This window comes from Ranitomeya imitator, chromosome 2 (genome assembly GCF_032444005.1).
Source record: "Ranitomeya imitator isolate aRanImi1 chromosome 2, aRanImi1.pri, whole genome shotgun sequence".
NCBI classification, from domain to species: Eukaryota; Metazoa; Chordata; class Amphibia; order Anura; family Dendrobatidae; genus Ranitomeya; species Ranitomeya imitator.
Window position 1 is genome coordinate 584,538,752 of NC_091283.1, and position 66,823 is coordinate 584,605,574.

A 66,823-nucleotide genomic window follows, 5' to 3' on the forward strand; every position below is an offset into this window, starting at 1 on the left:
AGCGGCGCTCAGGGATCACGTCTTCCGGCCACATGATCTGGTCAGCTGACCAGACCCGTAACCAAGTCAACGCGATGCCTCTATAGAGCGCCAGTACTCATCCCGAACAGCAGCGCATGCGCGGGTTGCACACAAATCTGCACATATCAAAGAATAACCAACAGGTAGATACAGTAGATGTCAGCAGATAAGTCGCACACAAGTCCCATGTTGTGTTACTTGCATTGGAGTCTATAGTAAGTTTGTCACGTGCAACTTTCAACCAGCTGCAGAAAATACAACACATTATGAAATATTTGTAATTCTGTTCCCATTTGCAGTATGTGTAGTCCTAGCTTTATCCTAGGTGACACTTTTTGTTTAATATATACTGTACAGTATATTTTATTCTACTCCGTTTATAGCTTATTTAACACATTGTTATTATTAAGTTGTATTTTTTATTTTCCACATATCTGTTGATTATAACACTTCGTGATTAGATTATTTAACAAAACCCCTGACCCATGTTAAGATGTACAAAAACAACTTAAGAGCGCTCTTCTCCTGAGCAGACATTAAGCCTACAGCAAACTGCGTAGAGCTTTCACTTGTCAGATTAACTGTGATGCTGTAATGTGATCAGCCAGCAAAAGGTTTAACATTTCAGACCAGCAAAATTACAGTAACCACGTTACTAGGTATACATTTTAATGGGATGTATAACTAACGTGTAAATATCAACACAATAGGTTAAATACACAGCCTTATGCCACAGCAATACTTACCATTGTTTAAGGCATTCATAGCAAAAAACTACCCCCATTAAATGTCAGGTGTGTTGGTTACATCACTGAGAACAACAGGAGATTATCACTAATGGACTAGTAAATCTGCTGCCGTCAGGGGAGTACATAGAAATCATGGGGCCCCAAAGCAAAAGTCCTAATTGGGCCTCCCTGGAACACCAAAACTAAAAAGTATTTGAAGTAGTCACAGTGCACAGTGGTGTAGTCATAGAGGGGTATATTTGTGGCACCTAAAGAGTTATTTTGCTCCTATTGAAGCCTTAGTGTTGCCATCCACCATAATATCCCTTTCATGACCTCCATAAAGTGTGATGCCAACAAAAATGTCCCCAAGCACAGCATGATACCCCTCCACAGCCCCCTCCACAAGCACAATATGATAACCCTTCAGTACCCCCCTTGCACTCTGCAAAGTATGATGCCACCATAGTGTTCCCAATGCTTAATGATGCTCCCCTAGTGTCGCCCACACTATATGATATGAAGACAGTTCCCAGGCCTGACACAGTATGAGATGGGCCTCTCACACAGCTTTGCATATATTAAAATGGCCCCCATATAGCTCTCCACACAGTATAATGGCCCCCACACAGCCCCTCCACACAGTGCGATCATCTTCACAAAACCCTGACACACAATATGATGATCCTCAAAGCCCCCAAAACTCCACAGACAGTTTTATTACCCCCTCAGTCCCCTCACAGTTGAGGGCTTCCAAAGCTTTCCACACTTTATGATAGCCCACATACCCCTACATACAGTTTGATGGCCCCACACAATGCCCCCATACAAGTAGCCATTGATACAAAAACAATAAAAATAAAATAGAAATGCACCATTTAAAGATGGATCATGCTGGATTTTGACATTCACCAGTATTTATGTTGGGGAGCACTGAAGAAGTAGATTGGCTATGCTCACCTCTTACTTTTGCTACTTGTGCCAATATCCAGGCTTATGTCAGCCAAATGAATGCTTTGCAGGAACTGTACTTCAGAGGTTTTAGAGGGGCTGCAGTAGCTGTGGATGGGCAAAGCCCACAAGTTTAAAGACTACATCTCTTGCTTTGAGCAGTTTTCTTGGCCCGCATCCTTTAAGTAATTCTCTAACGTTGCCATTTCTGAATTTATACAGCACTTCTGACAATTTTCTTCGCTTCCAGGCTCCACTGATCTCTTATAAAGGAAGCAAAGATTGCTGTATGAAATATTCATTGAAAATATGTCAATTTTCAGATTATGGAAATGTTATGCAATTGGACAAAAAAGAGAGGCCGATCGAAAGAATTTTTATTAAAGGAAAATGAACGTGTTACAGTACATGTATAACATTTTGAAAAAAGAAATTGGCCGAAGCATTTAATGAAAATGTTTTAATTTTACCTATTTGCCAATAAAGTTCACCATCAATATATTGCATCTGAAATTAAAGAGTGAATTTAGATTCAATTTTTAAATTGCAAATAAAAAAATATTTAGAATTAACGATTTTATTTCTTGAACCACCACTACTTTTCAATGACTTCTAGTGGGTTGGACCTAAAGGTCTCAAATCTGTGGCTGAAGTGCGTATTTGACGAATCCTTCTTTTTTTCACATAGCACAGGACTTCAGGCTTTGCAGACATTCACTGAAATTAAGATTAGGTCCTAAAAACAGATAACAAGTGATAAGAAGATATTACTTTTTTCGTATGGATGGAGGATGAGGATGAGGAAAAAGCCAATATGCTAAATGACTTTTTTTCATCAGTATTTACAAAAGAAAATCCCATGGCAGGCAATATGATCAGTGATAACAAAAATTCCACACTAAATGTCACCTGCGTAACCTAGTAGGAAGTACGGTGGCATCTAAAAATCACTAAAATTGACAAATCTCCGGGCCCGGATGGGATACACCCCCGAGTATTGCAGGAATTAAGTACAGTCATTGATAGACCATTATTTTTAATCTTTAAAGACTCCATAATAACAGGGTCTGTGCCACAGGACTGGCGTATAGCAAATGTGGTGCCAATAATCAAAAAGGGGACAAAAACTGAACTCGGTAATTATAGGCCAGTAAGCTTAACCTCTACTGTGGGTAAAATCCTGGAGGGCATTCTAAGGGATGCTATACTGGAGTATCTGAAGAGGAATAACCTCATGACCCAGTATCAGCACGGGTTTACTAGGGAACGGTCCTGTCAGACTAATCTGATCAGCTTCTATGAAGAAGTAAGTTCCAGACTGGACCAAGGGAACCCAGTGGATGTAGTGTATATGGACTTTTCAAAAGCTTTTGATACGGTGCCACACAAAAGGTTGATACATAAAATGAGAATAATGGGGATAGGGGAAAATATGTGTAAGTGGGTTAAGAGCTGGCTCAGGGATAGGAAACAAAGGGTGGTGATTAATGGAGCACACTCGGACTGGGTAGAGGTTAGCAGTGGGGTACCACAGGGGTCAGTATTGGGCCCTCTTCTTTTTAACATATTTATTAATGACCTTGTAGGGGGCATTCAGAGTAGAATTTCAATGGCAAATGGGCTTTAATGGGGATAAATGTAAGCTCATGCACTTGGGTAGAAGTAATAAGATGTATAACTATGTGCTTAATTCTAAAACTCTGGGCAAAACCATCAATAAAAAAGACCTGGGTGTATGGGTGGATGACAAACTCATATTCAGTGGCCAGTGTCAGGCAGCTGCTACTAAGGGAAATAAAATAATGGGATGCATTAAAAGAGGCATAGATGCTCATGAGGAGAACATAATTTTATCTTTATACAAGTCACTTGTTCGACCACACTTAGGTTACTGTGCACAGTTCTGGTCTCCGGTGTATAAGAAAGACATAGCTGAACTATGCAGAGAAGAGCGACCAAGGTTATTAGAGGACTGGGGGGTCTTCAATACCAAGATAGGTTATTACACTTGGGGCTATTTAGTTTGGAAAAACGAAGACTAAGGGGTGATCTTATTTTAATGTATAAATATATGAGGGGACAGTACAAAGACCTTTCTGATGATCTTTTTAATCATAGACCTGAGACAGGGACAAGGGGGCATCCTCTACGTCTGGAGGAAAGAAGGTTTCAGCATAATAACAGACGCAGATTCTTTACTGTAAGAGCAGTGAGACTATGGAACTCTCTGCCGTATGATGTTGTAATGAGTGATTCGTTACTTAAATTTAAGAGGGGACTGGATACCTTTCTGGAAAAGTATAATGTTACAGGTTATATATACTAGATTCCTTGATAGGGCGTTGATCCAGAGAATTAGTCTGATTGCCATATGTGGAGTCGGGAAGGAATTTTTTTCCCCAATGTGGAGCTTACTCTTTGCCACATGTTTTTTTTTTTTGCCTTCCTCTGGATCAACATGTTAGGGCATTTTAGGTTAGGCTATGGGTTGAACTAGATGGACTTAAAGTCTTCCTTCAAGCTTAATAACTATGTATCAATGAATAATTATTTAGCTCAGTTCTTAATAATGGAACACTGCAGACAGAATTGAAAGATTGTGTTTTATTTAGAGAAGTACCCATTAGGCAGAGCATGTGTAAGGACATGGGAATGTTGCACGCATTCCCCCTTGAAAAACATGTGAATTAATATAGTGTGTAATGTGAATAGTGATATGCGTTGATGATATTCGTATTTGTAATGATTTGCATTGCTAATGATGAAGCTGTATTCTGCCCAGCAACAGGTAGCTGACATGGACAGTTAAAGTTAATATTTGGAACTAGCCCAGAATGTGGGGACCTAAGCTGAAGGGAAAGAGACAGCTTCCTGTCAGTTAGTTAGTTAGAAAGGGTCCAGTATGCATAGACAAAGGACCTAAGGTCCAATATGAACAGTGTCACATGACATAAGTGTCCCTACCGAGAGAGAAGAGACAGAGGGCGATATCCTAGCAGAAAAGAGAAAGTGAAGTCACTGAAGGAACAGGGAAATCAATCAGAAACTGGTCCCGGGGCAGGACGCCTAGCAGTATAGTCCAGAGATTATACCTCACAGAGGTAACAGGCCCAATTGGTACTGTAGTGTTGGCATCCCTGCATGCTTCCTCCCACTCCCTGCAGGGATGCCAACTTACCGCCACTGCCCTGCACTCCATCCTTTTCCTCCTGCTGCTGCCCCGGGCACTGTGCTAATGGGGCTCGGTCACACCCTCTTAAAGGGACAGGGCATTCCATCTTAAAGTGTTCTCAGCCAATGACTGGGAGACATTTATTATTTAAGGCACCTCCGCCTGATGGGAGGTGCCTGAGCAATGTGTAAAGTTACTCTTCTGCACGCTTGTTAGTTGTCAGGTCCCCAGAACCCGCCGGTCCATTTACGCGTACTGTACCTGTCTGCCTGTACTTGCCTTGTGTCCCTGCATTCCAGAACAAATTCAGTTCCTGGAATATTATGGACCTTTTTATTTAGTGCTCATCTTTAAGGTCTTTACAAAAGGGCTGTGGCTTACAGTGTAATTATGTGAGCCACACTCTATTGGTACAGCCTAAAGACACATCAACAGAGAGTCCTGTGAGCAATGCCCCCCTTGATAAATACCATAAAAATTTGCACAAAATTAAAAGGCTCATATCTCGACAACTGTATGACGGATGTTATAAAAACAGAAAAAAAATACTGACGGGATCATAGGAAATAAAATCTTGCAACTTATAAACCTAATAATATGTCTTCTTTAAAGGTATCTACTACAGCATTCGTCAGTGATGATTGTTAGATTATATTACCTTATATATTTCAATTTGACCTTTGGCCAAATTGATATCCAGGTTCTGCAAGACGTTAGGAATGGGAATTGGTTGAAGTATACCTGCAATGAAAAGAACATCTACATTTATATGCATATTTCTTGAAGAGTTTTGTAAAATTTTATTAAATGTGTCCATGTTGACATCACCAGTTTGCCTGCTTTGTTCTTGTACAGAACATATTTGGGGTCATCATTATCTAGTCCAGTAGAAATGCGGGAGGTCTGGATTGTGCAGCAGTGATACTAATCAAAAAGTAACAACTTACCATTTATAGTGGGGGTGTACAGTGTGGTGATCATAGAATTTATAAACTCATTTAAGTCTTGCACCTGGATAAAACATATAAAGTAACATTAGAGTTGTTAAATATGCATATTCAACCATATATAACTAAAAAGTACTTTTTGCATTTCATACATCAATCTTCTATATGTTGTATAGGAAATTGTACGATGTTGCTAAAATCATAAAAATCAAAATACCTTTCTTTAACAATACATGCAAAAAATGGTAATTCGGGATGACAAACATACCATATACACTCTTTTTAAGGATAGCAAATATCACAGGCAAAACAATGTATATATTAATTGATTTATACAGTGCTGCTCACCATTATTGGCACCCCTTCATTTTTTCATAGACTGCACAATATCTTCAGAAATAAATGGAAATGTACCAAAGTTATATCCTCAGGATTTTCTAATTAGTGGTCCAAAGTACTACAACAATATAACATTGTTTTTCAACTTACATGTTACAGTTTCAAAAAAGAAACAGACTAAACAACATGTGCATCAATAAAGCCACCCCTAATTAATACTTGGTTGCACACCCTTTGGCATTGATGACAGTCCCCACACGTTTCTTGTAGCCATCTATATGCTTCTTGCACTTCTCAGCTGGTATTTTCTCCCACTCTTCCTTTGCAGTTGGTTCAAGCTCTTGAATGCCCACCCCTAAGATTTTCAATGGGATTGAGGTCAGGACTCATTGCTGGCCATTTTAAAACAGTCCATTTTTTCTTTTCAACCATTCATGTGTACCTTTGGATGTGTGTTTTGGGTCATTGTCTTGCTGGAGGACACACAATCTTCAACTCAAGTTTTCTTACACCGCACATTTTGTTCTAAAATCTCTTGATAATCCTCTGATTTCATGATTCCGGTGATACGGTCAAGACCTAGAGTACCAGAGGTAGGAAAGCGACCCTACAACATTATTGATCCTCCACCATGCTTAAGTGTTGGTAGGGTGTTCTTTTCCTTATAAGCTTCATTACTCCTTCTGTAAACAAACTGTTGCTTTGCCAAAAAACTGTATTTTTGTTTCATCTGTCCACAGAACATTTTCCCAGAAGGATTGAGGTTTGTCAAGGTATTCTATGGCAAAGATCAGTTATTCCTTTTTATGTCTGTTCTTCAGCAATGGTTTCTTCTTGGCCTTCGCCGATAAAGCTCTGTTTCGTTTAGTGTGCAGGCGTTTGGTACTTGTTGAAACCAAGACCCCTGACTGTTCAAGGTTGTCCTTCAGGTCTTTGGATGTTTGATGTGGATCTTTTTCCACCATTTGCACCAACCTTTGAAGACATCTCTTGTCAATTTTCCTCTTTCCCCCACGTCCAGGGAGGTTTTTGATGGTTACATGTTTGGCAAACTTCTTATTAACATTGCGCACTGTTGAAACTGGGATACTAAGGTCTTTGGAGCTGGCCTTATACCCTTTAGAAGTCTTGTGCTTGCTAATAATAGCAGTTCAGATCTCCTAGGACAGCTCCTTTTGTCTTCACCATTGTGACAAAGGAACAGAGCATACCATGTGACTTTTTTAAACACTGAAGTCCTCATTCATTGGCTAATTCATGTCACATGGTCACCGACAATTACAGGTGATTCTCTTTTGTGATTTACCACAGGCGAGTCAAAATGTGTTTGCATACTAATTTAATGTAAAAGGTGCCAATACCGGTGACAAAGCAAGCTTTAGGTTTTCCTATTTTTCCCTCCCATTGTTTTTTGTTTTAAATTATTGTTTATCCTTTGCTCTTTTGTATTTAACACGAGTGCTCTATACAAAAAAACTGTTTCACTTAATTCATTTTATTCAGGAGATATTCCACAGTATGTACTTACAATTCATGGGTGCCAATAACGATGAGCAGGACTATATATGTGCTTTTTTGGAGGATCTCTAAGCAAATTCAAAGCAGATGTTGTCTGTGGCCATATTTCAACCCATGTGGCATATGAGGAAAATAATGCTTTTACTCATCTCCATAAATGCAAAGCTAGATAGCAAGTTAGTTAAATCAATGTCTTGGCAGGTAAAGCATTTTCTGGGATAGACACCCCTTCTTCAGACCGAGCTATATATTTATAATGCTTTGCTTATATAGTGCATTCTTTTTCTGCAGCGCTTTAATCCCTTTCCGACAATGGGCATCCATTTACATCGATGTCGAACTCCTTCCCTTTGATGTGGGCTGTTTTGAACAGCTGACATGTGCCCGCAATAGCTGCGGGTGGAATTGTGATCCACCTGCAGCTATTAACCCATTAAATGTCACTGTCAAAAGCTGAGAGTGGCATTTAACAAGTGCTTCTGGCAATCGCACATGAAATATGCTCACTGTCACGTGATCGCGGGTCACCAGTCTTTTGGCATGACAAGAGGAGGTCTCCTGGAGACCCCTATGGTTGTCAGTGGCGGCTTGATATGAGCAAGTGAGTAAATCTGCTATATAGAGGCAATCTGATCATTGCCTCTATGTAGCAGGCCGATTGGGTTGTAGCAGCTTCTAGTTTCCCATGGAGACTATTGAAGCATGCTAAAAGTAAAAAGAAAATGTTTTAAAAATATAAAAAATATATAAAAGATCAAACAACCCCCCTTTCGCCTCATTCAAAATAAAGCAATAAAAATAAAATCAAACATACACATATTTGGTAACCTGATCGCTAAACGTCGCAGCAGGAAAAAAGTCAAAATGCCCAAATTACTTTTTTTGGTTGCAGCGACAATGCATTAACCCCTTCATGACCCAGGCTATTTTGACCTTAAAGACCTTGCCGTTTTTTGCAATTCTGACCAGTGTCCCTTTATGAGGTAATAACTCAGGAACGCTTCAACGGATCCTAGCGGTTCTGAGATTGTTTTTTCGTGACATATTGGGCTTCATGTTAGTGGTAAATTTAGGCCGATAATTTTTGCGTTTATTTCTAAAAAAATCGGAATTTTGGCGAAAATTTTGAAAATTTCGCAATTTTCAAATTTTTAATTTTTATTCTGTAAAACCAGAAAGATATGTGACACAAAATAGTTAATAAATAACATTTCCCACATGTCTACTTTACATCAGCACAATTTTGAAACCAAAATTTTTTTTTGCTAGGAAGTTATAAGGGTTAAAATTTGACCAACGATTTCTCATTTTTACAACAAAATTTACAACACCATTTTTTTTAGGGACCACCTCACATTTGAAGTCACTTTGAGGGGTCTATATGAGAGAAAATACCCAAAAGTGACACCATTCTAAAAACTGCACCCCTCAAGGTACTCAAAACCACATTCAAGTAGTTTATTAACCCTTCAGGTGTTTCACAGCAGCAGAAGCAACATGGAAGGAAAAAATGAACATTTAACTTTTTAGTCACAAAAATGATCTTTTAGCAACATTTTTTTTATTTTCCCAAGGTTAAAAGGAGAAACTCAACCCCAAAAGTTGTTGTCCAATTTGTCCTGAGTACGCTGAAACCTCATATGTGGGGGGGAACCACTGTTTGGGCGCACGGCAGGGCTCAGAAGGGAAGGAGCGCCATTTGATTTTTTGAATGAAAAACTAGCTCCCATCTTTAGCGGACACCATGTCGCATTTGGAGAGCCCCTGTGTGCCTAAACATTGGAGCTCCCCCACATGTGACCCCATTTTGGAAACTAGACCACCCAAGGAACTTATCTAGATGCATATTGAGCACTTTGAACCCCCAGGTGCTTCACAAATTGATCCATAAATATGAAAAAGTACTTTTTTTTCACAAAAATTTTATTTTAGCCTCAATTTTTTCCATTTTCACATGGGCATCAGGCTAAAATGGATGCTAAAATTTGTTGGGCAATTTCTCCTGAGTGCACTGATATCTCACATGTGGGGGTAAACCACTGTTTGGGCGCACGGCAAGGCTCGGAAGGGAAGGAGCGCCATTTGACTTTTTGAATGAAAAATTAGCTCCAATCTTTAGCGGACACCATGTCGTGTTTGGAGAGCCCCTGTGTGCCTAAACATTGGAGCTCCCCCACATGTGACCCCATTTTGGAAACTAGACCACCCAAGGAACTTATCTAGATGCATATTGAGCACTTTGAACCCCCAGGTGCTTCACAAATTGATCCATAAGTATGAAAAAGTACTTTTTTTTCACAAAAATTTTATTTTAGCCTCAATTTTTTCCATTTTCACATGGGCATCAGGCTAAAATGGATGCTAAAATTTGTTGGGCAATTTCTCCTGAGTGCACTGATATCTCACATGTGGGGGTAAACCACTGTTTGGGCGCACGGCAAGGCTCGGAAGGGAAGGAGCGCCATTTGACTTTTTGAATGAAAAATTAGCTCCAATCTTTAGCGGACACCATGTCGTGTTTGGAGAGCCCCTGTGTGCCTAAACATTGGAGCTCCCCCACATGTGACCCCATTTTGGAAACTAGACCACCCAAGGAACTTATCTAGATGCATATTGAGCACTTTGAACCCCCAGGTGCTTCACAAATTGATCCATAAGTATGAAAAAGTACTTTTTTTTCACAAAAATTTTATTTTAGCCTCAATTTTTTCCATTTTTACATGGGCATCAGGCTAAAATGGATGCTAAAATTTGTTGGGCAATTTCTCCTGAGTGCACTGATATCTCACATGTGGGGGTAAACCACTGTTTGGGCGCACGGCAAGGCTCGGAAGGGAAGGAGCGCCATTTGACTTTTTGAATGGAAAATTAGCTCCAATCTTTAGCGGACACCATGTCGCGTTTGGAGAGCCCCTGTGTGCCTAAACATTGGAGCTCCCCCACATGTGACCCCATTTTGGAAACTAGACCACCCAAGGAACTTATCTAGATGCATATTGAGCACTTTGAACCCTCAGGTGCTTCACAAATTGATCCATAAATATGAAAAAGTACTTTTTTTCACAAAAATTTTATTTTAGCCTCAATTTTTTCTATTTTCACATGGGCATCAGGCTAAAATGGATGCTAAAATTTGTTGGCCAATTTCTTCTGAGTACACTGATATCTCACATGTGGGGGTAAACCACTGTTTGGGCGCACGGCAAGGCTCGGAAGGGAAGTAGCGCCATTTGACTTTTTGAATGAAAAATTAGCTCCAATCTTTAGCGGACACCATGTCGCGTTTGGAGAGCCCCTATGTGCCTAAACATTGGAGCTCCCCCACATGTGACCCCATTTTGGAAACTAGACCACCCAAGGAACTTATCTAGATGCATATTGAGCACTTTGAACCCCCAGGTGCTTCACAAATTGATCCATAAGTATGAAAAAGTACTTTTTTTTCACAAAAATTTTATTTTAGCCTCAATTTTTTTCCATTTTCACATGGGCATCAGGCTAAAATGGATGCTAAAATTTGTTGGGCAATTTCTCCTGAGTACACTGATATCTCACATGTGGGGGTAAACCACTGTTTGGGCGCACGGCAAGGCTCGGAAGGGAAGGAGCGCCATTTGACTTTTTGAATGGAAAATTAGCTCCAATCTTTAGCGGACACCATGTCGCGTTTGGAGAGCCCCTGTGTGCCTAAACATTGGAGCTCCCCCACATGTGACCCCATTTTGGAAACTAGACCACCCAAGGAACTTATCTAGATGCATATTGAGCACTTTGAACCCTCAGGTGCTTCACAAATTGATCCATAAATATGAAAAAGTACTTTTTTTTCACAAAAATTTTATTTTAGCCTCAATTTTTTCCATTTTCACATGGGCATCAGGCTAAAATGGATGCTAAAATTTGTTGGGCAATTTCTCCTGAGTACACTGATATCTCACATGTGGGGGTAAACCACTGTTTGGGTGCACGGCAAGGCTCGGAAGGGAAGGAGCGCCATTTGACTTTTTGAATGGAAAATTAGCTCCATTCATTAGCGGACACCATGTTGCGTATGGAAGGTACGTAGTGTATGTCAGGTTGTTGTGTGTGGTGTAGTATTCACCACACACACACACCAACCTGACGTACTCTATACCAAACTACACACCAACCTGACGTACACAACGCCATACACACCAACCTGACACACTACGTCAGGTTGGAGTGTGTGGTGTAGTGTACGTCAGGTTGGGGTGTGGTGTAGTGTACGTCAGGTTGGTGTGTGTGGTGTAGTGTACATCATACACACACACCAACCTGACGTACACTATACCACACCACACAACAATCTGACGTACACTACTCCATACACACCAACCTGACACACTACGTCAGGTTGGAGTGTGTGGTGTAGTGTACGTCAGGTTGGGGTGTGGTGTAGTTTATGTCAGGTTGGTGTGTGTGGTGTAGTGTACACCATACACACACACCAATCTGACGTACACTATACACCACACACCAACCTGACGTACACTACGCCATACACACCAACCTGACACTACGTCAGGTTGGAGTGTGTGGTGTAGTGTACGTCAGGTTGGGGTGTGGTGTAGTTTGTCAGTTTGGTGTGTGTGGTGTAGTGTACACCATACACACACACACACCAATCTGACGTAAACTATACACCGCACACCAACCTGACGTACACTACGCCATACACACCAACCTGACACTACGTCAGGTTGGAGTGTGTGGTGTAGTGTACGTCAGGTTGGGGTGTGGTGTAGTGTACGTCAGGTTGGGGTGTGTGGAGTAGTGTACACCATATACACACACACCAACCTGACGTACACTATACCACACCACACACCAACCTCATGTACACTACGCCATACACACCAACCTGACACACTACGTCAGGTTGGAGTGTGTGGTGTAGTGTACGTCAGGTTGGGGTGTGGTGTAGTGTACGTCAGGTTGGGGTGTGTGGAGTAGTGTACACCATATACACACACACCAACCTGACGTACACTATACCACACCACACACCAACCTCATGTACACTACGCCATACACACCAACCTGACACACTACGTCAGGTTGGAGTGTGTGGTGTAGTGTACGTCAGGTTGGGGTGTGGTGTAGTGTACGTCAGGTTGGGGTGTGTGGTGTAGTGTACATCATACACACACACCAACCTGACGTACACTATACCACACCACACACCAATCTGACGTACACTACTCCATACACACCAACCTGACACACTACGTCAGGTTGGAGTGTGTGGTGTAGAGTACGTCAGGTTGGGGTGTGGTGTAGTGTACGTCAGGTTGGGGTGTGTGTGTGGTGTTGTGTATATCAGCCTGGTGTGGGTGAGTTCTGTAGGGGAATGTCAGGATGTGTTTAGTCCACGGACGCGTGATGAATTCTGAAGCATTCATTCAAACACAGTCCAGGTTTGTCGGGACACGTTTCACATTGGAAACGAGTTTCCCTTCGAATCCCCCTTTTATAGCACACCCGGCACCTTTTTTTTGCTCTCCCCTCACAAGGAAAATGTTGCCCTGGTACCATACGGGAGACTTGAGTTCCAGGGGTGCTGGGGCCCGCTCCTTCCTCGCTTCCAAACATTAGGGCCTTTATCACCGCCTCCTGGAACTGAAGGAAGGTGTTGTTGGTCTGGCCTGCACATCGTGATAGCACGTATGCGTTATACAGTGCCATTTGCACGATGTGCACAGCCAGTTTTTTATACCACACCTTCGTCTTCCGCATGGCACTATAGGGCTGGAGGACTTGATCAGAAAGATCAACTCCCCCCATGTGTTTGTTGTACCCCAGGGCACAGTCCGGTTTGTGGACCTGTGCTGGGGTACCTCGAACAGTGCTGGCCGTGGTGCCGGGACCATGGATTGTGGTCAAGAAAAAGACGTCCCTTTTGTCTTTGAACTTGACCGCAAGCATGTTGCCTCTACATTGGGCCCGGCTCTCACCCTTTGGGAGAACCTGCTCAATTAGTGACAAAGGGAGACCCCTCTTGTTTCTGCGCACGGTACCGCAAGCGACGGTAGCTCTGGCAGAGAGGGATTGAAAGAGTGGGATGCTTGTATAAAAGTTATCAACGTACAGATGGTAACCTTTATCAAGCAGTGGGTGGACCAAATCCCACACTATTTTCCCACTCACCCCCAGAGCAGGTGGACAATCTGGGGGCTGGATACTGCTGTCCTTTCCTTGATAAACTCTAAAGCTGAGAGTGTACCCTGAGGTACTCTCGCAGATCTTATAGAGTTTTATCCCGTACCTTGCCCTTTTGCTGGGCAGGTACTGACGGAACTGAAGCCTCCCTTTGAAGTGGATGAGGGATTCATCCACACAAATTTCCCTTTGGGGAATGTACACTTCAGCAAACTTGTTGCTGAAGTGTTCGATGACCGGCCGAATTTTGAACAGTCTATCAAAATTCGGGTCATCGCGAGGAAGGATGTCCGTGTTGTCCCTAAAGTGGAGAAATTTATGAATCGCCTCAAAACGTTTGCGTATCATAACCATGCCATATAATGGAGTTTGATATAAAATATCAGTACTCCAGTATTGGCGAATTTCTGGTTTCTTCACAATTCCCATGTGAAGGACCAGTCCCCAATATTTCATCATTTCTACAGAGTCAACGGGACTCCAAGTAGTAAATGATGAACTTGGGTTTTCGGCAAAAAATTGCAGGGCGTACAAATTTGTTTGCTCCACCATGAGACTGACGATTGACTCCGAGAAAAAGACTTTGAAAAAGTCTATTTCCCGGAGGTTGGCAGTCTCAAATTGGATTCCTGATTGGGGAATGAAATCAGGAATCCGTGGAGCAAAATTTTCAGGGACAGGGGTCCAGACGGGGGCACTAGTGCTAGGTTGGGCGTCACTAGCACTAGGTTGGGGGTCACTTACACTTGGCTCCGACTCTCCTCCCCTGGGCTCCGGCTCTCCTCCCCTGGGCTCCGGACGATTTCTCGACCTGCGACATCTTGGGGGTGGCGAGTCGGTGTCACTAGAGGAGGAAGAGTGGGAGGAATACAGAAAAGTGGGGTCCTCTCCCTCACTATCAGCTTCGGAGGCAAGAAAGGAATATGCCTCCTCAGCTGTGTACAGCCTTTGTGACTGGGATGACTGGGATGAGCGGGACATTGTGTGTGTGGTGTGTGTAAAAAGCTAAACTTTATTATAGTGTGCGTGTGTGTATGTGCGAGTGTTTGGTGAAACTTTCTACTGCAGGAGGGGGCTGCCAGGCGCGGGGGCGGCTGCCAGGCGCGGGGGCGGCTGCCAGGAGCGGGGGCGGCTGCCAGGAGCGGGGGCGGCTGCCAGGAGCGGGGGCGGCTGCCAGGAGCGGAGGCGGATGTCAGGAGCGGAGGCGGATGTCAGGAGCGGAGGCGGATGTCAGGAGCTGAGGCGGATGTCAGGGGTGGCTGTCAGGGGCGGGGGCGGCTGTCAGGGGCGGAGGCGGATGTCAGGAGCGGGGGCGGATGTCAGGAGCGGGGGCGGATGTCAGGAGCGGGGGCAGATGTCAGGAGCGGGGGCGGATGTCTGGAGCGGAGGCGGATGTCTGGAGCGGAGGCGGATGTCAGGAGCGGGGGCGGATGTCTGGAGCGGAGGCGGATGTCTGGAGCGGGGGCGGATGTCAGGAGCGGGGGCGGATGTCAGGAGCGGGGGCGGATGTCTGGAGCGGAGGCGGATGTCAGGAGCGGGGGTGGCAGAGGCGATGCAGTAGCAGATGGAATCAGCAGCAGCAGGGGTGATCGGGGGACGGGGGGTGATCAGGGGGATGGGGGGTGATCAGGGGGACGGGGGGTGATCAGGGGGACGGGGGTGATCAGGGAGGCAGGGGGTGATCAGGGGGGCAGTGGGTGATCACTGGGGACAGGAGGGGGCTGTCAGGCGCAGGGGGGCAGAGGCGATGCAGTAGCAGCAGTAGATGGAATCGGCGGCAGCAGCAGGGGATGATCTGGGGGACGGGGGTGATCAGGGGGGCAGAGGGTGATCAGGAGGGCAGAGGGTGATCAGGGGGGCAGAGGGTGATCACCGGGGGACAGGAGGGGGCTGTCAGGCGCGGGGGGCAGAGGCGATGCGACAGCAGCAGATGGAATCGGCAGCAGCAGCAGGGGGGTGATCAGGGTGGCGATCAGGGGGGCAGGGGGTGATCAGGGGGGCAGGGGGTGATCAGGGGGGCAGGGGGTGATCAGGGGGGCAGGAGGTGATCAGGGGGGCAGGGGGTGATCACCGAGGGGCAGGGGGAGGCTGTCAGGCACGGGGGGCTGAGGCAATGCAGCAGGAGCAGATGAAATCTGCTGCAGCAGCAGGGGGGCGATCAGGGGGGCAGGGGGTGATCAGGGGGGCAAGGGGGGGGAGGGGGTGATCAGGGGGTGATCAGGGGGGCAGGGGTGATCAGGGGGGCAGGGGGTGCTCAAGTGGGCAGGGGGTGATCACCAGGGGGCAGGCGGGGGCTGTCAGGAGCTGGGAGAGCTGAGGTGATAGAGTTGGCAGCAGCAGCAGGGGGGGGGGGGGTGAAAAGGGGGGCAGGGGGTAAGATCGGGGGGGAGGGTGATCAGGGGGGCAGAGCGCAGAGGTGGATGGCAGAGAGGGGAGTACCTGGCGGCGGCGGCGGCGGCAGGAGCACAGGCAGCGGCGGCAGGAGCAGCGGCAGAGGCGGCAGGAGCCGCGGCAGAGCAGCAGCAGCGGCGGCGATCGGCGGCGATCGGGGGCAAGTATAAACGCAGGGTCCTCGTTCTCCAGCTTCCAGCAACGGGATGAGTCTGGAGAACGAGGACAGACATATTTTACTCCGCCCCTACAGATCTGATTGGAGAGCTAGCGTCACATGGACGCTAGCTCCAATCAGAGCTGAAGGGGGTGAAATAAAGGTCACCCGGAGCGATCGTACACCCGGGGGGGCAAAGCCACCCCCCCTGGGGTGAAGTACAGGTCCCCCTGCACCTGCGGGTACGGTGACATTTAAATGACCCCGGTCACCGGACCCGCAGGGAAGCATTCCCGCCATGACGCCACGTAGGCGTCACAGGTCGGATTGGCACCGACTTTCATGACGCCTACGTGGCGTCAAAGGTCGGGAAGGGGTTAAAATACAATAACAGGCGATTAAAAGATCGTATCTGCACCAAAGTGGTATCATTAAAAACGTCAGCTTGGCACACAAAAAATAAGCCCTCACTCCCCGAGATCACGAAAAATGGAGATGCTACAGGTATAGGAAAATGGCGCAATTTTTTTATTTTTTTATAACAAAGTTTGGAATTTTTTTTCACCACTTAGATAAAAAAGAACCTAACATGTTTGGTGTCTATGAACTCGTAATGACCTGGAGAATCATAATGGCAGGTCAGTTTTAGAATTGAGTGAACCTAGTAAAAAAAGCCAAGCAAAAAAGTGTGGGATTGCACTTTTTTTGCAATTTCACCGCACTTGGAATTTTTTCCCGTTTTCTAGTACACAACATGATAAAGTACAACTCATTCTGCAAAACACAAGCCCTCACATGGCCATATTGATGGAAAAATAAAAAAAGTTATGACTCTGGGAAGAAGGGGAGTGAAAAACGAAAACGCAAAACGCTCCGGGGGTTGAGGGTATCATCATCACTCTCCCCATTGGGGCTCACAATCTAGATTTGTTATCAATATGTCTTTGGAGCGTGGGATGAAACTTACACAAATATGGGGAGAACATACAAACTCCTTGCAGATATTATGCTTGGTGGGTTTCAAACCCAGTGTCCCAGTGCTGCAAAGCAACAGTGCTAACCACTCAGCCACAGTGCTGCTCTTATACAAAGGTATGTAAAATGTATATGTCTGACTTAGTCTGAAAGGAAAGGAAGTCTATCTACCAATCACTTAACATCAGGAATAAAGGCATAGCAGTCAACACTGTTCTAAACCATACAGAAATACAGTTCAAACGCTTTGCCGCCTATATACTGTAAGCACCCACTTGCGAGAGTCATTAGCTTGGTTTCCTCTTATTAAAGCTTTCTACCTAAAGAGTGGACCTCTTTGTATTTTTTTCAAATGCATATTTAAAACCAGGACCCCAAAGCTGATAGATAACAGTATCATTTATTGAGCCAAATATATTGCATATTCTATCAATTTTAGAAATGTAAAAACAAGATTTCAGAGAGCTGGAGGCAAGACAATCAGAATTAAATTGTAGACAGACTGTCTCCACATATATTGTAAATGATTTACCATCTTACCTCAAATTTTCCAACTGTGGATGACTCTAGAGAGAGAAAGGTCCTAAGAAAATAAAATAAATATGATCTAATCTTTCACAATGCAGCTGTCATAGTAGACAGCCAAGCATGGTAATCAAATAACTCTAAGAAATAATGGAGGCTACTGGGGTACTAAAAAGTGAAATAGATCAACAGGGCCAGATGGTCAGTCAGACAAATAATACTGGTACAGTATATAGTAATTCATATACAGGTCCTTCTCAAAAAATTAGCATATAGTGTTAAATTTCATTATTTACCATAATGTAATGATTACAATTAAACTTTCATATATTATAGATTCATTATCCACCAACTGAAATTTGTCAGGTCTTTTATTGTTTTAATACTGATGATTTTGGCATACAACTCCTGATAACCCAAAAAACCTGTCTCAATAAATTAGCATATTTCACCCATCCAATCAAATGAAAGTGTTTTTTAACAACAAACAAAAAAACCATCAAATAATAATGTTCAGTTATGCACTCAATACTTGGTCGGGAATCCTTTGGCAGAAATGACTGCTTCAATGCGGCGTGGCATGGAGGCAATCAGCCTGTGACACTGCTGAGATGTTATGGAGGCCCAGGATGCTTCAATAGCGGCCTTAAGCTCATCCAGAGTGTTGGGTCTTGCGTCTCTCAACTTTCTCTTCACAATATCCCACAGATTCTCTATGGGGTTCAGGTCAGGAGAGTTGGCAGGCCAATTGAGCACAGTAATACCATGGTCAGTAAACCATTTACCAGTGGTTTTGGCACTGTGAGCAGGTGCCAGGTCGTGCTGAAAAATGAAATCTTCATCTCCATAAAGCATTTCAGCCGATGGAAGCATGAAGTGCTCCAAAATCTCCTGATAGCTAGCTGTATTGACCCTGCCCTTGATGAAACACAGTGGACCAACACCAGCAGCTGACATGGCACCCCACACCATCACTGACTGTGGGTACTTGACACTGGACTTCAGACATTTTGGCATTTCCTTCTCCCCAGTCTTCCTCCAGACTCTGGCACCTTGATTTCCGAATGACATGCAAAATTTGCTTTCATCAGAAAAAAGTACTTGGGACCACTTAGCAACAGTCCAGTGCTGCTTCTCTGTAGCTCAAAAGTGGCTTTACCTGGGGAATGCGGCACCTGTAGCCCATTTCCTGCACACGCCTGTGCACGGTGGCTCTGGATGTTTCCACACCAGACTCAGTCCACTGCTTCCTCAGGTTCCCCAAGGTCTGGAATCGGTCCTTCTCCACAATCTTCCTCAGGGTCCGGTCTCTTCTCGTTGTACAGCGTTTTCTGCCACATTGTTTCCTTCCAACAGACTTACCATTGAGGTGCCTTGATACAGCACTCTGGGAACAGCCTATTTGTTGAGAAATTTCTTTCTGGGTCTTACCCTCTTGCTTGAGGGTGTCAATGATGGCCTTCTTGACATCTGTCAGGTCGCTAGTCTTACCCATGATGGGGGTTTTGAGTAATGAACCAGGCAGGGAGTTTATAAAAGCCTCAGGTATCTTTTGCATGTGTTTAGAGTTAATTAGTTGATTCAGAAGATTAGGGTAATAGGTCGTTTAGAGAACCTTTTCTTGATATGCTAATTTATTGAGACAGGTTTTTTGGGTTATCAGGAGTTGTATGCCAAAATCATCAGTATTAAAACAATAAAAGACCTGACAAATTTCAGTTGGTGGATAATGAATCTATAATATATGAAAGTTTAATTGTAATCATTACATTATGGTAAATAATGAAATTTAACACTATATGCTAATTTTTTGAGGAGGACCTGTACAATACAAAAATAAAAATAATTTCAAGAAACATTACAGGCTTTAGTGATGAGGTTACTCAAGTCAAGCATTTCTTCAGATCAGTCATCAGGTTTTAAACCAATTTCATTATTAAAAAAAATCTGTCATAATCAATCATACTACCCAAACTGCGGTCAGCATGAATTCATCCAGATATATTATTCTCTGAAATGGTCCAGCGTATATTTTGAAGATCTGGCTGAGGACCATAGGTGGAGATCAGACTTGTCTGCCGTCATGCTCTCTTTGCAGCACTGTTTGAAGTGGTAGACTGGTCCATAAGGAGAGGGAGAGGCCAGTCAATCACCTCTAGCAGTTCTGAGAAGATGGGGTGGCGCTGGACTAGTCTGGTCTCCAGCTGTGGTCCCAAGTCAGATCTTCTAACCAGATATTTACTGAAAGACCGGAGCATTTCAGAGAATATTACACCTGAGTGAATTCATGTTGCACGTGGTTTGGGCATCATGAATTGCCTGACTGGTAAAACTAACAAGTGTAAAGGATTATTTGGGCAAGATGTGATTTTTTGCTTAGCCTCCCCAGAAACTTTATTCACAGCTATTATTGAAATACCGAATGAATTTAGTATAGTTTCTTTCTATGAGATTAAAAACGCCAAATTTTAGATCTTCAGATTTATGAGTAAAGTTGTAAAAAAGTGCTTAAAATATCATTTTAATAAGTATCAGTCAGATGAGAGAATCTACTTAAAGGGAACCTGCCATGTTAAAAAAGCTATTAACCTGCAGATATGGGGTTGATCTGCAGGTTAATTTCATTCTGAATCTGTCCGGTGACTGCACTTAGGGCACCGCTGTCGGGAGGAATTGCACTTCAATCCCCCGGCAGCCTTGGGCTTTCATTAATAGAGGTGCTTCATTCACTGCTCAGTGCATAGTGAGCGTTTTCTGTAACCATACCATGGCACTGACTGACAGCTGACTCAGTATTAGGCTTTCAGTCAGTGGCGGTGCCTTCTTACATCTGTCACTCACTATGTACTGAAGCCACATTGGCCACGCCTCAGTGACTGAAAGCCCAAGGCTGTCATGAGGAATGAAGTTCATTTCCCGAGAGTGGGGCTCCCAGTGTGGGCACCGGGAAGGTTCAGAATGCTATTAGCCTGCAGATTAACCCTATATCTGCAGTTTAGGGGGGGGGTTTACATGATGGGTTCCCTTTAAGCATGTGTTTAACTTTTGCCCCAGAAAACAATTTAAAGGGAACCTGTCACCCCGTTTTTTCAAGATGAGCTAAAATACCGTTAAATAGGGGCAGAGCTGGGCTTTACATTAGTGTATTTTGTGAGTCTTTATTCCCCACCTATGCTGCCGAAATACCTTTGTAAAGTCGCCGTTTTGGGCTGTCACTCACGCTGGTCAAGTCATATGGGCGTGGTGACAGCGCTGTTTCTCCCCCAGATCTCCGTTGGTGGCGTAGTGGTGTGCGCATGTCCAGTGGTGATCGTAGCGGCCATTTTCCTGCAGCCGAGATGCGAACTCGGCTTCAGGAAAATGGCCGCCGAGATCTCCATGTGCGCACACGTGGCATCCCGCGGCCATTTTCCTGAAGCCCCGGGAAGCCGAGAAGAACCATCTGCGCACGCGCGGCCTCACAAAGATGGCCGCGCCCACCGATAAATGGCTGAATAGCGCAGATCACGCTATTTTCCTTCAAGCTGCACAGTGGATTCGCCAGTTGGATATGCGCACACCACTATGCCACCAACGGAGATCTGGGGGAGAAACAGCGCTGTCACCACGCCCATATGACCTGACCAGCGTGAGTGACAGCCAAAACGGTGACTTTACAAAGGTATTTCGGCAGCATAGGTGGGGAATAAAGGCTCACAAAATACACTAATGTAAAGCCCAGCTCTGCCCCTATTTAACGGTATTTGTAGCTCATCTTGAAAAAATGGGGTGACAGGTTACCTTTAAGGAGATGATAATAAATGTGGTAAACCTCTGATTTCTTGGCTAAAAATATATCAATATAAAAAATAAGATGTTCTATATTATATTATATTATCTCAGAACTTTTAAAATTCCACTAGCAAGCTTTAAATTTAATACATAGGATCAAAAAAACTTCTGAGATCGGCACAGAAGCTGAAATCAGTTTGTTAAACATACAGTATGTATCATAAAGGCTCATGTATAGATTCGTAATTGGAGTCCATAGTATGGAATGGCTACATCAAATGCAATATTAATTAACATAGTAACATATACATAGTAACATAGTTAGTAAGGCCGAAAAAAGACATTTGTCCATCCAGCTCAGCCTATATTCCATCATAATAAATCCCCAGATCTAGGTCCTTCTACAGAACCTAATAATTGTATGATACAATATTGTTCTGCTCCAGGAAGACATCCAGGCCTCTCTTGAACCCCTCGACTGAGTTCGCCATCACCACCTCCTCAGGCAAGCAATTCTAGATTCTCACTGCCCTAACAGTAAAGAGTCCTCTTCTATGTTGGTGGAAAAACCTTCTCTCCTCCAGACGCAAAGAATGCCCCCTTGTGCCCGTCACCTTCCTTGGTATAAACAGATCCTCAGCGAGATATTTGTATTGTCCCCTTATATACTTATACATGGTTATTAGATCGCCCCTCAGTCGTCTTTTTTCTAGACTAAATAATCCTAATTTTGCTAATGTATTTGGGTATTGTAGTTCTCCCATCCCCTTTATTAATTTTGTTGCCCTCCTTTGTACTCTCTCTAGTTCCATTATATCCTTCCTGAGCACCGGTGCCCAAAACTGGACACAGTACTTCATGTGCGGTCTAACTAGGGATTTGTACAGAGGCAGTATAATGCTCTCATCATGTGTATCCAGACCTCTTTTAATGCACCCCATGATCCTGTTTGCCTTGGCAGCTGCTGCCTGGCACTGGCTGCTCCAGGTAAGTTTATCATTAACTAGGATCCCCAAGTCCTTCTCCCTGTCAGATTTACCCAGTGGTTTCCTGTTCAGTGTGTAATGGTGATATTGATTCCTTCTTCCCATGTGTATAACCTTACATTTATCATTGTTAAACCTCATCTGCCATTAGGTACAATGGGAGTACCTTGGGAATGATGTTGAGACCCTTTTATTTAAAGGGACTCTGTCACCTGAATTTGGCGGGACTTGTTTTGGGTCATATGGGCGGAGTTTTCGGGTGTTTGATTCACCCTTTCCTTACCCGCTGGCTGCATGCTGGCTGCAATATTGGATTGAAGTTCATTCTCTGTCCTCCATAGTACACGCCTGCGCAAAGCAATCTTGCCTTGCACAGGTGTGTACTATAGAGGACAGAGAATGAACTTCAATCCAATATTGTAGCCAGCATGCAGCCAGCAGGTAAGGAAAGGGTGAATCAAACACCCGAAAACTCCGCCCATATGACCCAAAACCAGTCCCGCCAAATTCAGGTGACAGAGTCCCTTTAAACAATGCAACAAATGTTTGGATTAATTTAAATTTATTTAAATTAAATTAATTTAAATTAACTAAAAAGTTCTCTCATTATTAAAATTACAAAATGTAAACATGTTAGACACAACTGATTCATTTAGACTGTTTCACTGTCTTCTGGACACACTTTGATTTATTTTAATTTCTCTGTTTTAATACTATTTTTCCAGGAAGAAACATTATTTTGTGATTGCCGAGGTACTGAACTAGAATTTCAGCAAAAGAAATGTAATCAATAATGCTATTGCATGTGAAGTCTAAAATACATACGGTGAATTTTAAACATTCAGCTATGTTTTGGTCTTTTCTTACTTGTCGAGGGAAATCATAAAGGCTAGTGTTTTTTCATTGGCTGTAAACTGGAGTTTAAAGTTCATATGCTGCAAAAGGAAATGAAAACATGCTAGTTAGCTTCAAGAATATTTGTAATTTTTTTATTCATTTGCCACATTTATTGGAGAGACACAGTTGCACTTTCTTCAGCAAGAATCATACAGTACATGCAGTTTCTGATGCTGTTTTTAATTTTTTTTTTTTTAGCCAAAAATAGAAATTGGAAAAAGAAAGGGAGAAATGACCATGGTCGTCTTCTTTGGACACTCATACACATAACCGTCTGCTCCGTGACTGACATTACAGGTCGATGTGTTCGTGATTGGGGGGCGCATGGCTGTGATGTTCTGTCACTTGCACACTAAAGTCACCTGCCCGCTTAAGAAGAGGGCGCCGCATGTTGGAGGAGCGGAGGGAAAGGGAGTATAATTGTTTACTTTTTTTTTTTTTAACAGAAGAGAAGTGAATAGATGTCCAATATAAAAAAATATATTTATTTTACTAAGAAATATAATAAAACAAATAATTAAAACTCAGAATAGGTATTGAAAATTGATGGACACAGAAATGATGCTGTTTAATGTAAATATGATAATATCAATTTTTAGCATTACAATACCAGGGCAATTAATATACGTACAAGAGTTTTTTGGATATTGCAGCTAAAAGAATGGTAATATATATAGGAGACATGCATTTATGCTGATGCAGCATGAGGACAGATTGTAGTGATTTGGTGAATTAGCACAGCATCCCTCCGCCCCGACGCGCATTTCTGTCAAGTTTTTTTCAGGGTGAAAAAGTATTCACGTCTCTTCTGCTACTGAGCAACACCTGCTCAGGGCTCGGTTTTAGTTTATAAGTATTGAAGTAGATTCCCTATGAGTTTTTCTTAATATAAGGATTGTTTTGTGATAAATATTTCTGTCTATGCATTAAAGGATAACGGCAGAATGGGGGATTTATACCAGGATGGGGGCTGTTTATACCAGTATAGGGGATATATAAAGCATGATGGTGTATGTATATACCATTATATTGGATATATATACCAGGATGGAGGTGGCTTGGTCCAAAACTTGCATTGGGGCCCATCAGACTCTAGTTACGCCACTGGTAAAAGAGCAGTGAAGAGTCAGTCTTTCCTCTGAAGTGTCATTACTTTTAAATCCTCTGTGGTCTTTGACTTAACACTGCATCCCAAACTGTATGTATGATTCCATGTAGTGTAATAATCTTTAAATATTTTTAGCTCAATTTTGATTAAACACAAGGCAGATTTGTTGGTGAAATTTCTGTCCCAGTCACATGCTGCAAAAAATCACTCTAAGGCTATGTGCACACATTGCGGAATGGGGTGCAGAATTTTCCGCGCCAAATCTGCATCTCCTGGCAGAAACCGCAGCTGCGGATTTGCCGCGGATTTTATGCGGTTTTTGTGTGGATTTGCCACTGAATTGATGCAATTTTCTGCGGATTTTCTGCTGTTTTTCCCACTGCAGATTTCTATTATGGAAGGGGTCAGAAACGCTGCAGTTCCGCACAAAAGAAGTAGCATGCTACTTCTTTTGTTCCGCAGTGGTTTTTATGCGGATTTTTCCACACCATCAGCACAGCTTTTTTTTTCCATTGATTTACATTGTACTGTAAATCACTGTACGGTTCTGCAGCGTTTCTGCAGGGAAAAATCCCCTGCGGATCTGCACAAAATCTGCATCGTGTGCACACAGCCTAATAGGACTTTTTGTAATAAGGCTACTACTAGATGTATTGTTATCAGTGTCAACAGTGTTATCATAAAAATAACTTGCTGTCCCACCAAAATATTTTTTTTTTCAGAAAAATATTGGCTAAAGTATCAAATTAATGAACAAACAAACAAAACACCAGTGCCCCACTAAGTATGCCAAGCTGCTGAGGGTAAACACCGTATCTGTACAAACTGTGCAAAAAATGTTATGAGTCCCTGATGAATGTAATATTTCTAACTAAAGGTGTGGAATTGTGGATTCACTAGGCCACTGTACTTCCACAGTGATGTCACACACGGACTATAAGGACATGTGCATCTAGTTAGTGGGACCTGTACCAGTCAGAGTGTACTCAACCAGAAGATTACTTACAATTACAACTAGAAGGAATCCTTGATGTAAATCAAGCAAAAGTAACAGACACCCGCTGCTTTACTACTTTACTTAATGATACATTCATCAAGTATTGCCAGGTTTATAAATCAGCACAATTATTAAACCTTGAATGAGATATATAGATTAATAACATTCGATTTTACAACTTCACAGAATTTTCCCTCAAAATTTGACTTGCGATGAATAAATTCACACAAATCTCACAAATTCTTCCTGTTCTAAAACGTACCCTAAGCCTCCTGAAGGGAATTACGCTACTGTTGTGGGTTAGCACCGGACCCGTTTAATCGAAGCTGGTGGCAGCATACATTTGTGCAGGCCTTTGGTTGTCATTGTAGCGACTGCGGCGTTGATAATTATTGTTCCTGTCTGAGTGGGAGTAATTTATCGCGTCGCTGCAGCGTGCCCAATAGCCAGTACATAGCAGGCAGCCTTTCTGGCGACTAATTACCCCAGGTGCAGTACCTAATCTGACCTGAGAGTAAAGGGGACGCCCGAGAGCTGCAAGTTTTAAGTGGAACTGTAAGCGGGATATACATAAATCCCTGCAGTTCGTGGTATATTGCAGAGCAGTGGGATACCTAGAATAGGCCCCTGCTGTAAACTAAGAGGTCAATAGCCTTGTGTGTGGTTTTTTCATCACATTGTGGAGTGGAGGGATAACTAAGATAAGCCCCCTGCACATGTGATAGCCGTCTGTTGGCCTAAAGTCACCCCGATCTGTGACGTAGGTGTGACGGTGACGGTGTGAATCGTGACAAATTGGTTTGAACAGTTTGAAACTGTTAAACTGTAAAGCGCTGCGGAATATGTTGGCGCTATATAAATAAAGATTATTATTAAGATTATTATTATTATTATTATTATTATTATTAAATCTCAATACCGGAGATCTTAGAATGGCTTGGAAAATACATGTAGAGGGGTGTTGAGAGAGAGGACCTCATACACCACAGAAGCTTACACTCTACAGGAGAAAGAAAAAGAGGACCCTGTTGATCATATGAACTTACTCTCTACAGGAGTGTTAGAGAGGACCCCAGAGGCTTTGAAGAGATTGCACTTTACAAGAGAGAAAAAGAGAGGACCCTGCTGATCATAACAGCTTACAGTCTACAAGCGATAATGTGAGAGTATCCTGCTGATCATAAGGGCTTACCTTTTACAGAAGAGAGATTTACCCAGTGACTCTGGAAATGAAAAATGACTCTGCTATTCAAACCGTGCTCTACTGGGAACATCTGATCTGTGATGGCCCATATACTGATCACCAATGTACAGGTCATGATAATCCATAAGATATCATTGCTGCAGGGCATTATGGGGAAGCCCGTGTAGCAATCCAAGATGACGTGAGCCTGCTCTCGGATGCTTCAGCAGTGTTGGAAATGGTGATGGGCAAGGTTTTTTTTTTTCAAACTGTGAATCGAATCTCAAAATGTTCTAATTCATGCGAGACTGCAAATTTTTAGAAATTCAAACTCAATCCGCTTATCTGTAAACGAATGCTGTCATTTTAGTGTATTTTTATGGTCACTTTTCAGCATGCTGAGTTATTACTGTTTAGTAAATAGGTCTCATGGTTTTCTATACATCATTATAATCTGTGATATATTTTCTAAATGTTTTTATAGTAATGTGGACTTTCATAGATGCTCACATGGTCCATATTAGTAAATGAGAAATGGGTTGTGTCCCCCCGAAATATCGCATCTCGTGAGACTAGATGAAGAGCAGCATGGAGTGTCAATGTTTGTTACCATGATGGAATGAACATATTGAATAAAGAAAGGACGCTGCCCCCAAAAAGCTGATATGAATAGACCTTTATTGATTGTGCTGATTAATATACCTGGGAATACCTGAAGACGTGCTGTAGAATTTAATATGACATGTCCATGGTAACTTTGCAATAGCTGCGCGTTAGTGGTCTGACAGATTGCGGAACTATATATTCATCAAGTCACACTGACTGACTGAGGTTAGCCTGCAAGCAACAAAGTATCAGTCTTTAAAAGATTGAAAAACCCTTGATTTTATAGCCTTCATCTCACTGCTCTTCTTCTCATTTACATAGTAACATAGTAACATAGTTAGTAAGGCCGAAAAAAGACATTTGTCCATCCAGTTCAGCCTATATTCCATCATAATAAATCCCCAGATCTACGTCCTTCTACAGAACCTAATTGTATGATACAATATTGTTCTGCTCCAGGAAGACATCCAGGCCTCTCTTGAACCCCTCGACTGAGTTCGCTGTGCTTCATGACACTAGCTGGGCTTGAAGTGATGCAGTAAGAGTAATACTGCATTCACACATCCGTATTTCACTGTCCGCTATTCACGAACCGACTCTGAGGCATATACAGTATGAGGCTGTTAAGTTTGGATCAGGAGACACGTGGCTGGTTCTTGAATCTCGGTCAGTAGCGTAGCTACTGGGGGGGCAGAGGGGGCGGTTGGCCAGGGCCCTGCGCTCTGAGGGGGCCCACCCAGAGCTATACTACTGTAACTGTATCGGCACGGGCAGCACGCCGATACAGTTACATTCTGCGGCAGAGCAGGGAGAATGGATCTCCCTGCACTGCCGCCCAGCCGTTACCGGGCCCCTGAGCAGGAGGGGGCCCCGGTGCCAGCAGTGGGCCCCGCTCATCATCACAAGGTCAGCTGTACTGGCATTTAGCTGTCACTGATGCAGACACTGACAGGGGGCGCAATGACGTCACTAACCGTCGCCCGCTGTCAGGAGATGAGCGGGTGCTCAGAGCTGCGGAGGAACCAGGAGGAAGAGAGGTGAGTATTTATTTATCTTTTATGGGGGTTGCGTTATACTACAGGGTCTGCCTGTGTGGGGGGAGTGCAGCCTTATACCACAGGGTCTGCCTATGGGGTGCTGCCTTAGATTACAGGATCTGCCTATGGGGAGCTGTCTTATACTGCAGAGTCTGCCTATTGGGGTGCTGCCTTATACTAGAAGGTCTGCCTAAGGGGGGCTGCCTTATTTTTCAGGGTCTGCCTATGGGGGTGCTGTCTTATTCTACAGGGAATGCCTGTGGGGTGCTGCCTTATACTACAGGGTCTGTCTTTGGAAGTCCTGCCTTATACTACAGGGTCTGCCAATGGGGGTGCTGCCTTATAATACAAGGTCTCCCTATGGGGTGCTGCCTTATTTTTTAGGGTCTGCCTATGGGGGTGCGGTCTTATTCTACAGGGTCTGCCTGTGGGGTGCTGCCTTATACTACAGGGTCTGCCTATGGGGGTGCTGCCTTATACTACAGGGCCTGCCTATGAGGGTGCTGCCTTATACTACAGGGTCTGCCTATGGGGTGCTGTCTTATACTACAGGGTCTGCCTATGGGAGTGCTGCCTTAGATTACAGGATCTGCCTATGGGGAGCTGTCTTATACTACAGAGTCTGCCTATGTGGGTGCTGCCTTATACTACAGGGTCTGCCTATGGGGTGCTGCCTTATATTACAGGGTCTGCCTATGGGATGCTGCCTTATATTACAGGGTCTGCCTATGGGGGTGCTGTCTTATACTACAGGGCCTGCCTGTGGGGTGTTGCCTTATATTACAGGGTCTGCCAATGGGGGTGCTGTCTTATACTACAGGGTCTGCCTGTGGGGTGCTGCCTTATACTACAGGGTCAGCTTAATGCATTATACAATATAGAGTTTGCCTATGGGGCTGCCTTGTGCTATAGAGTCTGCCTATGGGGAGTGCATTATACAATATATAGTAGGCCTATGGGGAGTGCATTATACTTCATTATATGGAGGCTTATGGCGAGTGCATTAGACTATATGAAGGCTTATAGGGAGTGCATTATACTACATTTAGGACTATCTGGTGCATTATACTATATGGAGGCAACCTAGGGGGGCATCATACAGTGTGGAGATTACAGTGAGAGGGCCATCGTACAGTGTGGGATTACAGTGAAGGGGCCATCATACAGTGTTGGAGCCATCAAACAGTTTGGAGGCTACTAAGGGGTCAGTATACTGTGTGGGTGGTACAGTATTATAAAGTGAGGGGACATTATCCTGTGTATAAGAGAGCATCATGCTGTGTATAGGGGAGCTGTACAGGGGCAGAATCGGGACATTATTAAATGTAAAGTGGGCACTTATTGTTATAGGGGAACTCAGGTTACTTTGACTATCAAAGGGACACACAGGGCATTATTACTTTCTGGGGGGCAAAATATGGGCACCGTTTTCTAGGGCACTTGCACCAGGCATTACTATATTATAGAGGGTTGCTTTAGAATTTAGAGGGCACAGAGAACCACACAGCAGGGCAGTAATAGGGACACATATGGCAGCAGCGGCTCAGTATTGGGGTATCAGCAGGATGAGGAGTTTGTGCAGGTTGGGAATAGATGGTAATGGGGCTGGAATATGAGAAGTGAAACATGTCTTTGTTGTATTCTCTATAGACGAATCCTGGCTGGAAGAAGTTGTCATGTCGGTCTGGGCCAGATGGAAAAGACGGTAAGTCACCATCTATAACTGTACTATGATCTCTTCAATGTTCTGTAGGACTGACCGTAATATCCATGTTGTCTTTATATAGAGATTATCTTCAGTAACAGTGCAGTCATCAGCTGAGGTTCTCCTCCAATATTAGGGTGTGTCACCCAGTTGTAATCAAGGTTACCTGGTTAGGGGCCCAGGCAGACGCTTCGCCCCCCATGAATCAAAACCCAAGCTACGCCTCTGATCTCGGTCCATACTCAGACCCCGACACACAGATGTGTGAATGCAGTATTAGGGCGCCTTTAGACTATTATCGTTAACCAGAAATTCTATGAACACTCCCAATAATTGGGCAGTATAAACAGGCTGCCAATCACCTGATGAAAAAGCAAAACACTCGATAGTGAGGTGAAATGATTTTTAAGCATGCTACTAAACTGTATGGGCACTGCCAAGAACAATGGAATTTATGTACAAAGAACGATCTACTAATTATAGTTTTGTGTGCATCAGAAGCCCAGTTGGCCTGTCTAAGCAGGTTATTAAAAGCCACCAGTCTGAAATAGTCCTAAGTCTGGGGAAATGGTGGTAAGGCTGCTTTGTCTCTGGCCGGGCGGCAGCATAGTACAGTTCTAACTTACCCTTACTGTTTTGGGTAACTGAGCACTTACCCTTTTACCATTATATCTAATAGAGCAAGTAGGTAGGCGAAGAACCCCTGTTTTCCTAGTCAGATATCTATAAAATCTCAGGCACATAGTCATATCATGGCTCCATTTTGCATGGAGCTATAGAAGGTCTGTCATTAGGGTATTTACTTTTTCTCCATATAGCTCTGATTTCATATAAAGGTATAAAGGGTTTATATGAACTTTAACACTTCTTTAATAATCTGCTGGCTAAATTAAAATGCTTAAATTGCTCAATTCTTACCAAGTTGACTTCAAATAATGTCTGGGAGTCTGAGTCTGGAGAAGACGCAATGACTTCCATAGTTGAATAAAGATGGAGAATCGCTTTCTTGCTGGTTGCTGTAACTAAAGCTGATTTATTCACAAATATATTTATTTTGTAATCTTGCAATCCTGATGGAAGCTGGAAGAAAAAGTATACATTATTATAAAACCAAATTGAAACAAGTTACTGATTAAAGGGGTTGTCCAATCCAGTATGATAAGTCTGTGTGACTGCAGATTTATGAATCCCCCCCTAGCGCACGCAGTTTGCACTGCTGGTTTCTGAGCCATGACCGGTGGGTATGTATGAGTTATGCGCGGCCCTGCTCCATACACTTGTATAAAACGAGGCCGCACCTAGTCTAGTGATGCAGCAGTCCACCGGTCACGGCTCATAAACCGACGAATCTCTGCAGCACTACAGGGGATTCATAAGTCAGACTTATCATTTTTGACCGGACAACTCCTTTAATTTTAGAAGTAGGTGTGCTTAGAGGTGTTATCAAGCTTGAATGGTCCTAAGTGAGCAACATTGATTTAAGCTTTTGATTATTTTTTGATTATTTTTGAAATATTTTATTTTTTTAAACCTTTTTTATTTTTACTTCATCTTTTTAGTCCTCTTGGGGAACTTGAACTTGTGATAACTTGATTGCTTATATTACATACTGTAATACTGTGAAATACTACACTGTATAACATATCCTACTATATACTGCAATATGTAATGAAATCTTTGATATCCAATGTGACTGATCTTCACCAGAAGACCAAAATGGAAGTTATAAGGGTTTTTAGCAGGCCCCCGACTGTCATGGTAACCCATCTGCTAATATCATATTATGATGGCCAATGGGAGCCATTGGCATTTGAATGCAGCTTTCTGTAAGTGACAGCGAAATTCAAGTGGTTAAACTACATACAGTATACTATAAGTAAACAGGACAGTCTGAAACGCGTGTCGGGGTGTGCGCCGATCCGGGACCTCCCTCCTGTCCTTGGATCAGGCAACACATATTTATGTTTGCATTATACTACTATGCCATGGTTCTCTTTCTACTATATCTACCCCACTCCCCTCTTAGTAAGTTGAGATAAATAACATATGCTGCTTTATAATAGAGCCGTTTAACCACTCATATATATCATGGTGTGCTATAGTGGTCTTTAGCTGTATTAATATCCTTGCCCTATTATATCTGGTTCACTTTCCCCTTTTAGTAGGGTTAGACATTTAACATACATAGTTGGATGATTTCATTAAGTTACGGTACATCTTGACTGTATTAGCACCAATTGCCCACTTCTATATACTGTATATTGCAATCCTTTTTCCATCAGTGTGGATTATTATTTTCTTGTTGTCATTTTAACTCACTTGCATTGTTCACTGCACTACGGTTTGTCACAAATTCTGTTTTTATCTCAGGCTTGATATGTTTTATTTCATCATATAACTAATTGGTTACACACTTGCTGAGTACTTCTACCGCTTTATTTTGTGCATTTACCTTCGTTCCCGTATATATTAATTTTATGGGATGTTGAAATTATTATATTATTATTATATTATATTATTTTTGGGGCATTTTGCAATATACAGTCATCTATATTCCATCCACATTACTTATACAGTCATGGCCAAAAGTATTGACACCCCTGCAATTCTGTCAGATAATACTCATTTTCTTCCTGAAAATGATTGCAAACACAAATTATTTGGTATTATCATCTTCATTTACTTTGTCTTAAATGAAAAAACACAAAAAGAATTGTCCTAAAGCCAAATTGGATATAATTCCACACCAAACATAAAAAAGGGGGTGGACAAAAGTATTGGCACTGTTCGAAAAATCATGTGATGCTTCTCTAATTTGTGTAATTAACAGCACCTGTAACTTATTTGTGGCACCTAACAGGTGTTGGCAATAACTAAATCACACTTGCAGCCAGTTGACATGGATTAAAGTTGACTCAACCTCTGTCCTGTGTCCTTGTGTGTACCACATTGAGCATGGAGAAAAGAAAGAAGACCAAAGAACTGTTTGGGGACTTGAGAAACCAAATTATGAGGAAGCATGAGCAATCTCAAGGCTACAAGTCCATCTCCAAAGACCTGAATGTTCCTGTGTCTACCGTGCGCAGTGTCATCAAGAAGTTTAAAGCCCATGGCACTGTGGCTAACCTCCCTAGATGTGGACGGAAAAGAAAAATTGACAAGAGATTTCAACGCAAGATTGTGCGGATGTTGGATAAAGAACCTCGACTAACATCCAAACAAGTTCAAGCTGCCCTGCAGTCCGAGGGTACAACAGTGTCAACCAGTACTATCTGTCGGCGTCTGAATGAAAAGGGACTGTATGGTAGGAGATCCAGGAAGACCCCACTTCTTACCCCGAGACTTAAAAAAGCCAGGCTGGAGTTTGCCAAAACTTACCTGAAAAAGCCTAAAACATTTTGGAAGAATGTTCTCTGGTCAGATGAGACAAAAGTAGAGCTTTTTGGGCAAAGGCATCAACACAGAGTTTACAGGAGAAAAAAAGAGGCATTCAAAGAAAAGAACAAGGTCCCTACAGTCAAACATGGCGGAGGTTCCCTGATGTTTTGGGGTTGCTTTGCTGCCTCTGGCACTGGACTGCTTGACTGTGTGCATGGCATTATGAAGTCTGAAGACTACCAACAAATTTTCCAGCATAATGTAGGGCCCAGTGTGAGAAAGCTGGGTCTCCCTCAGAGGTAATGGGTCTTCCAGCAGGACAATGACCCAAAACACACTTCAAAAAGCACTAGAAAATGGTTTGAGAGAAAGCACTGGAGACTTCTAAGGTGGCCAGCAATGAGTCCAGACCTGAATCCCATAGAACACCTGTGGAGAGATCTAAAATGGCAATTTGGAGAAGGCACCCTTCAAATATCAGGGACCTGGAGCAGTTTGCCAAAGAAGAATGGTCTAAAATTCCAGAAGAGCATTGTAATAAACTCATTGATGGTTACCAGAAGCGGTTGGTCGCAGTTATTTTGGCTAAAGGTTGTGCAACCAAGTATTAGGCTGAGGGTGCCAATACTTTAGTCTGGCCCATTTTTGGAGTTTTGTGTGAAATGATCAATGTTTTGCTTTTTGCTTCATTCTCTTTTGTGTTTTTTCATTTAAGACAAATTAAATTAAGGTAATAATACCAAATAATTTGTGTTTGCAAACATTTTCAGGAAGAAAATAAGTATTATCTGACAGAATTGCAGGAGTGTCAATACTTTTGACCATGACTGTATATATATATATATATATATATATATATATATATATATATATATATATATATATATATTGGCACACAAAACACTGTATTATATATGAACTTTTGAAAGAAAAATACTTATACGGCACATGTTGAAATTTAATATATATTATGTTACCTTTGAGTTTCTTTTTAACATTGTTTTTATTCTTGATATATTATCATTTTCTTATTTGTACTCTGAGGACACCTCTTGTATGCGGTACTAATTCTTACCGCTTTGTTAAATAAAGGTATTTTATTTATAAATATTTTCTCGTCCCATATTATTCTGATCACAGGTTAGGTTCTTTTTTCTACTTGGTTTTCAATCTCTCCGAATGGTCAGCTATTGATCTATTCAGCAGATATATACCACTCATCGTATACATTAATAGATAATTGGGTATATATTACTGCTGTGTCCAGTTTTTCCTTATTATTTATAAGTAAACATTGACAGGAAGTCCTCTAGGTAACAAACTTTTTTACTAGATAACATACTTTGGTTAGCGAACTGTGATGATTAAGCTGATCAAAAAGTGTCCCCCTTCCCTGACCTTCAGTGAGAAACTGCAATCTGCAGAAGACGCAGTATAATTGGAGCGCTTTTATGTCCTCGTAGACATGTCTGGTGGTGGCTGATCTCCAGGATACAAAACTATCATCAGTCTGATATAGGACATGCAAGGTCTATATTTTCACAAACAATAAATTCACCATGGCTCTCATACACAATAGACTATTGATGGAACCAGTCAGTATCTGCATTAGTCTAATGTGTAAGGGGTACAGGGGTATTTCCATCTCCAAGACCCTATTCCAATCTGTAGAAGGTGTAATAATAGTAATAATATTAGCAAATACCTACAATCAGAAATGTAGTATAGTTCTTCTGATTTGCTATGTCACTTACCTCATTGCAGTAACTTAGTAACATAGTAACATAGTAACATAGTTAGTAAGGCCGAAAAAAGACATTTGTCCATCCAGTTCAGCCTATATTCCATCATAATAAATCCCCAGATCTACGTCCTTCTACAGAACCTAATAATTGTATGATACAATATTGTTCTGCTCCAGGAAGACATCCAGGCCTCTCTTGAACCCCTCGACTGAGTTCGCCATCACCATCTCCTCAGGCAAGCAATTCCAGATTCTCACTGCCCTAACAGTAAAGAATCCTCTTCTATGTTGGTGGAAAAACCTTCTCTTCTCCAGACGCAAAGAATGCCCCCTTGTGCCCGTCACCTTCCTTGGTATAAACTTAGGTACCCATGGTTACGATTATTAACAGCTAACTAACTAACTGTCACTATATGAGTGGTCGTAACCATGGATATCTAAGCTACTGCAATGGCCTGCACAATGGATAAGCAACATAGCAAATCAGAACAATATTACATTTCTAATTATTGCTAACATTATTTTTATTACACCTACTACACATTGGAATAGGGTCTTGGAGATGGGAATACCCCTTCAAGTGTTCTAGTTCTGTACTCTGCCTCTACAGAAAAAATATACTACAAGATTTTTATCTACTTTATCTACTTTGTTTATCTCTGAATTATCTCTGTAGGAATGGTTCTCCACATATATATAACAAAAATAACAAACAATATACACATATTGAGTATTCACACAGGAGTTGATCTGTCTCCACTCAGGAGTTTCCCATCTACTACTCCTTATCACCATTTGAGCCCATTTTGGGGTATATTTATTAATTATATATTGTTCTATATTCTTCTCTCATGTGTTTTGACCACTTGGCCATATACTCTATTGTGTAGAGCAGGGGTCCCCAACTCCAGGCCTCGAGGGCCGCCAACAGTGCAGGTTTTCAGGATTTCTTTAGTATTGCATCGGTGGTAATGTGATCATCTGCACAGGTGATAATTCCAACCCCTGTGCAATACTAAGGAAATCCTGAAAACCTGCACTGTTGGCGGCCCTCGAGGCCTGGAGTTGGGGACCACTGGTGTAGATATATAGCTTTGTGGGTTGTAGCTTTGTTAACCAATTTGGGTCAGATCTGGGTGGCACAGATCTTTTTGTTCTATATTGTCTTTTTAGTTAATGTTTTTAATTATGGTATGTTTTTGATCAAATAAAAAGTGTTTTTAATATGTCTTTATCTTCTCTAGCAACCATATGGTACAGTTTTTTATACGAATTAAAGATTCAGCAAATCCACATCGCTGGATCATCTTTACCTCTGGACTCTCAGTCCATTTGAGAGGAAGTGTCCTTCAGCTTGGTTCTCTTTTCACATTCTATTTTTGCACTTTGGAACCTTATCAAGGAACTGCCCACGGCGACCACACTGGCAGCAAACCACCATCGAGGAGCTACATTGGATATATACGTTTTTCCCAGAGTTGTGCCTGTTTGCACAACTCCGTAAGTTGGCTTTGTCGCTGTTAATACTAGACTTAGATAGCACTCCCATATTTCTCCTCGTTTCCCAGGTTACATCCCACTATTAAATATTTATTGGACATACAGTATGCTTCTATTTTTTGTAGGTTCTTTTTATCCAGATAACCATAATTACTTAGAGAATTCATTTATTTGGTGTTTCTTTGGTGGTTATTTGGTTATTTCTGGTGGTTATTTATTCTTCTCTCACCTCTGTACCAGTCTTCATTGTAAACTTGTTTACTGTAAATGATATCTATAACCTGTATGTAACCCCTTTCTCATGTACAGCACCATGGAATTAATGGTGCTATATAAATAAATAAATAAATAATAACAATATTTGGTGTGAAATTGAAACATAAGCAAAATAAAGTAAAAAAAAAAAACCAAGCCAAACATTGCTTTTTTTCTATTTTTGTGTTGCAAAAAATATATAAATTACCCAGCAATTTATATATACCCAAAAGTGCTAAAATAGTACAATTTTTACCCCATAAAACAAAGCATCATACAGCCATGTAAGAGACTAAAATGAAGAAAAAATGCCCAGTCATTAGGTCCCTTTTGGATATGGTCATTAAGGGACTAAATCCAACAACTCCCAAACCGCAGTCCTGATGACCCCTATTAGATCATGTTCTCAGGATTTGCTTGGTTTTGCACAGGTTTGAGAACCTGTGGCAATTTCTGATGCCTTAATAATAATTCCATCACCTGCGCAATACTAAGGAAATCCTGAAAACATGATATATTGGGGGCCACGAGGATTGGAGTTTGGGAAACACTGCCGTAAGGGAAGGTTCCCATGAATTGGATTTGTTAAAGAAATACAGTATCTGTGATTAAAATCACTTCTATACACATGAGTATGGTTGTTTCTGCAGGAAGTGCATAGATATTAACAAACTTCATTCAGATATATGAAAAAGTACCAGACATTTCAGCAACAAATCTGCTGTATGAAATATAGCTTAAGGATGGAACACAACCCTTCCCGAGTATGTGAACACACTCCATAAATTCTGCATCTTGGAGTGTCCTGTGACCAGTACAGGTGGGGGGCGGTTGGTTACCGAGACAATTGGCTAAACTAATTTATGTGTAGGTTCTTACCTCTGGAATGATGTCACTTAAAATTGATGTAGACATGGCCCCTCCATTTACTAGCTGGAAAAAAATAGAAAAATATCATAAGTGCAGTTATACTGTAGATGATAATATACCGTAGTACACAAGGAAAGATCTAATTTTTGTTCCTACATTTCAAAAAGTTCCCCCAGTCTGAAAGAAAGCACCATGGATGATCATATGAATACATTCCATTGAAGGATTTACTTCTACTCTTGCTACTTTACTTGCGACAAGAAGTCATAAAAACATAACAGAACACGTATATAAGGGATTTCTGATTTCACTTGCTGGTACGGCGTGGGTCTCTGCTCACTCTTTCTCTCTTTACAATGCTCACTGACAGTGTGCTCTCTTGCTGGCTTTTTTGTTTTTGTCCTGATGAAGAGGTCATGTGGAAACTTGAAACACATTGACTTTTAAAACCTGTAACATTAAACCTTTTGGATTTTACCTCTGCCTTGAGTGTTATGAGTAGCGCAAGTGAAATACACCACCAGCTTGCACATCTATTTTTCTGGCTTTTCTCTTGCTGGCAAATCGCTTCTCCTCAGAGCCGGTTAGAGAGGGCGCTGTCACTGTGCATATTACACAGTGACAAGATCCTCTTGAGAACTCATTGGAATTGACAACCGACACATGCTCAGTGGAACATCGACTTGCCTAGGCCCTGAAACGGACATCACTGATGATGCTTTGTTTCAGGGTCACGGCAGAGGCTGTGCCAGTGACCGCTGCCTCTGCCTCCTCATGACAACTTGTTTGAGTATCCCAGTATGCACTGGGATTCTCAATCAAAGCATTATCAAAGAGGAAGTAATACAAAAAATAAAGATTTAGTGTAAGGAGGGTGTAATAGAGACTGTGCAGTTAAAGTATATTAAAAGAGAGATTAGATTAGAACATTATATAGACAGACATTTAGGGTTAAAATAAGTTTTAGTTTTGAACCACTTCTTTAAGCCTTTATCAACTTTTGAGGATCTTTTTTGCAACAAAATTTTGAACGTTTATCAAATTGATAAAGGCTTAATTATAAGCCAAAATATCACAATCTTTTTGTATGTTGACTTGGAAAATTAAAAAGCCTGTGGATGGAATATGCTCTTTCCTAGAGTATTTGAGGAATTTTGATGATGAGCTGGTAGCAAGTACTACCTATATACAGTACTGTGCTATTGATTTGGGGTTTATAGGTTTAGTTCTTCTGAGTGCTCACTTCATGAGAGTGATGTTAGTGGAGCTATTTGCAGCAACATTTTGAGAACGTTTGACCAAAGTCAAAGCTCAAGAGCATTTATTGCAATGTGGAAGGCACTTCTCAAGGCCAAGCCATGAGATGGAATAGTCAAGGAGTCTGAGGTCAAAAGCCAGGTGGGTGCCTCATAAACAGCAGGAAGTTACAAAGGCGTAGTCAGCTAACGATCTGAGGTTAAAATACCAGGAGGATAGTGGATAAAAGCAGAAGGGGTTAAACAGATGGATGGTCAGGACTCGGTCTAAGGTCAGGCAATGAAAGATCTACAAACAGAATGCAAAGCACAGAGAGACAAACAACACAGTAGCTGAATTTACATTTGGCAAATGTCTGGGAGTAACAGCCTAGGTACGTACCCTGGCAATCACCTGGGACAATGAACACTTGGAGACAGCCTGCTCCCAATAAACACTCTGACAGCTCAGCATGCCCCTGCACCAGACTAGATGACTGAGATGTCAATCAAAGTAATGAAAGCATCAGCACACCCCTGTACCAGATTGGAAGATTGGATAGCTGAGCTGTTAGTAAATGCATTCCAGACACACTGAAGGGAGGAAGCATGGCAACATCATCATGACATTTCCATAGAAACACTGGACATTTTGCTGAAAACATATAAAATGTGCAATCCAGTGAGTTTTCTTTCCTGTAACCTAACCTAAGGATTCAAATATTTTTCATACATCATCTTCACTGGCCGCGAAGTTGAAAGCTCCTTCTTCTTGAAACACAGTGAAGACACGTCCAAGAAAGTCAGCTGTCAGAAGAAACGTAGTTTCAGAGACATATGGCATGACAAGTGAACTTTTATCGATGTCATCCGTTGGGTTAATGAGATTTTCTTCTTTGAATACTTGGACCTTTGGGAGAATAAAGAATATATGATTGATGATTTAGATTAAAGTTTCGCACTTTGGGCTCGTTTCCATTTGCGAGAAACACGTCCGTGTCTCGCATGTGAAAACCAAGCTCTGGCGCTGGCAATTGGGAGCGGAGCGTGCAGCTCCATGTGTTGCTGTGCGGCTGCACAGTCCGCTCTGGAGTGCCGGCACCAGAGCTTGGTTTTCACATGCGAGACACGGACGTGTTTCTCGCAAATGGAAACGAGCCCTTTAAGTGAATCTGTCAGCAAGTTTTTGCTAGGTAATAGGAAGACAGCATGAGGAAGGGGTTAAAACACAAATCTCAGCAATGCCTCTCTTATCAAACTTTTGTTTGCTTGCCATGATTGTTTTAGCACCAAAAGCTTGTAATTGCTGGGACACAACAGCTGTGCCTCCTGGACCAACTCCGCCCTCTTCTGTGATAAGCATCTCACTGTCTATAGCCATTGTACATACGGACCCTGGTTTGGCTCTTTCTAAGTTCTGTGCCAAATCTAAAAACTTTGTGTCCGAATGTCTGCACTCCGCACATTGCTGTTACACACATTGTTGTGACACATTGCTGGATTCATGGTCTCGTCACCTACATCAGGTTGCTCTCAGATGAGGAAGCAAAAACCTGCTGACAAATTCCATTTAATCTTGGTTACTGGTACAGTATATTTACAAATTCACCATACTCCTGTTGCTCCATGAGCATTTCAAGAGATTTTCCAGTCAAACATGCTGTAAAATTGTGGTCAGATTTTTGCCTCCACCCACCAATTCTGTTGGCTTTAGTTGGCATTTATTCTTCCTAAGGCTATGTGCACACGTCAGGATTTCTTGCAGAAATTTTCCTGACAAAAACAGGACATTTCTGCCAGAAATCCGCATGCGTTTTTTTTTTTCGTGTTTTTGATGCGTTTTTGATGCATTTTTTATGCGTTTTTGGTGTGTTTTTCCCAAATGCATAGAATAGCAGGATAAACGCAGAAAATCTGCAAAATTTGTGAACATGCAGCTCTTTTTACCGCGATGCGTTTTTTTGCAGAAAAAAACGCATCATGTGCATAAAACATGCAGAATGCATTCTAAATGATAGGATGCATAATGTATGCATTTTAATGAGTTTTTATAGCGCTTTTATCACGAAAAAAAACGCGAAAAAAATACGAAAAACCTGAACGTGTGCCTAAAGCATAGGATATTTAATAGGTTTCTTTTCACATTTCTTGTATCTACTCTTTGGAAATGAATTGTCTTACTGTCTAAAAGTTATTTTTAAGAAAACTGCATTAAAGTGCACATAGTACATCACCCAGCTTTGCACATAGATTTCCCTCTGCTCCAAGCTTCCACACGGTATGTTTATCCACCCAGCTCTCCAGCCTGCTCTCCTGCTTTGTCTGTCTATGAAGTGCACATAGTACATCACCCAGCTTTGCACATAGATTTCCCTCTGCTCCTAGCTTCCACACGGTATGCTTTTCAGCTAACCCCAGCTCTACCCTAGTGTTATTTATGACCTTGTTTACTCAGGCCTGATTGTATGCATCTGGTCCACTCTTAATTCTCTGACCAAGATGAGCAGAGACCACTCCTCTCTGCTTCACACCTGAACGCACTTAGTTTTCCATATATTGCATAGCAAAAGTCTGCACTGACTTTAGTCTGCTGTGTGATCCCTTAGAAGTGTGTCCTTAAAAGTGTGGATTACAGTAGAATTAAAACCTGAATTGAACCTGAAGGTAACTAGCCAGTCACTGTAAACAATGTTTCTGTTTGTTTTCACTTTCACCCCTAAAATCCTTCACTTTCTGCTACCTCCCCCAATCCCCACACCAAGTAAGGAACTGTTCATCTCCTCTTCAATCCTCCCCATCCACCTCACCTCCTCCACAGAACTGTTCCTCAACATACAATCTTCTGTCTCCAAGCACAGACAGCCCCCTAATGCCCTCTCCTGCTCCCACCTGCTAACACTTTCTCTGCTCCTTCTCACTGCTGGTGATATCTCTCCAAATCCTGGTCCTCCTCACCATATTCCCACAATCATTTCTACCTCCCATCCACGCTCTATCACAAACTTCTGTAACCTCTCTAACCTTATATCCATTCGCCCAGCCCCCACCTCCCCAGTCCCACAAGCTCGCTGCCTCGGGGTAATCCTTGACGCTGATCTCTCCTTCAAACCACATATCCAAGCCCTTTCCACTTCCTGCCGACTTCAACTCAAAAATATTTCACGAATCCTTTCATTCCTCAACCATGAATCTGCAAAAATCCTAGTCCATGCCCTCATCATCTCTCGCCTTGACTACTGCAACCTCCTGCTCTGTGGCCTCCCCTCTAACACTCTCACACCCCTCCAATCTATTCTAAACGCTGCTGCCCGACTAATCCACCTGTCCCCCCGCTATTCCCCGACCTCTCCCCTCTGTCAATCCCTTCACTGGCTCCCCATTGCCCAGAGACTCCACTACAAAACCCTAACCATGACGTACAAAGCCATCCACAACCTGTCTCCTCCATACATCTGTGACCTCGTCTCCCGGTACTTACCTACACGCAACCTCCGATCCTCACAAGATCTCCTACTCTACTCCCCTCTTCCCACAATCGCATACAAGATTTCTCTCGCGTATCACCCCTACTCTGGAACCCTCTACCACAACACATCAGACTCTCGCCTACCATCGAAACCTTCAAAAAGAACCTGAAGACCCACTTCTTCCGACAAGCCTACAACCTGCAGTAACCACCAATCGACCAAACCGCTGCATGACCAGCTCTATCCTCACCTACTGTATCCTCACCCATCCCTTGTAGATTGTGAGCCTTCGCGGGCTGGGTCCTCACTCCTCCTGTACCAGTTATGACTTGTATTGTTTAACATTATTGTACTTGTTTTTATTAAGTATACCCCTCCTCACATGTAAAGCGCCACGGAATAAATGGCGCTATAACAATAAATAATAATAATAATAAATTAATTTTCCCATGTTATTAGGAAAATCTATTTGCAGACATTCCCATTATTCCTAATAATTATTTATTTTACTTTGCTTATATAGCGCTATCTTATTCAGCAGCGCTTTACATTCATCATCATCACTGTTCCCATTGGGGCTCACAATCTAAATTCCCTATCAGTATGTCTTTGGAGTGTGGGAGTAAAAAGGAGTACCCAAAGGAAACTCACGCAAACACAGGGAGAAAATACAAACTCCTTGCAAATGTCCTTGGTGGGACTTGAACCAGGACTCCAGCATTGCAAAGCAAAAGTGCTAACCACTAAGCCATCATGCCGCCCTATTAGCAATTTTATGAAGACCCCTTACAATTTTGTTCTAATGCTGGCATCCAAAATTAGAGGTGGAGTGATTGGATGATGTTGCATGAATATATCAAAAATTTTACCAAAGTGACAGATTAAATGGACTCACATTGAAGTCAAGATCAATATGTTCTTCTGAAACTGATGGTATTGGAGATGTCACGTAGTGGAGACTTCCTGACTGTCCAAAAGGCAGGCTTGCTGGAAAAATACAATCAATTATTGCAGTGTTATGTTACTCCATATAGTGGACTGATCATAACAGCATGACATAAAGCACTTGAATATATACACAGATATAAAGAAGGGGATGACTTTTAGTAAAAATAAAAATGGTGCCTTGCTCATGAAACTGAGACATGGGCTGAGGTTTGTTTCTGATTGTAATACTTAGTGGCGAATTATAATGAGGTCAATCTGGGCGGTAGCCCAGGGCCCAGTAGTGTGGAGGGGCCCTGGGCAACCGCTCAGATTGACCGCCGCCATTGACTGGGCATATGGACCCGGTGGGTAGAGGGGGCCTGCATCGGGCCCCGTCTCATCTGCTCACCAGGGCCCTTCCAGCGCTGTGGCATGCTATTGACGTGCGGGCATGCGCCTGCACGTCAATAGTTAACAGCCGCCAGCCACTCAGAGGCTGGCAGCTGACATCAGCCGCAGCGCGCACGTCGCCGGCGTCTGACGTCATTGTCAGTCGCCGGCGAGTGCGCGCTGCTGGAGGGTGCTTCGCCGCTGGAGCACGGACAGGTGAGGAGAACTCGTTTTTTTTTTTATTGCGAACGGCAATCCTGGGGGCCCGGGCAGAGATGCTGGACACACAGGGGCATTATGCTGGACACACTGGGAAAGATTGCTGGACGCACTGGGGGCAATATGCTGGACACACTGGGGCAGATTGCTGGACACACTGGGGGCAATATGCTGGACACACTGGGGCAGATTGCTGGACACACTGGGGGCAATATGCTGGACACACTGGGGCAGATTGCTGGACACACTGGGGGCAATATGTTGGAGACACTGGGGGCAGGATGCTGGACACACTGGGGGCAATATGCTGGGCAAACTGGGGGCAATATGCTGGACACACTGGGGCATAATGCTGGACACACTGGGGGCAATTTGCTGGAGACACTGGGGGCAATATGCTGGACACACTGGGGGCAGGATGCTGGACACACTGGGGGTAAAATGCTAGACAAACTGTTGGAAATATGCTGGACACACTGGGGCAATATGCTGGAGACACTGTGGGCAATATGCTGGAGACACCGGGGGCAATATGCTGGACACACTGGGGGCAATATGCTGGAGATACTGGGGGTAATATGCTGGACACACTGGGGCAGAATGCTGGACACACTGGGGCAATATGCTGGACACACTGGGGCAGATTGCTGGACACACTGGGGGCAATATGCTGGACACACTGGGGCAGATTGCTGGACACACTGGGGCCAATATGCTGGACACACTTGGGCAGGATGCTGGACACACTAGGGGCAGGATGCTGGACACATTGGGGCAGAGATGCTGGGCATTGGGGGCAGAGATGCTGGGCATTGGGGGCAGAGATGCTGGACACTGGGGGCAGAGATGCTGGACACTGGGGGCAGAGATGCTGGACACTGGGGGCAGGGATACTGGACAAACTGGGGGCAGAGATGCTGGACACACTGGGACAGGACGGGAGACATGGGCAGAATGTAGATATGGGGCATGATTGGAGACAGATTGTGCAGGATCATGGGGCAGGATGGATACAATGGAGATTGATGGGGCAGGATAGGGAGATCATATGGGGCAGGATGGATACTCATGAGGGCAGGATGGGAGAAGATATGGCTGGAGTTAGGAATGAGATACACGGGGCCAGGATGGGGGATATTATTATTACCATAGGGGCTAATTAAGGGATATTATTACTGCAGTTGGGAAAAATTAAGTAATGTGTTCTGCAAGCGGAGCTCGAGATAACTGTGTTATTTCCTGCAGAGACAAGTCCTGACTGGATGAAGTGATGGCGGTCTGAGCTAGATGAAAGATGAAGGACTTAGAGACGTTACTGGTGAGTCAGTGTTACTTATACACTGACACTATACACTGTATACTATATACTGAACTGAAGGGTAAATTGACTAGATCAATGGATGTTTGACAGGTTATAGTTTCACACAGCAACTATTTTTCTGGAATAATCTGGTCCAGGTATATCATGACCCCGTCGCATGACCCCGTCACATGACCCCATCACATGACCCCGTCACATGACCGGGGGGGCCCACAGTGTCTGAACAGCCCAGGGCACTGGCTACCCTTAATCTACCCCTGGTAATACTTAACTGTTTTTCATGCACAACTGTCGATTAATTTCAAAAATGACAAATTCCACTGCTGGGCAAACCTAAAATATATAGGCATTTAAAATGTTATAGTCTTTAAGAGAACCAACAATACAAGAAGATTTAAACATAAAAAAAAAAAAAAAGACACGCTTTTTGCAGTGGAAGTAAAGAATGAAGGCTCCTATTGAATGGCATGGCCCCATACTGCCTGAGACTGGCAAACCAGTGCTGAAAGTTCTCAAGGGGCACGGTAACACCTGGATAATGCCCACAAAATGAGACAATAGAGCTGAGAGGTCCTCCTTAAATATGTCTAAAAAGTTGTGAGTTTGTATGACAATGTGACGTCAGTTCATATTTAATCTTCTGTACAATAAATCGGAATAATTTAAGAAATGTGAAAATTAAATTTTAAAACCTTTTATTTTATAGATAATATACAGTATATTTGTCAAATATGTATTATCCATCTATATATTAACTTACTGTAGTAGGCAAAAGAGTTTTAAGGTTTTTATCCAAAAAATTATTCATCACATTTGGCAAAATGCTGCAAAATGAAAGTGAAAATTATTTTAAAAAAAGTCATAATAACAATAAAATGACAAAAGAATTTAGAATTTTTATATGTATGCATTTCCATGGGTCTATTTGAGTACGTATGAAGATTATCCAGAGCCAACACCGAGGTGAAGTGGCATTAAAAGAACCTTTCTGTAACTTACAGTTATGCACAAGTGGTAGTAAAGTGGATGTAAAGGATCTAACGATGAAAAAACTGCACAAACCTCACCCATTTCCAGTATAGACTATAGTATCCAGTAATGCTGGCCCTAGCAGCTCCAGCTCGACCTGGTTAAACTCTGCAGGTTCCAGGACTAGAGCAGACAACTTGGACCTGGTTCCTTGAAAGGCAGTCGAGTGTACCACATACAGTACCTCCTAAGGCAGTGTTCCCCAACTCCGGTCCTCAAGAGCCACCAACAGGTTGTTTTCAGGATTTCCTTAGTATTGCACAGGTGATAATTACATCACCTGGACAGGCAAGAATTCCATCACCTGGGCAATACGAAGGAAATCCTGAAAACATGAACTGTTGGAGGCTATCGAGGACCGCAGTTGGGGAAAACTGTCCTAAGGAATCAAAGGAACCAATGGAGACTCTAGTGAAAAAAAAATACCCTAGCAGTACAGGTATCTGACTGGATTAGATATTCTGAAGTAGGACTAGACTGTCAAGCAGAAATCACTGAAGACTATCACCAGCAGAGAAGACCAGCATGGGGAAGGTTTAAATAGTAGCACCTGCAGTGTGATAAAACAGGCTAAATAACAAATGAAAAACACATGTTGTCCAAAAAGAATGGACAAAGGAAAAAGGTAATCAGCATCCAGACAGTGACAGAATGAGAACCTGCTTTGGGCAAGCAGACAGAGTGCACGGACAAAAGACACTCACTCACCCTTTTGGAAGATTGGCTTCAACATTGATGATATTGGTTTTGCATTCCACTTTGACAAACGTCGGACAATCTACATTCTCTTTCTTCAAACTTGTATTTGTTATAATGTCAACTTCAATTTTCATGACTGTTTTTCCACCCAAGAAACTGTTAAATTATAAAAAATACACTGGGAAGTTGAGTGTGGAAATATTATATTTACATAAAAAAGTAGAAAAAACGCAATAGCACTCACCAATCAGTGGCAATTCAAACGTCCTTTATTGGAGCATATAGCAAAACATCTTCGCGGTTCAAGGGAGGGAGTGAGAGAGGGAGTGCGACAGGCAAGACGACGACGGCCGTTTCGCACTAATACCGAGCGCTTCCACGGGTCGTCTTGCCTGTCGCACTCCCTCTCTCACTCCCTCCATTGAACCGCGAAGATGTTTTGCTATATGCTCCAATAAAGGACGTTTGAATTGCCACTGATTGGTGAGTGCTATTGCGTTTTTTCTACTTTTTTATTTATATGGACACTTTGTTTCACGCAAGCACCGCCTTTCAGCTGACCGGACTACCTATTGTTGGGAAACTCTCCACATCGAGTTATTAATCTCTGGAAAGTCGAGCTGTGCCGCTTACTTTTTTTCTTTTCTTGGTTTGAATATTATATTTACAGTTGTGGCCAAAAGTATTGACACCCCTGCAATTCTGTCAGATAATACTCAGTTTCTTCCTGAAAATGATTGCAATCACAAATTCTTTGGTATTATTATCTTAATTTAATTTGTCTTAAATGAAAAAACACAAAAGAGAATGAAGCAAAAAGCAAAACATTGATCTTTTCACACAAAACTCCAAAAATGGGCCAGACAAAAGTATTGGCACCCTCAGCCTAATACTTAGTTGCACAACCTTTAGCCAAAATAACTGTGATCAACCGCTTCCGGTAACCATCAATGAGTTTCTTACAATGCTCTGCTGGAATTTTAGACCATTCTTCTTTGGCAAACTGCTCCAGGTCCCTGATATTTGAAGGGTGCCTTCTCCAAACTGCCATTTTTAGATCTCAGACAAACTGTATATTTTGGAGTGGTCTCTTAATTTTTGCTAGGGCTGTATATATATCTAGTATATAAAGCTGAATGTGTGTGTGTATGTCCGGGATTGGCATCTGCACCGTCGCAGCTACAGCCACAAAATTTTGCACAGTCACACGTCTGGACCCCGAGAGCATCATAGGCTATGTTTAACCCCGCGCATTACAATTCACCAAACAATTAAGACCCTATCTACATAATGGGGAAAAAGTGAAAGGAAAAGTGTTGGAGGCAAATTGACAGCTGCCAGATGTGAACAAGGGGGACTTAGGCTTCTTTCACACTAGCGTCGGAATCTCCCCGTCGCAATGCGTCGGGGAGAGATTCCGACGCTAGCGTTTGCTGCACTGCACAATGGAGGCAGCGGATGCATTTTTCCGGCGCATCCGCTGCCCCATTGTAAGGTGCGGGGAGGTGGGGGCAGAGTTCCGGCCGCGCATGCGCGGTCGGAAAAAGCGGTCCGTCGGAAAAAAAAACGTTACATGTAGGGTTTTTTTTCTCCCGACGGTCCGCCAAAGCACGACGCATTCGTCGCAAGACGGATGCGAAGTGTGCAAATCCGTCGCAAATGCGTCGTCAATAGAAGTGTATGGGGAAAAAACGCATCCTGCAAGCACTGTTGCAGGATGCGTTTTTTCTGCAAAACGACGCATTGTGACGGATTTACAAAAAACGCTAGTGTGAAAGTAGCCTTAAAGAATGAGAGCAATGGTGCCAAAGAGTATATGCCGTACAGTTGCTAAGGTGGGGCCCCGACATGGGATACTCACCACACACGGGGATATGAACACACACACAAAATGCGCCACACACTACCACGTGCTTGAACACATATACCACCCTCAGAACACATTTCACCACACATACACCAACCTCACCACATAAAAGTCAAAACACAAAAGTCGCCACTCAAAACTCACCACGCGCAAAATTCGTCACATGAAAAACTCGCCACATGCAATACTAGGCTCACGCAAAACTCACCACACGTGCAAAACGCACCTCATGAAAAACTCGCCACACACAAAACTTGCACACGTGGAAAAATTGCCACATGCACAAAAGTTGCAACACATGCAAAAGTTGCCTCACACAAAACTTGGACATGCTCAAAACACACTACACATAAAACTCCCAACGCACAAAACTCACCATGCTCAAAACTTGCTGCACACAACTTGCTACACTAACCTGTCACATGCAACTCAACAAACAAAAAGTTGCTTCACGCATGTCGCCACACAAAACTCATCTCACAAAAGTCGCTACATGCATGTCGCCACACGCAACTCAACACACATAACTTGACACTTGAAACTTGCCCTAAAACACACACAAGTCTGGTATTATCCTTCAAAAATAAAAATCTGATTAATAAGCAGACAAACTACAAGAGCAACAAATGTACCATATAGGAAATACGGCAGCTGTCAGTCACATGACATGTCTATTCTGTGTATGAGTGAGCTAATACATTATGCCAAGGGGGAGGGCTTCCTGTTGGCGGGGACTTATCAGGCTGCCAATAGCAACCAATCACAGCTCAGCTTCTATTTTGCTACAGTTAATTATTCTGAGCTCTGATTGGTTAATATAGGCAACAAAGGACATTCTCAGCATAACAAAGCTTGTGTGAGGTAATAGCATGTCAGTTAGGGTGTGTTGGTGGAAAGGCTGATGTCAGTCACATTACCTCTATGTGAGAGGATATATAAACTGCCAGTTGCAGACTATTTTTACCACAATAATGCCTCATAAGAAAAGGAATTCCATGGCATGAATGTCAGCTGATACGAAAAGAAAAGCTGCATTACAGGCCAATGAAAAATGTGAAGACCGAGAAACAAGGCTGACACACATGAGAACAGCAGCTGCTTCCTCAAGAGCCAATGAACTTTCTGAGCAGAGGGAAATGAGGCTTGCAGACAAGAGAACAAGAGCTACTTCCTCAAGTGCCAATGAACTTTCTGAGGAGAGGGAGGCGAGGCTTGTAGACATGAAAACAAGAGCTTTTGGAACAAGACTCTTGATTAAGAACCTGTTTCCACATGTAATTGAGGCAACCATTTTGACAAGATGTGCTACTGGAGAAGATGTTTTGATTCCAACAATTCCTCTCATTCCATCTGATTTGCCTTTTCATTTTAAACGCCTCCAGTTTCCTGTTCGACTGGCATTTGCTATGTCCATCAACAATGCTCAGGGACAGTCCTTAAAAGTAGTTGGAATCAATTTACAATCTCAGTGATTTTCTCAAGGTCAACTTTATGTGGCCTGTTCAAGAGTTGGAACAGCCAAAAATCTGTTCGTCTTTGCACCTGAAGGAAAAACTAAGAATGTCGTTTATCAAAAGGCTCTCGAATAAGTAGAAGAAGATTACTTCACATTACTTAGACAATTTGGTTAAATCTGTGTGGAGTATCTCTGGTGTTGAAACATATGTTATGAAATACTTCTATTAGCTTAGTTTTTGCCTTTTAATAATAACATTTCTATCTTCTTGTTTTGTGGTTTTTGTGTGCAGAATACATTTTTGTTAACACATTCTATTTTGCTAACAGCAGTTATTAACCCAGGCGAAGCCGGGTAGTACAACTAGCATATATATATATATTAGTACATTGCATCTTCTTAAGGAGTTAGACAGTACAGTACATGGCACACTATATAGGGAAGTACCAATAGTAAGTGACACATCTATAATCATGGAGCCTAAGGCTTGTTCTGATTGTAACTTCCCACATGAAATTTATATTCCATACATTTTACCTTTTCCCGCTGATTTCTATCTTGTTTGTTACAAACATCTGAATACCAGTGTCTGGTATTATGTTCATTGCGATCTTGGAGAATTCAATCTTATCCACCTTTATACTGTGAATAATTATAAATGGTTAGTCTCAATGTCCTTACCAGCTGTAATATATGATAAAGCATATGATATAGATGCAAATAGAGTAAAGATCTCATTGAGATGACCTCCCTGAATAGCATGTCATCCTCTTAGAGCAGAAATGGGGAACACTTGGTCATTTCTTCCAGGCTCCATAGGTAGATTCTCAGAGAACACATTGCTTGGATGCCCGGACCTGTTTTGCGCAGACAACGTTAGCTACAGCACACACAATGAATGATTACGTCCTGACGTTGGACGTTCTTTGTGGGGGGAGTTAGCATCCTGTGCTCTTGTCCCAATGATGATGAAAGCAGTCTTGTGTCTGCTATGTAATGAATATATGTATGATTCTTTTGTAATGTATGTACACAAGTCCAGTGTCTCTTATGTGACAAGGACTGCTGTACACATAGCACATAGGAGACACAGGGACGGGCATATATGTCTTCTTTGTGATCTAGATACCACAGTGTCTCCTATGTGATAAATGTACACAAGCACCAGCCCTTTGTGATTTATGCAATGCCTTGAAAAATAAATCATACCCCTTGAGATTTCCACATTATTGACTGTTACACCCAAAAACTTATATGTATTTTATTTCTATTTTATATGATATACCATCACAAAGTAGTAAGCATTTGTAAAGTGTAAAGGAAAGGATACATGTTTTTTTTAATTATTAAAGGAAAATAAATAGAAAAATGTGACGTGCATTTGTATGCAGCCCCCTGTAGTCTGATACCCCTAAATAAAATCCTGAGTCACCAATGGCCTCCAGAAATCACAGAATGAGTAAATTGAGTCCAACTGGGTATAATTTGTTCTTAGTATAACTACAGCAGTTCTGTGAAGGCATCAGAGGATTGTTTGAGAACATTAGGGACCAAAAAACATCATGGAAACCAATGAACACACCAGACAGGTCAGGGATAAAGTAGTGGTGAAGAGTAAAGCACTGTAATATGGCAGTCAGGTTTTTCTGGAGTGAGATCATCCCTGTACAAGTAATTTGTGTAAGTTTAATTTGCTGCCATGGTGGCAATGATTTTATGAAAGACGTTTTCCATTTAAGTATGTGCACTGATAGCCATACTGTGATTTGCACTTGTGTGTAAAGGATCTGTTGGAATGCCGCCATTTCCTGTTCTGCACCACGGAGAAGGCATACTTGGAGATAACTACAGGTGTATGGGGAGTGTGTGTATGTGTGGCATGGTTTTAGCAAGTGGCATAAAAGTTATTGTAGTTGTGTTCATAGGGCACATGTGATCAAGGGGTGGGCGTGAGAAATAATAACACTAATAATATAATACTAATAGCTGTTATCCAGATTTTGCAACTACTGTTAGATAGATATGATGAGCTTCAATTTCACAAACTTCAATATTTACTTACTTTGTTATACCTTTCACTGGGCTTTTACCCTTTTTACCCAGGGCTTTCTTAGTTTCTGGTGATTCTGTCATTTTCTTTAATGTGCTTTCATCTGTTAGAATATCTGTCACAGCTGTAAGAGTGAACATTTTGTAATATTATATGTAGAAGTCATACATTCAGCAGTAGAAAATGAACATTGTCTCTATAGGATGGGAACATTTAGGATCTCGAATACAAAACAGGTTTTACATTGGGGAGGGGAGATGACTAGTTTCTAAATGCAACTACTCTACGTTTCGTCTGATCCGGTTTGGATAAATCTCCATCAAAGTATCTACCGCATATCTTGTCCAAAGAAATATACAATAGTCAGCTACATCAGTCTATACTTTGCTTTTTAATATAATGGGTTATATGTGTGAACAATAGAAATTTGTTCATAGGTCAAAGTAGGTTTTTGGCATTTGCACTTAAATATTTTACATCAAAATGATGCCTAAATGATAAAAAAGTAATACAATACAAAATTGTGGCCAGGATTAAATGCTGAAATTTAGTTGTGGGCACAGTGTACAGTAGAAAAGCTTTGTTTAATACTCTATAGATATGTTTGTTACCACAACACTTGGGTTCTCAGAAGTAAAGCTACATTCATACTAGCACTAAGCCCTTCCAATTAGGTTTCAAGCAAGTTTTTGGTCCCTTTTGATGGCAAAATATCAGGGAACATGTTATTACTTTTTCTATCTAAGCATACGTCATTGGGGCTTCATCGGAATCCACAGATCTACTAATTTCCCTTGGCTTTAGTTATGAATAGAAACCATGAATTAGTGTGGATGACTAACGATTTGATTATGCTAAACACTATCTGGCTGATTTTTCATTACTTTTCACTTATACGGTAGCAAAGGCAATCAGTTCCAACTTCTGCACATCTCCATTTATAGGAACATTGGTTAATTTATATTTCCTGCGTAACGATTTTTTTGGTGTGTAGTAGTAAGTGTTCGAATTGTTCGCAGTAGTCTAAGAAAAATACCAGTGGGGCAGCGCAAATAGACAATGTTTTCCATGATAATGATTCATATTGGTGATTTTTTTCTCCAACGAGATGTTCAATTTATGAAGCTCGTTGTATCATGGGCAAATGTTTAAATCCACGGCCACATTAGGCAGCCTAAGTTTGGGGACCTTCCAAATCGTATTTTTTTACTGGTATTAATAAAGAAGAAAAACAGTTTAAGTATATACTGAGTTTCTGTTTTCACACAGTTTAATAATCAGCTGCAGAGCAATTTTGCTCTACATTTTAGATTACTTTTTTTTTTAACTCATGGACTGACCCCATAATATATGCTAGTAAAATGTTTACAGTATATGATATAATGAGTAATGAGGGGGCAGGACATCCAGTATTTAAGTCACCTACACACAAAATATATTTTATAGTCTATAATTACACATTATAGAATAAGTGATATCAAGACCTAAAGAGGTTGTATGAATGAAGTAGACATAGAAACATGTTTTTTAATACATGCTAGATATATAGACATATAGTTAGAGATGATAGATAGGCAGATAGATCAGATGTCACTTCTTACCATTCTGTAGAGCACAACTATCCAGCTGCAGATATGCCCCAGGTCCAATTGACTCACACAGGCTTAAAAGCCCTAAGAAGACCCCAATGTAGGACAACATGGCCATGCTTCTCCCTTAACACGACAAAAACCAAACCTGGCAAATTACAAAAAAACTCAAAGCCATTGTATGTTGCTTCATATCAGCATCTGATGCAGCTTGGGATATCACTTTACTCATGCTTCCTTTCACAGTGGAAATCCTTTTTAAAGGAGAACTACAGGACATTACACTATTAGAGCAAAGAGTTTCAAGTTAGAAAAAAGTCACAAACATACATTTATAAACTGCTATTAAAAATAATAGTTTGCCACTGTATTCTTACATACCGTATATACTCGAGTATAAGCCGAGCCATTTTTTGGGGTTGAAAGTCCCCCTCTCGGCTTATACTCGAGTCATACCCAGGGGTCAGCAGGGGAGGGGGAGCGGGGGCTGTCTAATAATACTCACCCACTCCTGGCGCGGTCCCTGCAGGTCCCTGCATCCCCAGCGCCGCAGCTTCTTCCTGAACTGAGCGGTCACATGGTACCGCTCATTACAGTAATGAATATGCGGCTCCACCTCCAGTAGGGGTGGAGCCGCATATTCATGACTCTAATGAGCGGTAACGGTGACAGCTTAATACAGGAAGAAGCTGCTGCGCCGGCAAAGTAGGGACTGCACCACGCCAGGAGCAGGTGAGTATAACGGGGAGGGGAGCACAGCGCTGAGCGATATTCACCTGTTCCTCGTTCCGGCGCTGCTCCGTCTTCTGCAGTGACACTCAGGTCAGAGGGCACGGTGGCGTGGTTAGTACGTGCCCTCTGCCTGAACGTCAGTGCAGAAAACGCTGAAGATGGAGCAGCGCCGGAACGAAGTCAGGTGAATATTGAAAGTGTCGGGGGCCTGAGTGACGGAGAGGTAAGTATGTGATTTTTTTTTATCGCAGCAACAGCAAATGGGGCAAGTATCTGTATGGAGCATCTTGTGGGGCCATAATCAATGTTTGTGCAGGATTATAAGTGGTAAATATCTTTATGGAGCATCTTATGGGGCCATAATCAACATTTGTGCAGCACTATATGGCGCAAATATCTTTATGGAGCATCTTATGGGGCCATAATCAACATTTGTGCAGCACTATATGGCGCAAGTATCTTTATGGAGCATCTTGTAGGGCCATAATTAACGTTTGTGGAGCATTATATGGGGCAAGTGTCTGTATGGAGCATCTTATGGGGCCATAATCAACATTTGTGCAGCATTATATTGGGCAAATATGTCTATGGAGCATCGTAAGGAAGCCATTATTAACCTTTAGGCAGGATTATATGGGGCATATTTTAATATGGAGCATCTTATGGGGCCATCACAAACTTATATGGGGCTCCTGATTCAATATGGATATTCAAAAACACTTAACCTACTGATGTCTCAATTAATTTTACTTTTATTGGTATCTATTTTTACTTTTGAGATTTGCCGGTAGCTGCTGCATTTTGCCCCTAGGCTTATACTCGAGTCATTAAGTTTTCCCAGTTTTTTGTGGCAAAATTAAGGGGGTCGGCTTATACTCGGGTCGGCTTATACTCGAGTATATACTATATATATATATATATATATATATATATATATATATATATATATATACATATATGTATAATGGAGGGTTAATGCAGAGCTCCCCATATGGCTCATTAGCTGCTGCCACAATTTCACCAGCATGCATGAACATCCCATCCTAACAATATGAGCATCCCAAGATTTCAACCCCTGCTGTAGGTATTACTATTAGATACAAACTAATTACCCTTATATTGGGTTTCTCACATCATTTTTACATCTCTGCCATAAAAGGATGGAGAGGGAAGGTATGAAAACTAAAAATCCATACCAGTCAAAGTATTAGCCACCATAATCACAAAACATCTAAAAATCCAAAAATCCTCTTCTGACAGCTATTTTCTGCAGCCTCAGGAAATGTACCTTGATTCGGTAGCACATGAGTTCAAATACTGTAGCGGGTGGAAAGGTTGGATTTCAATTTGAACATCAGCAGAAGCGCTGACAGCAAAAAAAGGCTAAGTGGGCTCAGAAATTAATCACTGACTGACACTAATTCATCTGTTCTGTAAGTTACGGTAATTGTGTATATTAATTTTTGTGTATACATTAATTTTGCAATGTATAATCCTGGGTGTCATCCATCTTGTTTCTGTAAAGAGGGATTTTAGATGATGTAACTATGTCCATTACACATAATGTAGGTTTCATTGGCAACAAGTGGTAGAGAGATCAAGATTCAGAAATTATAAAACAATACAGACCTCAGTAGTAAGAACTTTACTCACAATGAGGCAATGAACGTGATAGTCACACAATATCATGAAAATTAAAAAACTTACAGGGGTGTTCTGAACCTAAATCTGTTTAATGCAATAATCTAATCGCTTTTCTAATATACTTTTTTTAAAAGTCCCTACCATTCCCTCTCTATCTAGCTACTATATTTTTTTTATTTGCTTCTGTTTTGATGATGTTGCATTTGAGAATCCCCAGTGCATGCTTTCCTGTTTTGAGATTTGTGCATGGGACGTACTTGGACTTTCCAACATGACAAATCCAAAACACAAGGCCAAGTCGACCTGTCATTGGCTACAGCAGAACAAAGTGAAGGTTCTGGAATGGCCATCTCAGTCACGTGACCTCAATATCATTGAGCCACTCTGGGGAGATCTCAAACATGCAGTTCATGCTAGATAGCCCAGGAATTTACAGGAGCTGGAGGCTTTTTGCCAAGAGTGGGCAGCTTTACCATCTGAGAAAATAAAGAACCTCATCCACAACTACCACAAAAGACTTGAAGCTGTCATTGATGTTATAGGGGGCAATACACAGTATTAAGAAATGGGCTGTTAGGTGTCGAGTTCCCGCCTCTGCACAGGGGGAATCTCAAACCATCTCTGCTGCGGTCTTCCATTCTTCTCCAGCCGCAGTGGAGTCTGCTCAGCGGAGACGTCGTTCCCAGCATCTTGCTCAGTCTCACTCTGTGCATAGGGTTACTGCTGCTTTTCCTGCTTCTGCCATTGAAGCCATTGCTGGGCAGTGGCGAGCAGATGCTTTTGGGACTAAGTCCTGCTTTTTCCCTTTTGAGCATGCCCAGGGTGAGATCTCATGTTGGAGATCGAGGGTCACATGCTCAGATGCTGCAGCGGTTCTCATTGGTCCTCCAGGAAGGTCCTGAAGGTGTTAAACTTCTGTGGCAGCTTCCTATTGGTCCTTTATTAGAAGGTCCTATACATGCTGCAGCTATATAAGCTTCGCATGACCGCACAGCCATGCGCTAGTGTACAATTGTAATCGTGTGTGTGTTGATGAGTGCAAGTCGTTCCTTAAAAAACCCATCCCTTGTGTCTGACTGTTCGCATAAGGTGTATGGCTGCAATCTAGCGCCCGGCTGAACTCACAGCGTTAACACACGAAACAGCGCCTACTGCTGTGACCGCCAGTACGGTGCCACGCGCCATTAGAGCACTTCTTTAACCCAAGTCAGGCTGGTTAGTGGCGTCCGCCAGTACGGCACAGTTCGCACTCTCATGCTAATTAATTATTAGTTTTGTTACGTGCGGTACTGCAGCCCTGTGACGCAACAGGGTTCGCTTCCTTCACACAGGGTGAAGTTAACCCGTGTGTGTATTCACATTGTACCGCCATATAGTCCGTCATTACTTGGCAGCAGGTTCCATCTCTGCACGGTGGACCCCGGGCTGCGAACGCACCTTATTCTATCTTATTATTTGGTGCGTTCCGCTAGCCCTAACATGGGCTATATGAACTTTTGATCAGGGTCATTTGGATGTTCTAGGTTGTCATTATGATTTAAAAAGAGAAGGCACAGTAGTTTGACTATAAATAGCTTCACCCAACCACTAACCATGAGTGGAGAAACAGTTTTGGTGTTATCATTCATATTCTCTGAAAAAGGCCAAGAAAGCAAAAATTCTACCAGGGTATGTAAACTTTTGAGCACAACTGTATATACTATAGTTGCTGCTGTTTTGGCTACATTTTCTAACTCTAGCATTTGCATAAACAGGGGAATGTTGGCTTTGTTGGTAATGAAGAGGGGTCTTCTGATCAGACATATAGTAAGTAGGCGTTTGACAGGGAAACACAGCTTATCCTGGTAGTGCACCAATTTTGACTCCTTTGGATAAGTAAAAAAAAATCCATCATTTGCCAGTCCTCCTTGAATATATTATTGATCAATCACAGAGTCTGCTGATGGCACCTCTCCTATATCTCTCCTTATCAATTTAACCTCTCTATGCATTATTTACAGACTACTACTCCAATGTTCTATGTTAAGCACTGAAGTTGTACACCTGAGGTCCTCTCTATAGCCTGTAACATACTAATATGGCTTTTGCATTTTTTTAGCAGCCTCAGAGGTGTAGCTTGGAGTTTAGCATAGGTGGGGTCAAAACACCTCTGAGTGGGTCCTTGACATAGGAAATCATATTTACAATGAAGGTGGAGCACCCTAATCATAGTGGGTGTATCGGAAACTCAGTACAGGAGTACAGGACATTGCTGTTACTTAAATTGTTTGGTTGCGCTATACCAAGTGATGTGAGGTTATATAAGCCCTCTCTGGCTGATTTAATGTGTGACAATGTGTAAAATGGTGCTTGACATTTTTTCAACAATTTGCACTAATTGAATTGCAAATTCTTAGTGTTAACCAGGGTTTGTGAATTTCATGAAATTCAACACAAAATCATCTAGTTATTTTAATATGGCCCCCAGCAATCACACTCAGCACGTATGAATAATGTGACAGTGTACTTGAGCACTCCATATGTCATTATTTTAAAAACTATTCTATATAGCTCTTCTAAAAACGGAGAAAGCTGTCTATTGTGCCACTGAGGGGTATTCATATTTTATAATGGTGATATATTGCTATAATATGCCATGCTATTATGATATTAGGATACAATCTCTAAGAAAAAAAAAGGGTTGACATGTCGTGTCACTTCTCCATCGGGATGCTCAGTGCTGACCGCCTGCTGCGCAGGGAAATATTCAACAAGTAGCCAGCAATGTCTTTGTGCAGGGAAAACTGTGGATTAGCGAGGATCATGGCACTCAAACCCCACTGCTTAGAAAGTGATGCCATATCATTTCTATGGTAAGAATTCTCCTTTCAATAACATGGACAAACTGGACTTTTTTTATCCAGGCCAATTATTGACTCATCAAAAATAATGTGATATGTCTTACAACAAATTTAACCCATTAGGTCACCAAGTGTGTATTGTTCCATAATCTACTTCAGCTAAATATAAGATCCTTATATTGAAATAAAAGCATCAGCTGAGATTTTCTTATCTCATTTCCGATGATAAGATTAAACGTATTAAATCGGTTAATACATTGTGAAATTTCTATGGAATAAAACTATAAACCTGATCCACTTCTTCCACTTTGCATAAAGATATAAAGGACAAGATGATATTGTGCATTGAGGTCATTTTAGGTTGCTCAGTAGCCATTGTTTTGAATTGTCCTAGCTCATACTGCTGGGATCCTTGACTAGTCTGACAGGCTGCCAAAGTCTACAGTAATCCACTGATCCTGATTAGTATGAACAATTGTCACCCGTCATCCTAACAAACATATTATTTCAATCTTCAACTTTGGAGGAAAGTAAATTTTCACTGTGATACTCATAAAAGGAGATTGTGAATACTTCATATCTAGTGATGGGCAAGCACTAAAATGCTCAGGTGCTCGTTGCTCGGGTCGAGCAGATTGGAATAGTCGGGTACTCGGCAAGAACAATGAGCCCAATGTAAGTCTATGGGAAATCCGTGTATTTTTACACGATCCCCCCCAGGGGTCCTTTTAGGGTGTAAAAATGTCTATAAATGATGGAAACACTGCTCAAATGACACAGGGACCTCATGAGGATCACACCTGGAAGCATTCCTGACTCCTAGTTGACAGCCTTAATCATTTTTTTCCGAGATTCATGCCATTATTTCTGGTCCACAAAAACACAGGAAAACAAAACCAAAATGGGTTTTGCTTGGAAATATGTCAAGGTACATCTTTTGCAGGTTAACGACTTGCCTGTAAGGCTAAATATTTAACCCCAGACCGAAAATTTCCTCTCCCACTTAGTCTTAGTTCAGACGCAGCGTTTTTGAAGCGTTTTTCAACTTTAATATTGCGTTCAACCACTACAAATGCATTCACTGGGAAATGTCATTGTAACATTTAACACCCCTAGCTAGTCATGTGGTGTGTGACACATAAGCAGACCCATCTTGTCTCATTTACGAAGGAGGGACTCTTAAAGTCACAGAGCCTATTTTTACTGATGCATCAGGCGGCATTAATCTTCTTAAAGTGCCATTATGAAACAGTGGGTCTCCTAGACTGTTGTAGCTTATGCTGTGAGTGGATGGGCTGCCAAGAATTATGACGCACCACAATACCCCTTTCATAAGATGTCCAGGAGGGCCTCCTGAAAAAGTGTTGCATTGAATTCAAGGCCTGCCCTGTTACCAATTCATATGCACTCCAATAAGCCTTTGAACCCACTTAGTGGATGGGCCCAAGAAAATCCCCTTCACAATATGCATTTTGTACTCCATACGCCTTTGTTTTACACATTGATGGCAAGGCCAGCCCTGCTGCATAGTCAGTCATATGCACCCCATTAGGCCTTGGAATCCACATACTGGATGGGCCCAGGAAAATCCACTTTACAATACGCATGTCACAGGCTACCACGATAGAGAGGTTCCAGAGAACCACAGCGCTCTGGGCCTCGTTCACACACAGTGAACAGAAGCTCTTCACCTGTAATCTGACCTAGCTGCTTAGTTGCTGAGAGCTGGGTCTCTCAGCTGAAGTGGATTTTGTAATCTGATCCTCTATATAGACCCAGTCCTGACTTCAGCTAGTGTCAGTGATCAGTTCTACTGCCTGGCTTGGAGGTTGAAGGAGCGTAGTGTTGGTGTTGGAGGTTTATTTACAGAGATTGGTGTCTGCAGTTTTGGTTGCATGTTAAACCTGTTTTACATCCTAAGTTTATTCCTTCTCTTCCCTTTTCTGTGTTTCCTCTGTGGTTGTGTGAGCATTTGGTGAGTTTGAGACTTTTAGTTACCTTGTCTGTATACCCTGTTATTTGTTGTATTGTTACACTGGTGCAGTCCACCTCCCTTGGGAGGAGAGGGGGCCCCTGATAGGGCCTGCCTAGGAGACAGGGATACGCTGGCAGCTCGGGCCTCCTAACCATCATAGGTACCCCCGAAATAAGGGAAAGCCAGGGCCCCATTTAAGTGGTAGGGACAGGTGCGGATTCCAGTACGCCATCCGGCCCCTTTATCGCCGTTTACGGCGTGACAATGCATTGTGTGCTCCATACTCCTTTGTTTTATACATTGGCGGGAAGGCCAGCCCTGCTGCATAGTCATATGCACCCCATTAGGCCTTGGAACCCACATACTAGATGCGCCCATGAAAATCCACTTCACAATATGCATTTTGTGCTCCATACTCCTTTGTTTTATACTTTGGTGGCAAGGCCAGCCCTGCTGCATAGTCAGTCATATGCACCCCATTAGTCCTTGGAACCCACATACTGGATGCGCCCATGAAAATGCATTTCACAATATGCATTTTGTACTCACATACTCCTTGGTTTTAGACATTGGCGGTAAGGCCAGCCCTGCTGCATAGTCAGTCATATGCACCCCATTAGGCCTTGGAACACACATAGTGGATGGGCCCAGGAAAATCCACTTCACAATATGCATTTTATGCTCCATACTCCTTTGTTTTATACATTCGCAGAAAGGCGAACCCTGCTGCATAGTCATATGTACCCCATTAGGCCTTGGAACCCACATACTGGATGGGCCAAGGAACATTAACTCGTATCTTTAATGGTATGATGGTTCCCTCTTTGCACAATTATTTACAGGAGAATTTGGCAATTTTATTTGACATGTTTTTAACACTAAGGTTCAGATACGGCTTTAAAAAAAGGCAAATACTTGCAATACAAGGCAATTTTATTGCAAACTACAAAATTCAAGGAATAGTATGATTGAATAGTGTGAGTGCGTACACTTTTGTATGTGTTAACATACACAGGTTACTAAGTACATATAAGAATTAAATAAAAATAGTGATTACATATATATATGAAGATTAACTACATACAGTATAATTAGATCATCACCAAGAGGCTTTTAAACATCATCATCTGGAATATCAGAGAAGCAACACCAGGACAGAGAACCCCTGGGAGATTACCTACACTGCATGGGGCGTCCCCAATTATGCAGGTATCAGCATACTGTACATGTACAGGTACCCCAGTTTTGGCATCTGTCTTAGTCATGTTTCTCTGGTCTTACATAGTGAATAACACTATGTGGTAACTCAAGTTTCACCCACACCTTCAAGTGGCCACTTTTCAAGGTTGGATGAAACTGAGATATCATGGAATCATCAGATGAGGGGCCATAAACCCCTAGAAAATAAAAGCCATAAGGATTTAGATCAAACCACTACTGGCATAGTTTCAGTAAATCTTAATGTTTTACAATGAAAAACTGCAAACATATAGAGGCTTAGAACTGTTTGTGAAGTGAATAAACAAACATTTATCAAGATTGTGTCACTATGAGCATTGTTTGTCACATCTCTAAATGTTTTATAAGAAATGCAGCTATGTGATTGTCTGAATGCATTCAGTGTACAGTATTTCAATCTTGTTTACAAATCGCCAATTGTATATTCTCTATTTGTTCACTTGAGGCAGACAAAGTTAAGGCTCGCAAGGAGAGAAACAAATATAGTGGACAAAGCTATATTTTTAATGAACGACTGAGGCAAAGTAACAACATTGCTTTATCAAATTTATATGAAGTGAATTGTGTCCAATGTTAGCAACCAGGCAACACAAAAAGGAGCTTTTCAAGTGAGCTCTTTAAAGGGAACCTGTCACCCCCAAAATCGTTGGTGAGGTAAGCTCACCATCATCAGGGACTTATCTACAGCATTCTTTAATGCTGTAGATAGGCCGCCGATGTTACTTGAAAGAGGAGAAAAAGACGTTAGATTATACTTACCCAGGGGCGGTCCCGCTCCGATGGGTGTCTCAGGTCCGCTCCGGCGCCTCCCATCTTCATTCCATGACGTCCTCTTCTGGTCTTCAGGCCGCGGCTCCGGCGCAGGCGTACTTTGTCAGAGCAAAGTGCTGCAGTGCACAGGCGCCGGGCTTCTCTGACCTTTCTGGCGCCTGCGCACTGCAGATGGGAGGCGCCGAAGCGGACCTGAGACACCCATTTGACCAGACCGCAGCGGGACGGCCCCTGGGTGAGTGTAATCTAACGTCTTTTTCTCCTCTTTCAGGTAACATCGGCGGCTTATCTACAGCATTACAGAATGCTGTAGATAAGCCCCTGATGACGGTGAGATTACCTCACCATCGATTTTGGGGTTGACAGGTTCCCTTTAAGGTGCACAAATGTTATGAAGTGTTTTCCAACAAGGATGTGGTTCCACCAGAGGGGGGTACCTTTTGGAAAAATAGATTAGTACTATTACAGCCCCCCTTGACTAAACTTCACCGGCCTATAACAGTACAAAGAACGTTCACCCTGGTGATCTAGTGACAGTTATTCAAGATACATTGCAGGAGACAGAGTTAAGAAGTAGGCCCAATGGAATGCCATGCCCAATTCCCAAAAATGGGGTCCTTTTTGGACTGATTAAAATAGTGCCATCACAGCTCCCTAGACCTAAATGCCCCGTACAGACCACGTTCACCCTGGTGATCTACTGGCAGGTACAGGACAGATTGCAGGAGACCGAGTTAAGAAGTAGGCCCAAAGAAATGTCATGCCCAATTCCCCAATGTGTTGTCCTTTTTGGACTTAAAAATATAGTGCCATCACAGCCCACTTGCCCAAAATTCACCAGCCTATAACAGTACTGAGCACATGCACCCTGGTCATCTAGTGGCAGTTAAAGGACACATTGCAGGAGACAGACTTAAGTAGGCCCAATGTAATGTAATGCCCGATTCCCAATGTGGGGTCCTGTTTTTACAAAATGAAATAGTGCCTTCACAGCCCCCATGCCCAAAAATCACCAGCCTATAACAGTACTGAGCATGTCCGCCCTGGTCATGTCGTCGGAGATAAGGAAGAGACATTGCAGGAGACAGAGTTAAGAATTAGGGCCAATGTAGTGGTGTGAGTCTCTATGACTTGTAATGCAGTGCATGATCTGCCAAACTATTCCCCAATGGGGGTACCTTTTTTAAAAATACACTAGTGCCATCGCATGCCCCTAGCCCAAACTTCAAGGCCTATAACAGTACTGAGCACGTTCACCCTGGTGATCTAGTGGCAGGTATATTTTAGATTGCAGGAGACCGAGTTAAGAAGTAGGCCCAATGTAATGACATGCCCAATTCCCCAATGTAAAATCCTTTTTTTTTTTAAATAAAAGAGTGCCATTACAGGTCCCTTGGCCAACATGCACCGCACAGAGCACGTTCACCCTGGTGATCTACTGGCTGGTACAGGACAGATTGCAGAAGACAGATTTAAGAAGTAGGCCCTATGTAATGTCATGCCCAATTCCTTAATGTAAAATCCTTTTTTTTAAATCAAAGAGTGCCATCACAGGCCCCTTGGCCAACATGCACCGTACAGAGCACGTTCACCCTGGAGATCTACTGGCAGGTACAGGACAGATTGCAGGAGACCGAGTTAAGAAGTCAGCCCAATGTAATGCCATGCCCTATTCCCCAATGTGTTGTCCTTTTTTAAAAAAATAAGAGAGTGCCATCACAGCACCCTTGGCCAATATGCACCATACAGACCATGTTCACCCTGGTGATATAGTGGTTCTGGATGAGAAGGATGAGAATAAGGAGAAGGATAAAAACAAACAGACCAAATCTGGAAGCGCATACCTATGTGTGGATGTCAAGAGGTGCATGAGAATACACCTCCTCAAAAGAGAGAATGTATTTGAGGTTATGTTTCGCTGTTTTCACTTGGTGGTGTACACCAATCCAGGCCTTGTTCATTTTTATAAGAGTCAGCCTGTCAGCATTTTCAGTAATCTGTTATAATTCCACCAGGGGCACTAAAAACCCTCTCTGACAGAACGCTAGTAGCAGGGCAGGCCAGCACCTCCAAGGCGTAGAGAGCCACTTCATGCCACATGTGTAGCAATAATTAAAAGGCACAGAGGAATCACAGAGGACGTTTGTACGATCTGCAAGGTACACCCTCACCATCTTCCCAAACATTGTACTTCTTGTGACAGCACCCCTTGCCTCTGTGCCGCCAAGATGGGAAGGTCTGTCCCAGAACTTGGCCATTGTTCCCCTACCTGGGCTGGATTGTACTTCTGTCTCTCTGGCTTGGAGTCCTTGGTTGTACAGCAAACTCTGACATCTGCTGCCAGCGTTCTCACATGAGAATTTTCTAATTAATTCCGCTACAAGGGCCCTGTGGTCCTGAAATATTTTAGTACACCTCTCTGCCTCAGGCAGAAGAGATTGAAAGTTCTCCTGTAGCGTGGATCTAGAAGTGTCACCAACCAGTAATAAGTGTCACCCAAAATTTTGATAATCCGAGGGTCACATAAAATGCAATGCAACATAAAGTCAGCCATGCATGCCAGACTGCTAACAGGCAATACTTCTGTGTCCTCACCAACAGGACGACTGACTATGCTGTCCTCCTCCTCCCCCCCCCTGTACTCGGGCCATCCCCGCTGAACAGAAGTTAATAAAGATATGTTTGTAGTACCGTCTACAGCTCGTGAAAGTAGCTCCTGTTCTTCCTCCTCCTCATTGCCTACCAATCCACGTTGAGAAGACATGAGGCTGGGCTGAGTGTAATCCCTGTATGTTTCCGTGCTCCATGTCCTTGTGCTTTGCCAACAATGCATCCTCTTTGATTGTGAGCAGAGTGCTTCAGAATGCTGAGAAGCGGGATGGTGATGCTAATTATGGTGTCATCGCTGCTCACTATCTTGGTGCAGTCCTCCAACTTTTGGAGGATGTTTCATATATCTGACATCCATGTCCACTCCTGAGGTCTTATGTGTGGAGTCTGACCACAAATCCGACGGCCTTGTTGATGTTCGTAGTCAACAACGGCCCTCTTCTGCTCACAAATCCTTTTCAACTTATGCAGCATAGAGTTCCAGCGCATGGGGACATCACACAACAGTCGGTGAGTTGGAAGCTGAAACCGCTGCTGAAGCACGGTAAGGACAGGTGAAGCTGTAGCTGACTTTCTGAAATGGGCAGACAGACGGCGTACTTTAACTAACAGATCCAGCAGGTCCGAGTAGCTTTTCAGAAAACGTTGAACCACGAGGTTAAGCACATAGGTCAAGCAAGGTACGTGTGTGAGCACACCTTGCCTCAGAGCCGCCACCAGGTTACGGCCATTGACACACATGACTATGCCTGGCTGTAGGTTCAGCAGTGTCATCCAAACATCTGACTGCTCTTTCAGCGCTGTCCACAACGCTTCTGCATT

General features: G+C 42.6%; 1 protein-coding gene across 2 annotated transcripts; it reads right to left on the reverse strand.

Annotated features, from left to right (window-relative positions):
• Nucleotides 1-2,060: 2,060 nt before the first annotated feature.
• On the reverse strand, nt 2,061-54,388 carry LOC138665091 (BPI fold-containing family B member 6-like). Of its 2 annotated transcripts, XM_069752265.1 has the most exons (15): nt 54,203-54,388; nt 52,614-52,725; nt 51,089-51,193; nt 47,238-47,384; nt 46,261-46,324; nt 45,773-45,833; nt 43,539-43,630; nt 39,910-40,086; nt 37,951-38,004; nt 31,113-31,274; nt 23,529-23,596; nt 17,920-17,962; nt 5,820-5,883; nt 5,531-5,613; nt 2,061-2,436 (listed from the first exon to the last, which is right to left on the reverse strand). In XM_069752265.1, exons 1-15 carry the CDS (start codon nt 54,306-54,308, stop codon nt 2,398-2,400), a joined length of 1,377 nt encoding a protein of 458 aa, XP_069608366.1. In that variant the 5' UTR covers nt 54,309-54,388; the 3' UTR covers nt 2,061-2,397. The 2 variants fall into 2 exon arrangements, with proteins under 2 accessions (XP_069608366.1, XP_069608367.1); XM_069752266.1 differs by lacking the exon at nt 51,089-51,193 and having other exon boundaries at nt 54,203-54,355.
• Nucleotides 54,389-66,823: the final 12,435 nt, after the last annotated feature.

What these genes read in the sequence shown, in the direction of transcription:
- LOC138665091 (XM_069752265.1), bottom strand. Translation starts at nt 54,308, where the DNA reads ATGGCCATGTTGTCCTACATTGGGGTCTTCTTAGGGCTTTTAAGCCTG. An exon ending in ATAGAAATCAGCGGGAAAAG is followed by an intron (nt 47,385 to 51,088) that starts GTAAAATGTATG and finishes ATAATTTAACAG; the next exon opens with TTTCTTGGGTGGAAAAACAG. An exon ending in GTCAAATTGAAATATATAAG is followed by an intron (nt 2,437 to 5,530) that starts GTAATATAATCT and finishes ATCTGTTTTTAG; the next exon opens with GACCTAATCTTAATTTCAGT.